The 69,416-nt window shown below is 33.7% G+C and overlaps 7 protein-coding genes and 1 pseudogene across 7 annotated transcripts; 4 read left to right on the top strand and 4 right to left on the bottom strand.

Moving 5' to 3' along the window:
- The first annotated feature begins 4,142 nt into the window (after nucleotides 1-4,142).
- Nucleotides 4,143-4,809, top strand: LOC125859702 (small ubiquitin-related modifier 2-like). The gene is made up of 3 exons (XM_049539502.1): nucleotides 4,143-4,213; nucleotides 4,285-4,434; nucleotides 4,527-4,809. The coding sequence occupies exons 1-3, from the start codon at nucleotides 4,151-4,153 to the stop codon at nucleotides 4,593-4,595; spliced, it is 282 nt and encodes a 93-aa protein (XP_049395459.1). The 5' UTR covers nucleotides 4,143-4,150; the 3' UTR covers nucleotides 4,596-4,809.
- A 17,833-nt stretch (nucleotides 4,810-22,642) lies between these two features.
- LOC125859699 (21 kDa protein-like) lies at nucleotides 22,643-23,445 on the top strand. Its single transcript, XM_049539499.1, has one exon. The coding sequence runs from the start codon at nucleotides 22,680-22,682 to the stop codon at nucleotides 23,259-23,261; it is 582 nt and encodes a 193-aa protein (XP_049395456.1). The 5' UTR covers nucleotides 22,643-22,679; the 3' UTR covers nucleotides 23,262-23,445.
- A 6,720-nt stretch (nucleotides 23,446-30,165) lies between these two features.
- Nucleotides 30,166-32,210, bottom strand: LOC125859701 (uncharacterized). Its single transcript, XM_049539501.1, has 6 exons — nucleotides 32,102-32,210; nucleotides 31,961-32,016; nucleotides 31,437-31,560; nucleotides 31,259-31,365; nucleotides 30,517-30,571; nucleotides 30,166-30,440 (listed from the first exon to the last, which is right to left on the bottom strand). Exons 1-6 carry the CDS (start codon nucleotides 32,181-32,183, stop codon nucleotides 30,361-30,363), a joined length of 504 nt encoding a protein of 167 aa, XP_049395458.1. The 5' UTR covers nucleotides 32,184-32,210; the 3' UTR covers nucleotides 30,166-30,360.
- Nucleotides 32,211-41,840: 9,630 nt separating this feature from the next.
- Nucleotides 41,841-44,180, bottom strand: LOC125859687 (endoglucanase 8-like). Its single transcript, XM_049539482.1, has 7 exons — nucleotides 43,950-44,180; nucleotides 43,238-43,645; nucleotides 42,974-43,066; nucleotides 42,733-42,900; nucleotides 42,521-42,629; nucleotides 42,276-42,433; nucleotides 41,841-42,181 (listed from the first exon to the last, which is right to left on the bottom strand). The coding sequence occupies exons 1-7, from the start codon at nucleotides 44,178-44,180 to the stop codon at nucleotides 41,858-41,860; spliced, it is 1,491 nt and encodes a 496-aa protein (XP_049395439.1). The 3' UTR covers nucleotides 41,841-41,857.
- A 2,219-nt stretch (nucleotides 44,181-46,399) lies between these two features.
- Nucleotides 46,400-47,625, top strand: LOC125859690 ((+)-cis,trans-nepetalactol synthase NEPS2-like; annotated as a pseudogene).
- A 2,047-nt stretch (nucleotides 47,626-49,672) lies between these two features.
- LOC125859218 (uncharacterized mitochondrial protein AtMg00810-like) lies at nucleotides 49,673-50,674 on the bottom strand. The gene is made up of 2 exons (XM_049538918.1): nucleotides 50,608-50,674; nucleotides 49,673-50,439 (listed from the first exon to the last, which is right to left on the bottom strand). Exons 1-2 carry the CDS (start codon nucleotides 50,672-50,674, stop codon nucleotides 49,673-49,675), a joined length of 834 nt encoding a protein of 277 aa, XP_049394875.1.
- Nucleotides 50,675-58,769: 8,095 nt separating this feature from the next.
- Nucleotides 58,770-61,753, top strand: LOC125859683 (probable pectinesterase/pectinesterase inhibitor 59). The gene is made up of 2 exons (XM_049539479.1): nucleotides 58,770-59,828; nucleotides 60,951-61,753. Exons 1-2 carry the CDS (start codon nucleotides 58,922-58,924, stop codon nucleotides 61,643-61,645), a joined length of 1,602 nt encoding a protein of 533 aa, XP_049395436.1. The 5' UTR covers nucleotides 58,770-58,921; the 3' UTR covers nucleotides 61,646-61,753.
- A 2,878-nt stretch (nucleotides 61,754-64,631) lies between these two features.
- Nucleotides 64,632-67,532, bottom strand: LOC125859217 (uncharacterized). The gene is made up of 5 exons (XM_049538917.1): nucleotides 67,286-67,532; nucleotides 66,907-67,061; nucleotides 66,501-66,599; nucleotides 66,269-66,376; nucleotides 64,632-65,024 (listed from the first exon to the last, which is right to left on the bottom strand). The coding sequence occupies exons 1-5, from the start codon at nucleotides 67,530-67,532 to the stop codon at nucleotides 64,632-64,634; spliced, it is 1,002 nt and encodes a 333-aa protein (XP_049394874.1).
- Nucleotides 67,533-69,416: the final 1,884 nt, after the last annotated feature.

Genomic DNA, 69,416 nt, shown 5'->3' with positions numbered 1-69,416 from the left:
GGGGGGGGGGGGGTTAATAGGACCTTAGTATAGTATTAATGTGTCTCTGGGATTTCAGGCATAAGTTGGGGGAGGGGGGGTACTTATGCATTTTTTATTTTTTTTTATTTTGGTATAAGCAAACATAGCTATGATTTGTCTCAATTACAATTTGCGACCTACTTTTACCTATAATTATGCGGCTCAGCTTTTTAGTTTTGTATAATTCACACGTTTGTATAATTCAGAATTTGTATAATATAATTTGTATAACTTTTGTATAATTCAGAATTTGTATAATATAATTGTTCACACTTCTGATATTTGTAGTTGTATAAATTTGTTATTTCGAGTTTATACAAAAATAACTGAATGATACAAATGTACCCGTAAATTATACAAACCTGCGAATTATACAAATCTGCGAATTATACAAACGAGACAACTTAAAATGTAGCTACAACTCGTAAATATGCAAACTATAGCTATGGAGCATCATTAAGTTTATTATAATGACTAGGGAAAATACATAAAAAAAAAAAAACCTGAACTTGGCACGAAAACTTACTTTAGTACTTAAACTTTACGGGTAATTATTTACCCCCCTTAACATATTTGAAGTGAATTTAATACCATCCTAACGGATGACGTGGCAAAAAAAGAAAAGAATTTTTTTTGAAAGCGCGTTAAGTTTTTTTTTTTTTTTAAAGTAATGATCCCACTTTATATATATAATGAAAAAAAAAAACCCACCCACCCCATTCTTCTTCTTCTTCAAACCACCCACCCCGCTTTCTCAAAACCCCACCTAACCCCTCTACCTGCTTGTCTTTTCTTCCTCAAACTCCCCACCCCACCCCATCCTCTTTCTCCTTCTTCAAACTCTACATTCAAAGTACATTTTCTCGTTAAACACATAAACAAAAAGAATCACATTCAAGACCCACATAATTTTTTTCCTCTTTACTTTGGAGATTTGATCTTTCTTAAAAAGTTATGAAGTTTTTTGAAAAATAAAGACTTTGGCATAAAAGAAGATGAGGTTTTGTTAACCGATCTATAATGTTAATGGTTGGCAATGGCGATTGAAGCAATGGGTAGAGAAAGTTTTTTTTTAAAAAAATAAAATCACTACACATAAATGTGTTTTTTCTTGAATTAGTTAAGAATTAGACCTTGATTAGTATATAAAAATAAAGAAAAAGAAGAACACCGACAATCAACATGGCAGTAAATGACGTTGAGTATTGAAAAAAAATCATTGCTAACGATTTCTATATTTCTTAAACTAATTAAGAACTAAAGATTAACTAGTATTTAAATATTCTGAAATGGAAAGAAAGAAATGAATTTAAAAAATCAAAAATCAAATTTTGGAGAATTTCCAATGTGGCTATGATGTGGCGCTTATGTGGTTTTAATGTGTCAATGACGTGGCGCGTGTGTAATACACTTGCCAACTTGAGACTGGTATTATATTTTTAGGGTGATATTAATTCACTTCAAATATGTTAAGGGGGGTAAATAATTACCCGTAAAGTTTAAGTACTAAAGTAAGTTTTCGTGCCAAGTTCAGGGTTTTTTTTATGTATTTTCCCTAATGACTATTTGCGAAAGTTTCCCAAAATTAAGATCCATCTAAAAGAGTAATAAATATATATATATATATATATATTTGGTTAAACAAAAAATTGGTTAAGCTTCGTCTCGAAACTTGTCGAAATAGGAGTAAAGCCTCTTGCACAAGTTAATAGTGATGTCAAAATTAAGGGTAGGGGTGTTCATGGTTCGGTTTAGATCGGTTATTAGTTAAAATCAAAATCAAATCATTTTAAATCGGTTTTTAAATTTCTAAAAACCAAACCAAATAAAAAAAATAACCGTCAGTTTGGTTATCGTCGGTTCGGTTCGAAAGTAATAAGTTTGTTGAGGACATACACATCTCGATAGACACAAACACTTAGTATATGAATAATTCACAAATAAGCTATTACACGAACAAAGTGATTCATCCAATGTACCAAAGTTTCAGAAACTAAAAAAACTCATTGTCAATAGACTTTTCAATAAAATTACACTTTAAAATATTGAGAAATTACTTATAAAAACAACAGCCAATATTTCATAGTCAAAACTAATCAATTACCATTTTCTTTAGCTTGAGATTTAAATTATTCAATGTTGCGTTAGAAAAATTTATAAAATACAGAGAAAGTGTGATATTTAAAGTAATGAATATTGAGGGATTTAGACTTAAGGTTTTAATAGTTGGGCAAAAAATTTAAGTGTTGGGCTTCAGAAAATAGTAAAATTAAATACTTAAGTTAATTAAAATTTATTAAAATATTTATATTTTATTTATAAATAATTATAAAATTTATATATATAACTTCTCGGGTTCGGTTTGATTATTTTTTCGGTTAATTTTTTGTAAAACCAAAACCAAACCAAATAATATTGGGTTTTCAAAATTTAAAATCAAACCTAACAAAATCAAATCAAATATCAATTTTTTTAATCTATTTGATTCGAATTGCGGTTCGATTTGGTTTTATAATCATAACCATGAACATCCCTAATTAAAGGCATAGGGCCATGTTTACCCCTTACAGCTCAGCTGAAAAGTGCAAATACATCCACTACTTATATAAGTGTGGATAACCAACCACACAAGTGGCGGTCGACATGCCTGCTTTACCTGTGTGGCTCCACATTTACATTTACATTTCTCTATTTTTTTTTTTCGTTTTAATTTGTTTGTCTTATTTTTTAATTTTCTTATATATCTAAAAAAATACTATAAATCATGCTAATTGACAACTTAAAATTCATATAAAAAATTGATTGCTTATTAAAAAAATTCGATTGATTCATAAAATTAATCTATATATGTCACATAAAATGGGACAAAAGAAGTAACATATATTATTTTAATTTGGAAACTATGTACATAGTATTATAAATCTCAATTGTTAACAACATATTGACTCTTGAAATTCTATTTGTGCTACATATATTGGTACAAGGGAAGCAATATATATTATTTAAAAATTACGTAAAAAGTACTATAATTTACAATAATTAACAATTTAAAATATTTTAAAATCATATCAAAATTTAATTGACTTTCTAAATTTTTATTTATATCACATAAAGTGAGACGAAAAAAATAATAGATATTGGGCCCGTGCTAGCACGAACACTTGTGTCTAGTAATTTATAAGTGGGAAACAATTTGAGGAAAAATATGAAACTAAAGCTTTTACAGAACATTTAATCGAATAACACAGACATGACCCTAAATAGAAAGTTATTGAGGTCGTAGACTAGGTTAAAAAGTTAGTAAGTAGCTGGTGTTGTCCCTCTTTATGTACGAGAGTAGGGGCTAGCCTTACCCTTTCCTTTTCTCACTACTGGTAGAATTATTTAGTAACTACTTAGGTTCTTATTATTCTATGTTTAATACTATTTTTTACTTATTTGTTTTCTATCTTGTGGTTGTTACATTTTTCTTGCAATCTTGCATTAGTAACATTCTTTTTGAACTGGTAGTCTTTCGAAAATAACTTTTATATCCCACAAAGATAAAAATAAAGTCTACGTATATTCTAAATTCAATTCACATGTGTAACCACCATATAAATCGATGTCATCGTATAAACCAACACAACCTCTTAAAGAAGTACGACTAATATTTAAAAATGAAATCACATTAGTCAACAACAATGCTTTCTTATTTTTCATTACACATCCTTTAAAAAAAAGAATTTTACTATCTACCCTTATTTATGTCTTAAGATATAATCTATTCTTTGAATATTTAGTCTATTTTTGTGTCATAACTAAAGTGTTTATAGTCTTCTAGAACAATCTAAGTTTAAACTTCTTATTTTCTATTAATTAATAAGATAATTCATAACCACACAAATATCTAAATTTTATTTTTGATCATAAATTTCAAAAATATTTATTTCATTTTTAAACTCCATATCAGTCAAACAATTCATAAATTGAAATATATCTTAAATCTTTTTTTGGTACAAAGAGGACAGAGGACCATAAATTGCTTTAATATTTTATATCATTTCATTTATTATTTTTTCCTTCTCATCTCCTATATAAAGTGGTATAATATCCTTCATTTTCACCAATAAAAAATAACAAAGAAAAAATGTCAGAAAATAAGAGTCCAGTTGATGAAACCACAACAATTGAAATCCATGTTCAATCTCAGGTTCATCATTTCACTCTCTAATATAATTTTTAAAATTTTTATGTTCCTAATTTTTATTTTTATTTTTATAGGATGGATCAATTATCATTTTTAATGTGTCACCTGATACAATTATCAAGAAAATCTTCATGATATACTGTAAGAAAAAACAAATGGATTACAAAACAGTTCGATTTCTCTTTGATGGAAAACGTGCTTCACCAACAAAGACTATTGATGAAGTAAGACTTTAATTTTCTAACTTAATTTAATTTATCGTTAATTTAAAATTGTATAACTTTAATATTTTTTCGTGTTTCTATTTTTTATGAAGATTGGGTTAAAGAATGGTGATCAGATTGTTGTTGTGTTGCACCAAGATGGAGGAGGATTCACAAATTAAATATGAAGAAGAACTACATATCACACATGAATATGTTGTACTTTTCTAATTTATGTTTTTTACTAGAATTTTAATTTCGAAATTATGTACTTTGGTTTTTTTACTAAAGACAATTTGGATGTCATGCGTCTATGTTGATCATGAATATGTACTTTATGATTCACCAAGCAATACAAAGTACTTAAATTTGATTATGTGAATTCAAGAGGGCTAATATATAAAGTCGTCTTTTTTCTTTTCGAGGTTTCAAATTTTACGTTTTTAATGCAAAAATGTCCACCACTAGCAAAATAACTCATTTGTGATTTGTGCATTAAACTATTCTTTCCTCTTTTAATCTTAGTTAATTAATAGAATGGTATTTATTAATTTTTGACCAGTATATATATATATATATCCTGTATCCACATTGTGAACTCCTTATCTATGTTCGAATATGTGCCACTTGAGTTATGTGAGTGCATAGAAATCGAAAATTGAACCGATTTGAATTAGCTCGTTTATTTTTTATTTTTGTTATTGATTAAATTTTGAAAGCAAAATTTTTGAAGTGTCAATATTTGGTTAGATTTTCGATTTTAGTATCCTGATAATTCTATAAAGTTGATTACTGATTTCTCCAAACATGCCCCAGCCCCCAATCCATATTTTACTGATTTCCTTTTATTTTCAATAATCCAATTGAGCGCATGAGACTGATAGTTTGTTTGTATGGTTGTTATATGCATGATGTTGTACTATATTGTTTTTAGGGAAAAATTTCTGAAATATATTCGAACTTTGATCGAAATTGCTGTAACAGTATCGAACTTTGGAAAGAACCTTTTACCCCTGCACCATTTAATAGTGTATTTTAAGGTATATATGTGCTCACGTGGACATCATAAATATTGCATCATTATAAAAAATAATGTGTCCACGTGGGCACATAAATACCTTTAAAATACACTATTAAGTAGTGCAGGGGGTAAAAGGTCCTCCATAAAGTTTGGTATCGTAACAGCGATTCCGGCCAAAGTTGGAGTATTTTTCAGACCTTTTTCCCTTATTTTTATGCATAAAATATTTAATAGATCATATCATTTAAACAAGTAGGGTAAAGGATATATAAAATACTATTATTAAATAATAACCAAAGTCAAAATAAGAAAAAAAAGAAAGAAGATAATAATGTGATCACACCAAATTGATCATTAGTCTAAATAATTTTTTTCGCTGTTACATAGCAGTGAATTAAAAGTACAATATTATAAATTTAAGTGACAATAATCAAAATAAACTTTGTCATTTCCATGTAATGCTATTGGATCCCAAGGCCGAGTTAGTTCATCTTCAGTTTTACCAAAATGATGCTTCAAAACATTTTGACTCATGAGCTGTCAATTCAATTATTTTCTCCGTCCCAATTTATGTGAGATATTGTGGATTTCAACATTCAAACAAGTCTATCTTTGATCGTAAATTTTTTATATATCTTTTAAATATTTTGGATTGTCAATTAGTGAGACCAGTGTTTTAAAAAACTTTGTTGGGATTCACCTCGGGGCTCGCCTTGGGGTGGGGATCTAACAAAACGTCTCGAGACTCAAGTGTGGGGCTTAGTTCTATAAGACTTACGCCCTAAAATGTAACGACATGTTCCTGTCGTTATAGAAAAGCCAATGGGGAAAATTTTTGGACCGAAAAACTTTTTGGTAGTAACTTGAAATTTTCCAACCTAATCCAAATTTGGACGAAATCGGAGTCAGTGAGGTATAAGAAAATCTGGTAACAAATGGGAGATCTAATTATGAATCTGATCACGTGAGTAGATAACTAAGACGTTAAAGAACTCGTACGACTTTACGGAATTGAATTCAGTTGAGTAGAATTCCTGAAACTGACCTTAGCGTGAACAGATAGTTTCTGAGTGTCATGTGATAAATGTGTGTTGTGAAATGGGGGTTTGGAACTATTAAATTAGCTCTCTGTTTCTGTGCAAACCGCCAAAGTGGGGCCGCTGTAGCGGGATGAGGCCCATTGTGGCGGGACAGTCGCGACTTAAGTTGGAAATAAACCCCAAAAATGTTATTTTTCTGCAACATTCGGTTTTGAGAGCTAGGAGACGACCCCAGACGAGTTCTTTACAGTTTTCCATGAAATTTGGTGCTAAAGGTAAGGTTTTTGCTCCCCAATTCCATTTTTTGATCTGTAGAACGTAAAATCTTGATTGTATATCGTTGGGGAAGGGGTTTGAACGGTTTTGGATGGTGCAAAAAGCCCTAGATGCACCTTAGGATCATAAATTGGGTCTTGGGTTATTGGGTTTGTCATAATTTGGGTAAATTAGACCTTAATTACTGATTCCCGTATTTTGTTGATTGTTTGTAGACCAAGAACAAGCGGAAAGAATCCGGAAAGAGAATGGATCATAAATTGGGTCTTGGGTTATTGGGTTTGTCATAATTTGGGTAAATTAGACCTTAATTACTGATCCCCATATTTTATTGATTGTTTGTAGACCAAGAACAAGCGGAAAGAATCCGGAAAGAGAATAATCAAATTTCTTCGGAGGATTCAAGCTTTGTTTGAGGTATGTGATGGTTGTGATTTCATGTTGGTGTGATATATGTTAGTAATTACTTTATTTTAATGCATGTATGTATGCAAATGTTGCATTATTGATCACACTAATCGTAAATGAGTATGAATGAATAATTGTATGCAAAAGATCAACACTTGATTGTATGATTATGAGAATGTACATTATGATTGTGATTGTGGCTTGTTGAATGGATCGGGTGTTATGTTCCAACACACTAACTTAGATCGGGTACACGTTTTGACGCATATATGGGATCAGGTGTCACGTTCGACACACTAACTTGGATCGGGTACCATGTACCGGTACACTAAGAGTTTGGGTGTGGATTCCTTGAGAGGACCATTGACTTGTTATATTGATTGATATTGTATATGTTCGATAGATGCATGTTTTATTATATTGTGATTAATTGCATATATATTTCACTAATTTAGATAGCCGCGTGATCCTACTAGTATCTGTGGTTGTGTACTAATACTGCACTTGCTCTTTCTTTTTTTAGTACAGGACATATTCAGGCAGCTGCTGACAGACCTCGTTTAGAAGAACAGTGATCGATCGAATTCATGGTAAACCAGTTCTTCCAGGCCGCCATTGATAAGTCCACAAATTGGACTCATTTAGCGCTATATTTTAATAGAAATTGTGTCCTTAAATGTTCATTTTATCTCAATATCTGATGAAAACATTTAAGTTTCAGGTATTTGAAGTTTGAAGGAAAGCATGGACACTACGTCGCAAAAAAGAATGAAATGAACGAAGAAATGAAGGTCTGAGGATCGCCGAGTCCACTTGGCCAGTCACCGAAGGGTACTACTTTGTTCCAGTGTGCTGAGCTCTGAAGGAAAGGATCAAGTCGGTGGAAAAATAGAGCAGTCGGCGCATCGCCAAAAAGTTCCGTGAAGCAGTACCATGTCGCCCAATGACCCAGAGCACGAAGATGCTGAAGGATGGTGAAAGACGGTGATGAACTATATCAAAGGGCGAATTGCCGAGTTGATCGGCGATTTCGACTAACTACGCCGAATGATTCGTTGCAACACAAATCTGTGAAAACTATAAATACTAGTTAGAGTTGTAGTTTTAAGAGTGGAACAATTATTATAATTTTCATAGAGAATATTAGATTTTCTTATTTTTGCTCTGAGTTAGAGAGGGTTTTGAAGACTTGAAGAAGAATAGAGTTTCATCTCCAAGGATTTGGACTTGGGTCTCTTGGATCCTTCATTCTTGGCCTATAACAAGACTTAGATCTTTATACCTATTTGAATGCAAGCTCATTTAGGTATAAATTTCTATTTCTTAATGTGTGGCTAAAAACCCCAATTATTGAGGTGTGATTTTGTGAATATGGGTTAGATTAGTTATTGGGTCTTGCTTGCTGATAGTCTATTTGTAGTTTAAATGTGATTTCATTTAGTGGTTGTCGATGAACTTAATGAGGTTGTAGTTGCAAATATAGTCTCATATATGTATTTTCGGCTTGCTCGAGAGAGAGGTCGTAAAAGAAAGACCACTAAATTGATGTCCAGTGTGAGTGGATCGACATGAGGTTCAGCTCGAGAGAGTGAACACTAGTCCCATGTCCACACACTCAACTTGAGAGAGTGAGTGGGTTAAGGCGAAGGCTGTTCTTCATGCGGCAAGTGGGCGTCCAAGAGGAACCCATTTGAAACGGGGTAAGTTGCTTGAGAGAGAACTTATCCCCCTTAATGTCTAACATAGTCACAATTACTCTATAAGTTCTTTATCAAAAGCATGTACCCAATAATCTTGTTTATCCCGTGTTCCTAATCACATCCCAAGAATCCCTCTCTCATTTATTAGATCTCTTTGTTATTTTCACTGTTTTTGCTTACTTGTGACAAAACCCCCCAGATTTTTAATTGACGCTTGTGTCACCCTTTTTTAGATTTACAATGTTTTTCTTCGTTAATGTCTTTAGCTACGACTAATTAGAATTAAATTTTATTTTTCTATTAATTCTCAAAACCACTCCCTGTGCGAACGATCCCAACCCTTGGTTGGGTTATATCACTACACGCGATCGTATGACACTTGAATCGAACTAGTGTTAGTTGATTAGGCAAACATAAACCATGAGTTCTCATTATGTTTAGTCTATTACTATTCGGACTTGGACTAGTAGTTTAGTTTTCGTTATGTTTAATTGAGTTGTACTCATTTCCTTTAGACTTATGGTTCCTTGTTAGAGTTTTGGTATATTGACTTTTAGGTTCTAGGGAATAATATTCACAATGTTTTTTTAGTCATTTTTAGATTTTTTGGAGTTTATGAGAACTCTATTGACTCTTACACATAAACTTGCTTCCGTATCTTTAAATGTCTAGTAATTGATTAATTTGTGTAGTTCTTGGGTTAGCTAATTAGTATTAATGGTTCTCCTACCGGAGGGTTAGTGTGGGTGCCAATTATGACGGTTCGCGTCGTGACATAAGCGTCAGACTGTACTCCCTAAGCACGCCCAACGCCCAACGCTCGTCTAACATATCTTACACAAATTATGTGTTAAACTCTTTAGTTAACATTGTTGACCCTCATAATTCTTGAATAAGTAAATGATACTTAAGTAATTTTTTAATCTATAGAGATACGAAGATTGAGAGTAACTCAAATAACATGTTGTACTATTACATCTACTCTTTGGAAACACTGTAAATGTGATTATATATTACGTAACATTTCTTGTAAAAATACATAGCGAAATTTTACTTTTCACTTATCATTGGTCTTCATGATTTTGTCATATGCCTCAAAATTATCATATTTTATTTACCTATTTGAAAGTAATTTTATTTTTATTCATAATGGAGTGATATTTTTATTATAATACTAGAAAGTATTATTAATTATTTTCTTTAAATAGGTAAATTGTATAGTATAATAAAAAAAATATTTTTAGAAATAATGATTATTTTATTAATAGAAAGTTAATATATTAGATTATTTATATTTGTATGATCATGTTAGAAGTTTTATTTTCTATGAGTTTCCTTAATCATGTTTGTAATTATTTCAAAGTATTGATTTATTTTTATAATTTTGTGTTATTATATTATTCTACTATATTGTAAATTAACAATTTAAAGATCCATAAGGCTTACGCCCCACGTCTCGAGGCTTATGCCTCGCCTAATAAAATGTCCCGCCTCACGCATCCGTCTTTTAAAACACTGAATGTGACTTATAGTATTTTTTATGTAGTATACAAATATATAAATTTCATTTTTTTAAAAAATTGAAGATTTCATGTGCAAATTTCCGATTAAACTTAAAAACATAAATTGGGATATAAGGAGCATTTAGTTACAAATAGAGCTGTCAATATGGGCTGACCCACCCAATCCGGGCAAACCCATACATGATTTGCAATTTGACGGGCTAGCCCATTTTTTATGGCCCCCAGAAAATGGTCGACCCAGCCCACAAGTGCGTGGGCTACGAGCTTTGCCGGGTCAGCCCTCTTTTCTTAAAAATATATATTTTTTTAATTTTTTAAATTAAATTATAATTAAAAAATATTATCATAAATATCGACTAGTGTTACAACTTGTTAATCAAATACACAAAGAAAATTATCTATATAATATTTATTAATTTTGATTTCAAGTAAAATCATAAATAGCTAAATAGAAATATTAACCTAATTTTTTTCCAAGGATCATAATAAAACACAAAAACTATGATAATATTCGATAGGCTATGGCCTATGTAGTGATTCCCTAGAAATTTTAGGAACTTTATTTTATGTAGTACATATTTTATAAACATAATTTGTATTTAAATTGTAATATTTCAAACTTTAAACAGATTTTGAGTGTAGACTCCTATTATTTTTAATAGGCAGAATGGTCTGGTGGACTCTTGTACTTGTATATGATTATATTATAGACCCTTCTACCTATCCCTTTGTCATTTGGACCCTTGAGCCCATCCAAATCCAACATTTTAAACACTTTTTGATTGTGGTATGGTGCGTGTTGCACAAACACGTACACGTTGGCCAAAAAGAAAAAAAATAATCCACGTGGCAAATGACTCACGTTAAACGAAGAATAGTTCAACCCCGGCGAAATTTTCCAAATCTTCGCGACTTCTGCACTTCTCCTCTCCGCGAATTCTCCACTACCACATACACATCCGTTTGTGATTTTCCAAACCTTTGCTCAGTTGAAGCTCAGTTCACTTCGATTTTCGTTGTAAGTTCTTGCCTTTTGCATTAGTTCTAATTTTTTTCATATTCTCGTGCGTATTTGTTTGATTTTAGGGTCGATTGTTATTCGATTTTCTGAATTTTTTTTCAAAATTTTACTTTGGTTTGGTGTAATGTTAGTGTAATATGCTTTCTTAGTTGATGTATGACTTCGAGTGACTTTAATGGCATATTTCGTGAATTCGAGTAGATTCTAGGGTTTATTCGTAAAATCCTAATTTTGACTAAAATTAATATTTTATTTTTGGTCAATTGTTTTGGGTATTGATAGTGTTAATGGTCCATTGTTACATCAATTACAGTCATGGTATGTTAATGACTTTAACTGTTACAACAATTCATTATTTCCTTAAAAAAATTAGGGCTTTTTGTGTTACAGTCATGGTAAGTTTGTGGTTTAACTATAGTTGTTTTCCTTTTGACTTTACAGGCATCAGAAGGTAATGACTTTAACTATAGTAACACTTCAATTTCACTATGGGGGTTGCTTTGTATCTGATCATACTTTAAGGTATGCCAATGGAATCACTAGTGTTGAAAAGATTAATATAGATGTAGATGAGTTGTATATTATGTTGTTTCATAAAATAGCACTGGAATTGAGTGTTGAAAATATTGAGACATTTGGATGTAAAGTCAATAAGAAGGGTACCTTTTACATGTTAAATACTGATTCTGATGTTTTAAACTTTCTTAATAGTTTGAAGGGTGTTGATTTTATTGATGTGTATGTTGTACATCCCATTAGTATACCTTTAGTTGTTGAGGAGATACTTGTATTGCCTAGCATTAATGCTGATGTGTCCTCATCTCCACAACAAGATAATGTTGATGTGTCCTTCTCCCCACAAAAAAATATGGTTGATCTGTCATCTTCCCCACAAATAGATAGGGTTGATGTGTCTTCATCTCTACCATTTGTTGAAAATGAAAATATGGATTTAAATCAAAATCAGTCCCATTTAGTTGAAGAGCAGTCCCCTTTAGTTGAAGAACAATCCCCTACCCCTAGAGTTGAAAAATATTCTGATTTTGATTCACTCTATGATATTGATGAAAATATTGATGATTTGAGTGATTTGGATGAGGAGTTGCTTCAAGCTAGGCAGTCTAATATTCAAGAACAAGTTAAAGAGAAGACTGATAGAGTAAATCTAGATGAGATACCATCTGGTCCTGTAGGTATAAATGCTGGTTTTGAAGATATTTATAAGGAGATGAGGGGGATATTTGAAGACAATTTGGGTGGTGATGACCCTTATTTTGATAGCTTAGATCCTGATAGTGACATTAGTGAAGATGAATGAGATCCTGTTGAGAATGATAAAGTGGTAGATCCAGCACCTAGGAAGAAAAGTACAAAGATCTACTTTGATCCAATTGCTAAAAAGATTTTATTTCAACTGTAAATGATATTGAGTTCAGGGAGGCACTGCAAACGTACTCTATTCAGAAGGGTATTAATATTAAGTTGAAACCTAATGAGAAGGAAATGATAAGGGCAAAATGTAATAAAAAGGGTTGTCCTTGACATATTCTTGGAAGTATTGATGGTAACACTGAAAACTTCAGTGTTAAAACATATTTTCCTGTCCATAAGTGTTTTAAAAGAACAAGAAATAAATTGTGTACCCCCATTTGGATTAGTAAACATTACAAGAAGAGGATTGTGAATGAGCCTACCATAAAACTACATCAGATTCAATCTTTGATACAAAAGCAATATGGTTTGTATGTTAGTAAGACAAGTTGTAGAAAGACAAAATTGAGAGTTATGAATGTACATATGAGAGATTTCAGAGAAGAGTTTGCTAGGTTGTATGATTATGTTGAGCAATTAAAGACCACAAATCATGGAACTACTGTATCTATTAGGACATCCAAGAACACAATTCCAGGAAAAAAAATGTTTATGAGCATCTATATTTGTCTTGGTTCGTTAGAAAGTGGATGGAAAGAAGGGTGTAGAAGGATTATTGATTTAGATGGTGTATTTCTTAAAAGTGTATGTAAAGGTGAACTGTTATCTTGCATTTCCAAGATGAAAATAATCAGATGTACCATATAGCATGGGCAGTAGTTGATAAAGAAATCAAGGACACATAGTCTTGGTTTCCCAAGTGCATCAAACATGATTTGGAGCTTACAGAAGGTGAAGGACTAATAGTGATGTCTGATATGTAGAAAGTATTACTATATTATTTGTTAAATTTATTTTTTCATTTTTGGAGTAATTGATATTTAACATTGCTCTATGTCAAATGTTCTTTGTTTGATAGAGTCTTCATCTTGCACTTATTGATGTATTGCCAAATGTTGAAATTAGATGGTGTGCTAGGCATATATGGGCAAACTGGAAGAAAGACTGGAGGTGTGAAGAAAGGAGAAGAAAATTCTGGCAAGTTGACAGGGCATCATTTGAGGTACTTTTACAGTCCAAACTTGATGACTTGAGTGAGTTAGGAGTAGGCATTGTAGAAACTTTATTAAAGTATAGCAAAGAAACATGGTGTAGGGCATATTTTAAAGAACATAGCAAGTGTGATGTGGTTGAGAACAACATGTGTGAGAATTTCAATAGTTAAATTTTAGGTGCTAGGTTCAAATCAATAATCACTATCCTAGAGGAAATAAGAGTCAAAGTTATCGGAAAAATGAATCAAATGAGAGAATTTTCAGAAAAATGAATTACTGATGTATTACCAATGACTATGGATATTCTTAGAAAAAATGCTGAAATTGTAGATAATTGTAAGGTTAAGTTTAATGGTGATCTTGGCTTTGAGATTCATGATCTACCATATAAACATGTTCTTGACCTAAAAATGAAGGTGTGTAGTTGTAGGTCATGTCAATTAAAGGGAATTCCTTGTGGCCATGCACTTACATCAACTCTTTATAAGGATTGAGTTGTTGATACATTTGTTAATCACTGGTATAAGTAGGAAACATATAATAGGTTTATTCAACCTATGACAAACATAAAGATGTGGCCAAAAAGTGATAGACCAGCCATTGAACCACCTGAAATTACAGCCATGCCAGGGAGACCAGAAAAAAATAGGAGAAAAGATAGTGATGAGCCAGTTAAGAAGAAATTTGGAAAGGCTACAAGGAAGGGAAAAAGAATGAAATGTTTTGTGTATAATACTTTTGAACATAACAAGAAAGGATGTCCAACTCTGGTAAGTTGTGCTTTAATGTCTCTTTGTTAATGAATTTTACTTTTGTTATACTTTTGACTTTAATATATGTTTGTAGAAAAATGCTGTTGCTGGAACAAGTGTTGCAAGTGCTGCAATTGCTGGAACAAATGCTGCAACTTCAAGTTGCGGCTGGAACAAGTGTTGCAACTGCTGGAAATGCTGCAACTTCAGATTTAAAAAATGCTGCAATTGAAAGCCAGTCAAGTGTAAATGCAAGTCTAAGTGCAGGTCTAATTAGTGCTAGAAGGCCTACAAATGATTTATCAAGTGTTGTAAGGCTTGCAACTGCCTTGACATCTAGTGGAAGGCCTACCAGTGCTACATCAAGTGATGTGAGACATATAAGTAAACAGAAATCAACTTTTAGTGCAGCTGGTCAAAAAAGAAAGACTAGCACAGCTTTGAGAGGTGGTGCAACTCTTGCATATAAGAAATCAAGACAAAAAAAAAAGCAAAGACAGCTAGTTGTGGTCTCTTATTTAGATCAGGTGGCAATGTAACTGAGAGGGTATGTATTTTATCATTTAAACACATTAAATTGCTTTAATTGATATTAGTTCATCTTTAAGTTACGATTTTTGTTGTTCTCCCAGTCTTGAAATACTGATAGGGTATTAAATAGTGCTACATTGTCAAGCTCAACTCCTACCAATATTGATCTTGGTTACAAACCCAATGGACTAATTAAGGTGGAAAGGAAGAGCTGCAATTACTCAAAGACAGCTACAAGAGGAGAGTTACAGAAGCACTCAATGCACTCAAGACACACCAAGCACTCAAGGCACACATTAGATTTCACTTGGTTTAGCTTAATGGCTTGATCCTAACTAACTTTATTTTGATTAATGACTTGATCCCACCTATTTTGGTTCTGCTATTAGGAAGACTTGTTTTTGTATATGAATGATGCTTATATGAATTTGTGTTAAGTTGCTATTGGGAAGACTTTGTTTTTCTGTATGAATTTGTGTTTGAATGAACTTGCTATTCAGATTTCTGAAGCAAATACAATCCATTTCATTATCAAATAACACCTAGTACAAATCAATATATCTTAAAAATAACAGCTAGAAACCAAATAACAACAATCACAATAACAGTGATATCAATACTAGTGTTTGATCCTTGTCTTCCTTGCCTTCTATGTCTTGCTTGTCTTCCTTGCCCCGAACTCGTTGATGGATTCTTAATGTTGTATTGTTCTTGGCATGTTGAATCATTTGCATCAGCCCATCGGAAGAATCCACACCCATTACCGGATGAATATTTTTGGCAACCCCTAAACATTCTTCCAGGATTAGTTGGTATTCTTGATGTCTTTAGTTCAACATATATTCCACAGTAGCAACATAGAACCGTCATCGTGAAGACCAACAAAATCAAACCAACAAAAATACAATAGAATCACACACAAAAAAAATTAAGTAGATCGAAGGAAAAAATAAAGGTACCAAAAATAAAAGAGAAAAAATTTGAAGAGACAAAATCGAGAAAAAGAGGATAAAAAAGCTCAAATTTGTCCAACAATGGTGTTGAGTGAAAATAAAGAAGAAGAGATGACCTTTAAAGGTCAAAATCTAACTGTTAGTGCCTTTTTAAGGCGTCTCACGCTCTTACTTTGTGTGTATCACACACTCCATGTGGAGTCTTTCCACATAGGATGCCACATCAAAAAAAGTGTTTAAAATGTTGGGTTTGGATGGGTTCAGGGGTTCAGATGACAAAAAGGTAAGTAGAAGGGTTCACAATACAAACAGATATAACTACAAGGGTCCACCAGACCATTTTGCCTTTTTAATACTCTATTATATTTTTATTTGACCCACGGGCCGGCCCTATCCATATTTCTCAAGCCCCACAAATCGACAAGCTCATTCAGGCCGGGCTAAAAAGCCATTTTCTTAAATGAGGTTCAAAAATCGTAGCCCAGCCCTATCAAATCACGTGTTAGTTTAGGCCGGCCCATATTGACGACTCTAGTTACAAATGACGTGCAACTGTGCAAGGAAAAGAAAAGCCAAGGTCAAATCAAATATAATAAAGAAGGTTAGCGCAAGTGGAATTTTACGCATGTATATTGCATTGCAATTTTTTTTGGTTAAACTAAGCACCACAATTGTGTGATCCTAATTATACGTGTTATATGAAATGATGATCGAATGCAAAACGAACTAATTAGAAACAAAATCAATAAACCAAATCAAACTAACACGAACTAATTAGAAACAAAATCAATAAACCAAATCAAACTAACTTTTATTCGATATTCAATATTCGATATGTACCCCCACTCCCTACTTGAGGCATTATCGAAGAGGAGATATATTTTAAATTCCTTTTAAAGCAAAAGCCAGACTAACTTAGCAAACAATTTCAACTAAAGTCATTAGATCACTATCGAATTTGTAGTAAATTATACTTAGTTCATGAAATTTTGAAAACGTATTAAACCAGAGTGTGAAAGCCCTAAGAAAATGAGTCTAATAAAAGTGATATGCACTTGGTATAACAAAAGATGTAATTCTTGTCCAACACATGAAACATGTACTGCCACTTGATTGAGTCCAAAATATTTGTTTTAAGGAAAATGGGGCAAAGGGTCTTAGTTGAAATATCTTTATACTCATCCCAACAATAGTTATCTATTATTGAATTGACAAACACTTTGAGAAATAATAAATGAGAAAATGACCAAAATGATCCTTAATGTATAGAGTTTGAATGATTTTGATATATATCAACTTATCAAAATAGTCCTTGATGTATACAAAAAGATTATCATTTTAGTTCTTACCCCTAAAACTAACCATAAAAATAAAAAGTACAGTTAGATTTAACGGTGGGTCCTTTATATTTATACTTGACAAACCCTTCTCCCCCAAATCTTCTCTCTTCATCCAATTCTTCTTCACTAGACAAAGAAGAAGAAGCTAATTCTTTTTTTTCATTATCAAAATTCTCTTAGACTAAAAAATTAATATCTCTTTAAATTTCTAAAAAACATTTTAAAAATTTTATTTTCTACCTCTGTCCTGTTCAATTTTTACCTTTAAATGAACAGTGAAATTAAAAAAAAATATGAAAAAATTATTAATTTCAAAAAGAGGAAAAAATAAAGCTATATCCTTTCCGTATAGAGTTTCAACAAGAGTGTATAATTAAAGCTCGAAAAAAGTTAATTTATGGCAATCTTCTAAGAGGAATTAATGAAGTGTTTTAGTAAATTTATTTAGTTTGTATTTATGTCAATGGTCTCATTTTTATTTTTTATTTTTTGTATGTATGAAAATGTAAGCTACTGAAATTGTTTTGTAGAGGTAGATTAAGATAAAAAATGAGTGTAATGTTGTAACTTTCTTGTAAGAATATGACAAGTGTGTGGATTGAAGATGGAGAATGATCTCTAATGGTGAAAGAGAGAAGATTGAAGAAAAAGAGTTATCAATACTGAGGGACCCACTGTTAAATTTAACAACACTTTTTACTTTTATGGTTAGTTTTAGGGTTAAGGACTAAAATGATCATATTTTTGTATGCATTAAGGACTATTTCGATAAGACCATATATATGAAGGACCAAAATAATTTAACCCCCATACATCAAGGACCATTTTGATCATTTTCTCAATAATAAATACTAGGAGTCATATTACTATATAACCCTTTGAATATATTAAATGTAATGCTTTGAGAAATATATTATGTATTGAATAATATTTAATACCAAGGGTAAAATAGACACAAAAGGGTAAAGTATATCTTGATTTTCCAAACTGGACAAGTATTGTTGTACAACTATTTTTTGTAAAGTGGATAAGTAAATATGACTGGAGGGAGTAAAATATATATTCCCCTTGTCCTTAATTACTTGTTCAATTTTTCTTTTTTACTTGTCCATTTTGACAAATAAAAAAATGACAAAATCTTTTTATCTATTATACTCTCAATTAATTAATTTTGAAAAAGGTAGAACTTTTTGAAAATCTTAAATTTTTAATTCATTCACTTTATAATTAATATGGATAAAATGGTGAATGCACTATGTCAATCATTATTTTCCTAANCAACTATTTTTTGTAAAGTGGATAAGTAAATATGAATGGAGGGAGTAAAATATATACTCCCCTTGTCCTTAATTACTTGTTCAATTTTTCTTTTTTACTCGTCCCTTTTTATTGTCCATTTTGACAAATAAAAAAATGACAAAATCTTTTTACCTATTATACCCTCAATTAATTAATTTTGAAAAAGGTAGAACTTTTTGAAAATCTTAAATTTTTAATTCATTCACTTTATAATTAATATGGATAAAATGGTGAATGCACTATGTCAATCATTATTTTCCTAATAGGTGTTCAGATAAAAAAAATGGATAAGTAATTAGGGACAAATATAGTATTTTGTGAAAGATGATCTTGTTAATATCACAGACGATGTACTATATATGTGCTTAGGAGTTAGGGGTGACAAAATCAAACTCAATCCGTCCAACCCATTTAAGTTTGGACGGGTTATTGACTCGCCCTTCCATGAGTTCAATCCATTTCAATCCAACCCATTAAGAGTTTAGTTGATATGTAACCCAAATTGGCTCATTAGAAATATTATCAATTTTTTATTTTTTTTAATTTGATATGTTAAATATTGACATAATAAAGAAAAATAATAATTTTATTAGGCACTAAAATATTTTAAAGGCCAAATAATCAATTAAGTTTAGTAAAAAATGGGTTGGGTTGAGTGTTGACCCGTTATGTAATCCATTACTAACCCATTTTGACCGAAACAAATTTGGATTGAGTTGGGTTGGACTTTGCCCCATTGTTATCTTTAACTCATTATGACCCGCGCAAATTTGACTCAACCTGCCCAATTATCACCCCATATGTGCTTTGTTTTTATGCCTTTTACTTCCTTATTATATACGGTCTGTTTACCGAAACATTCACTGAACCTAGTTCTTTACAACAGCGACGCATATTAAAAGTTCACAAAATCTGGTACAACAGATGAAATTCTTGTCAAACACTTTATACGTCATATGGTACTCCCACTTGCCAATAATAATTTGAAATAATATAGAAACTTTGGTCCCGCAAAAACAAACCCACACAAAAGGATCAAATCGTTACCCGTTTTAATTCGTTAAATAGTTATCTTTACGGGCCCTATAGGCTATATATAGTTCTTCATTATTGGCAATATTATATCAATAATAGATCCGTGAGTGTACTTTAGTTGATACAGACCACTTTAGAGTTTAGATATTTTATTTCAAACACGTACACTTGTGATATTTTGTTTCGAATACACTTTAGTGTTTAGATATTTTGCACAACCAATTATTTAAACGACAAAAAGAAAATATCATAGATATATAAGAAAAAGTGACCTTTGGATATTTCATGGTCTCCATTAGAAATACGTCGTGCTATAAAAGTAATTAATACATGTATTATCTAGGACCCATCTTTATTAAAGTTTAAATCTTATTAATACCATCAAATCATATCCAAGTAGATACACGTCTTCGACTGTATTACGTACATAATATTTTAATATCAAACAAAAATTTAGTCGGCAAAAACGTTTTAACGCAACGCGTATATGCATTGGCTGCTAATTAATTAATTGTCTAATTTATTCGGTTGAACTTTTCTGACTACAAACAACATCATAATTAATAAGAATTAATTAGTGGACCTATACCATGAGTTAATGTTCTTAAAACCCTACCACGTATTGGAACAAATATGATTAAACATGTTATTTAGGAAAGGTCTAAACATCACGTGGATTAGTTTTAACTAATGCTAGCCAAACGAGTCCATGTTTAATAACATGTTCAAATCGCTTATATTTTAGTGATATTTTAAGTAGGTAAAATTTGAACTTTAATCCGTAGAAATATGGATATTCATGGATAAAATATGAATAAGCCTAATGGATTATGCCGATTGCCGTGAAACATACTCTAGAACAGACTGTATATACTCGACAAGAAGCATGTACTCGATAATTTAATGTATCAATACAATCTTTGATTTATCTTATTCTTTTCTTGAAAATTCTACAAGAACATCCAATCAACTTTGTTCATTGTAACTAATTCAGTAAATTTGAATCCTTGGCTTAAAATCGGAGTGGCGAAAATTAATTTGTCATGATCCATTAATTCAACTCCTCTTGCGTACGTAGTATGAATATCTTTACAACAAGTTGGAGCCCTAAAATTAAATATATGAGGCATGGTATAAGTTCACAAATTCTAGTACAAAAGATGCACTTTTTAACAAACACTTGATATATACTCCCACTTGCTACCAATAATTTGAAATAATAGAGAAACTCTGGTCCCCCAAAAACAAACTCACACAAACCGTTTAAGATCGTTTAATAGTGGCCGACATGGCTCTTCGATGCCGGGTGGTGTGTGTGCCTTTCATCAACAATGTGGGAGACTTATGAATTTCCACTAAGAAATTTAAAAATTAAAAATATAATACTTAGTGATTTGAATTTGAAATTATTTTGAATTCCTAAACCACATCTTTGGTTCAAATCAAATTTCAAAGGGAAGAAATCCAATGATATTGACGACAAAACAAGATTTCAGTGATTCCGTCAGCTATTGATTTTTTATTCACATTCAATTCCAACAAACAGAATAGAAATTTTTTGATATAGTCAATCTCTACTCTTGTATTTAGGAAATTCTGAATCTCACTCTTTATATATATAATAATATTTTATCGACGGGTTTTAGATGAACACCCTAACAGAGCCCTAGATCCACCCAACAACACAATCGTGAATATGATTAGTAGCGAAGCTAGTAATTTAACGAAGAATGTATAAATTAAATTCACACTCATATTCATCAAATTTAACTTTTGTACACCATATAATTTTCTGACGAAGGGTGTACATCGAACTACCCTTCGTCTAAGGTGTCTCTGCCCTTGAATATGATAGAGCTCTTCCACCGATAGAGTCAAAACATAGATAACAAGAGTTGGAATCCAACCGTGTCTTTAAGTTAGATGTACTTCAAAATTTTAAGCTTTGTCCACTTGTGTATATAAAATCTAAAGTGAAGTATATAACACCATTCAATGCACTATATTCTTTGATGGTTATTTTTTGATATTTTTTAATACTAAATTTTTTACCAGGATCAATATTAATTAATGTTGATCAGAATGCTATAAAAATACCTTTTAATATTTGTCAAATAACGATTAATAATTGATTTTATATATATATATATAACAGATAATAAAAAAGCGATCGACCATTGGAATTTGGATATTTCTTCTTATTAAGAAACCCGTTATGTTATAAAAGTAATTAATACATATATTATCCAGGATCCACATCTTCTACCAGCACTGAAATATCTTCTTTTTTTTTAAATAGTTTAAACCCCCATTTATGACCATCAAATAGTCTATGCCCAATTTTTTTATAGTTTGGATTGACTTTTAAGCTAAAAGGTAAAAGTCGTATGTTGAATATTTTGGGTCTAAAATAAGAAAAGCTTCTTTTTTTTTTTTTTTATAATCTTTTCCAAACATTGTAAGAAATAAAAAAAGACCTCAAAAGTGTCAAAATTATAAGTCACTTCAAACACTCATTTTCTAGTAAATTTGGTTAGAAAACATTTTCCTTCGTACCAAACACATCCCATGCCGATATTTACCATTGGATAGTTACACAAGTTCCTAATGATCTAAATTTAAATCATTGATTGTAATCCGGATTTAACCATAATGTTTTCTCTAGCCCAAGGAAAAACTGAGATTCTTATAACTCTCTTCCTGAAATTAGAGTAATATACAATTGATTATGCCTTTCTAATCAATTTGTCAACATTGCTTTAACTACGATGTAGAAATGGAACTTGTTTTGTATACTATTAAATGGAACAGTACAAGCAAATCCCCACCCCCACTTTGAGAGTTTTTGCTATAAATGCAGAACCCTTCATTCCCATTTTCATCACACTCAACTAGCTTTAATTTAGTTATTGAGAAACAAAAAGCTTAGAGAAAGAGAGAAATGGAAGGTTGTTGTAATTATAACTTTCTCATGACTGTATTTCTTATTTTATTAGGCTTCACTACTGCAGATTCGGGAGAAACAAATACAGAGTTTATACGAACATCATGTAAGTCAACAACTTATCCTAACCTATGTTTCAGTTCTTTATCAAGCCGTTCAAGTGTTATTGGAGTTTCTCCACAACTTCTAGCACATGAATCCCTCTCCGTTAGCATCGAAACAGCCCAGTCAACATCCGCCATGATGATCAAAGTGGCACACAGTCAAGGCATGACGCCTAGAGAGGTAGGCGCCATGCAAGACTGTGTGGAGGAATTAAGTGACACAGTAAGTGAACTCAGAAAATCTTTAGGAGAAATGAAGCAATTAAGGGGAAGAGATTTTGACATGAAAATGAGTGATATTCAAACATGGGTAAGTGCTGCCTTAACCAACGAAGACACCTGCACCGAAGGGTTCGCCGGAAAATCCATGAACGGAAAACTTAAGACAGTTGTGAGGGGAAAGATTGTTGAAGTTGCACATATGACAAGCAATGCTTTGGCTTTGATCAACACCCTTGATGCCCTTCATGGCTAATTAAACTAATTAATTAAAACGACAATTGTTGTTATATATTAATTATATAATCTTCTTTTAGAAAGAGTGTATTTAATTCATGCTTAATTAGTTGATTGCTGTAATAGATAAGATCATATGTTTGTGATGAATTTCTTAAGTAAAATTGTTCCGAATGCATTTGTTCAAAAGTTGGTCCAATTTACTTAATGAGACCACAGTACTATCTTCGAAAATCTATTTCTCCCCATGTTTTACTTTATGTCATATAGTTACACCTAATTCATTTCAATTTAAATATTTTAGAGTGACTAGGGACGGCATAATTAAAGAAAATAGGAAAGACTTATGTTTTGTGATTTTAAAATAAGATAGAATAATGTCTTATCATAAGTAAACAAGTCGGGTAAAATGTTAAAGTTAAAAAGTTATCATCATTTATATTTATATTACTTTAAAAACTAGAATTTTCTAACTTAAATGTTAAATTATTATAATACCCTAACTAAAAACACTTAATTTAGTATATTTTCTATATTTTACATTTATATTTATTTATTTATATATTATATCAAAAGCAAACATTTGTTCACATTGAAAAGTTGTGGGTTTTCTGAAGGGTTGTGATTTTTCAAAAGAGTTGTGACTTTTTCGAAGGGTTACAACTTTTTCTAAGGGTTGTGGCATTTCCAATGAATTGCGACTTTTTCGATGAATTCTGACTTTTTCAAAGGGTTATGACTTGTGAAATTTAGTGAATTATTGATCGAATTGCATAGAAGGTAAGAACACTGATATGTGGCTAAGAACACTGGAAAATATTCATGAGAAAATTAAAGAATGTGTAGTACTTCCCTTGATTGATTCATTCTATACAATGGGACCACTTATATACAATATTTCTAACCGACTCAGCTCTAACAAACTTGTAACTAATTGTACTTGATTCTAGAAGCTAACACGACTAACTAACTCAGCTATCTACACAACTAACTAAGTAGTGTATAATTACAGTTTTAACTATCATGATTAAGGCACATTTATACATTTATTTAATTCCTTTACAATTTCCAATGAGATGTGACTTTTCTGATGATGAATTGTGAGTTTTGCAAATGATTGTGACTTTTCTAATAAGGACAATAAACACATGCTAATACAACCATTTATTGGCTATAAATAACAGAGTTTAATTTCCTCCTATTTTAAACTACGAATTTTCTAAATTTTGTATACTTCTTCTTCTTACAAAACTCAAGTGTAATTTGTCGTCGTTGAGTGAATATGAAGTTTAACGAAATTTAAAGTACTACTATTCTTGTGATACAAAATGGCATGTCATCAAATAATTTTTTATTGGTAAGAGAAAGAACTATCAGAATAACTTTAATTTAGGTATACCTAATCATAGCATAGATGCAACACACATAATCATTGCTTTATAAACTATAAATGGTTGCTAATTAAAGAATAAGTAAGTAAAGTGGAACTTAAATTTGTCACTTTCTTTTAATCATTGCTTTGACGCGGCTACGTTTGCCATATACTATCAGATTACACATAACTTGATATACACGTATAATGCATCTATCAAAAACTATTATGTAAAAAAAAGAACTTTTTAAACCAACTAAAAAGAAAAAAACAACATATTTAAATTAAAAGGAATACTATTTTGAGGGTAAAATGACTGTTTTTACCAAAGTTTTGCAAATACCTTTTAATTGTCATGAGTGATTATTTGTTATAACTTATACTCCTTTTATTTTAATTTGTTTGCTTTAATTTCTTTTTTAATCCACTTAAGAAAGAATATTTCTTTTTTTATTTTGGCAACTAGATTTTTAATTTCAATTTTTCACATGAAAAATTGAAAATCACAAGATTAAAGGACAATTTGATACATTTCATATATTTTTAATTTAAAATCACAAAATTTAAAATTCTTAAACGTTGTGTCAAATAAAAATCAGACAAACAAACCAAAAGGAATTGAGAAAATATTTCTTTTACTTGATTTCTAAATAGGTAAATTTTGTTTCAAAAACTTGCTTTTGGCCATGAATTTTTTTCATTTTTTTTTTTGGATTAGAACTTCAAATAACTATGTTTGTGCCATAAAATCCCAAGATTCAGCTATTGAAGATGAATTTCAGAATTTTCAAGAATTTGAAAAACATTAAAAAAAAATATTATCACTTTTTTTTCACTTCAAATTACTAGCAAAAATAAAAAAAACAACTCCAATTTATATACATGACCAAACACAATTGGACCAATTTTCAAACATCATTTTTATTTAAAAAACAAAAGAAAAATCTTTTTTTTTACAATTTCACAATCAAACATTATCACCCACTTGTTTCACGTGTTAAAAAAAATATACTACTCCTTCCTATGTTTTTTTTACCAGGTGGCGTTAATTTTTATTTGTTCAGGTTAAATATACAACATATATAGTGTTATTAGCCTGTCTTTCACCAAGTGTACTTAATTAGTTCTTTTTTTGTTGATATATCCCTGCAACAGGACTTCGGCTTTACCTGATCGCTTTATGTTCGATATGCATTAATAGAGAAGGTAATTTTGTGCACGATACACGGTGCAACAAGAATCCTCTTGGGAGCGTCATCCCTGAATGGGAGCGGTGTTTTACATCATATATTTGAGGGAACATCACTTTAACATCATGGTGATAAATATAAGCAACAGTGAAAGAATTGTGAAATGTTTAACGACGTAAGAAATGCAAACAGGTTTGGGGATTACCTTTATGTATAATTTTTTACCTAAAAAATTTGTTATCTGTCCCAAGGAATAGGGCCACATCTAGGCATGAGTCAATCGCTAACTTGCTTTTTAATATTTAGGCACATGGATAGTCATCTTTCAATAGGGCCCTTGAGACAATGAGTTGTTTTCTTTTGGTTTCGCTTCCATTTGGTGTTCGGAGCTCACATTAGAGCCTGACTAAATCTGGATCGCATACTGCAGGACCCATTCGATGAGTGACGCTCCCAACAGGTTTTTCTCCATATCCAAAGCTCGAACCCGAAACCTCTGGTTAAGGGTGAAGAAGTCTCACCATTGCACTACAACCCATGTTGGTTGAACTTTGTTGTTGAATAGCGTTTCTCAACTATAATCACTGTATATGTGTAAGCGCCCCATACCTGTGTGTGTATAGTAAGCACAATTTTGGGTTTGTTTTGAAAATATTCTTCTGGAAAATCAGTGATTCTTTTATTTATTTTCTTGTGTTTGATACGTAAACAAAATATTTATACACATACAGAATGAGCATAAGCATACCAGGGAAAGGTTTAAATGCAGTTGCTTTTCATATCCATACAGGCAGGAAGGAATCAGTCATTAGGCCTAGGGACGGAATAAGGCAGGACAAGCAGAGACCATAACCAATATTTTAAATTTTTCAAGTGGCAGGGCAGACTAGGATTAATATGTTCAACAAACCCAGCTTGACAAAGAGCTGTTTTTCCTCAGAATAGCCTTTCAAATTTGTATATTTCAAACTGAAAAGGCAATGTGGTCTCTGAAAAAACAAGTCACGGTCTTTCTAATTGTGTTAGTGATTTTACACCTATTAGTGATTTCTGGCAAACTTGTTAATTGGGATAAAAGTTATTTCTTAACTGCTCCTAAAATTTCTGCTTACAAGACCATAGAATTAGAAATCGTACTTGTATTATGGGATAAGTCCTCTTTTCCTTTACTTATCTTGGATGCCTCCTGTAAGTTGGTAGAAAAAGACTGCACTTTTTTTATCATATGGTTAGTAAAGTGGTTTAGAGGCTTCAATGGTTGCCATGACAGGTTACTATCCTATTGTGGCAACATTGTGCTAATTAAGAGTGCTCTTAAATCTTTTTCCATATATACTCTCTCTGCTTTGACTCCTCCTGAAGGTATATCATTGGAGCTCTTGGAAGAATCTTTGTTTCCCTATGGATAAGGGAGGCATTGGTATCAGAAGTTTTGAAGATTTTAGTCATGGATTGGTCCTGAAAAGATGGTTGAGGCTTAGGTTACTACCTCTCTTTGGTCCACTTTTCTGGGGATACTTGTCACCTTCCACAGAGGACACATGGGAAGAAATAACCTAGAATTTTCGTCTCTGCTAGAACTTGGAACCTGAGACTTCATGATTCTTAACCCATTTTATTGACCACTAGGTCACACTTTTGGATGCCTCTTTGGTCCACTTCTACAAACATAAATATTGTAATAGATCTCACTTGATCAACAAACAGTGGTACTCGCAAATTCCATGGCCGGGCGCATATGCTTCAAGTTAGGGAAAAGGCAGAGGGTCACATTATCTGTTAAAGAGTTCATCCTTAATGGAAAATGGAATCTGGCTAAATAAAATTTATTTCTCCTTGATAACATCATTTCCCACATTAGTGACATTGAGATAGGAAATCTAGACAGGGAAGATCAAGTGTTTTGAGACCTCGCAAACGATGGAACGTACTCTAACAAAACAACTTGCCATCTGGTAAGAACTAACCGACCTAAACAACCTCTGATCAACAAGGTATGAAATTCTTTTGTTCCTTCTAAAATGTCTTTTCTTACTTGGAGATTGTGGAAGGATAAACTTCCCTTTGAGGAAGTCATATCCATGTTTGGTAGATATGTGGATTCTCATTGTAACTGTTGCATAGACCCTGAAAATGAAACTATTAATCATGTTTTCAGTGAAGGTAAAGCAGCCAGTTATAGTTGGAATCTGATTGATGCAACTCTTGGTGTTAAGCATAGACCATATCCCATATACATATTTCATACTCTTGGTGGCAAGTAGAGCTGTAAATGATGTGCATAAATTGATCCCTCATATTACTCCTATTATTATGGAAGGAAGAAAAAGTTTAGTGTATATAAAATGGAACAACTAATAAGATGAACTGTACAAGCAGCAACAAGCAAAGCTTTTCCAAAATGCAAGCTAAAAATGCCATGGATAGCTTTATGTGATAAGCTAGTGACTGCAACCTATCCCCAAGAATCACCAAGTGTATTGGCAAAGACCAGAAACATGGAATTTCACACTCAACACGGATGGAAGCTTCAACAATGGCAATGGGAAGGCTAGCCTAGGGGGAGCTCTCAGAGATGACCAAGGGGATTTAATCATGGATTACTCAGTACCAATCTAATGCAACAGTCATAATTTAGCAGAAGCTCAAGGAGCCTGGTTTAGACCAAATAAGTGTGTTCAAGATGGCTTCTCTAATTTCATTGTCGAGTTGGACTCATTGCTGGTGAATAATATGCTGAGGGAAGGGAAGGCTAACAGCTAGAAGCTGAATAAGATAATAGATGATACTTCAAGCATGCTCGTCCAGATTAATGCCCAGTATGCTCATTGCTATAGGGACGCTAATCAACTTGCAGATAGGTTAGCATAATTGACAATGAATACTCAACGACCAACCTCTAGTTCTCGGCCCAGCAGCTTCCAAATGGGGCCAAGGGACCCTTCCATATGGATTAGAACAATGTACCTAGTTTTAAGACCAAATATGACAGTCAATTTTTTTGTAAGTTAAGTCTTTACTCCTTTAAAGGTGTGCTAGGCAATAATCCTTTTTGTTGATAGCCTATTTTTTGTAGGATAGTCTCTATAGTTGTATTTGAAGAGGTAAGGCTATACCTTGCCTCTTGTAGCAGTTTGCTCTGGAATAAAATGCAACATACTCAGCTAAACTGGGATTTTATTATTTTAAGAAAAAATTAACTTTCTGTCTGTTCAGGTGCTTCTCTAGTCGAGCCCAGACCACTAAATAGGTTCTTGGTTTTGAATTTGTAGCTTCAATTATATGTTGAAGGAAGAATTGTTATGTATTGTGTATATTAACTACACAAATTTAGCAGAATAATATGCTTAAAGTTACCAGGAAAACAGTGCTCAAAGTTAAATGTGAGCGTGAAAATGGATAATTTTGTTTTTTTTTTATGACAAGGGAAACTCACGGCCGCTATCTTTAGGGTGCGCACAGGGTAAAACCCTCGCTTCTATACAATAGCTCGCAAACCACACAGGAGAGGTAACCCGCACCAGGAAATTTTGGTGCGACGAGCTCGATCCAAAAGGCAAGCCCTTTGCTTTCGCTGGCAAGAGGTTTCGAACTTAAGACCTCCAACATGGAAGTCCCAAGCCCAAACCACTGGGCCATTTATGAAAAAATTAGCTAGAAATTATGTTTTACTAAGTACGTGAATAATGTGCATGCTACTATGCTAGGGCGAATATATTTTAAAGACTACATACATGATACCACTGTACCAGTGACACAATTTATGGTCAAAAGGAGAACAAAGAATATTAAAAAGAAAAAGGTAAGCAACAACAGCAAACCCAGTGTAATCCCACAAGTGGGTCTGAAAGAAAAATATAAAGAGAAACAATGAAAGCATAAATGGGGCAGAGCGGGGTGAGGATTGGGGCAAGGCTGGGTGACAGGTTGGGTAGGAAAAATATTTGAAAAAATCCTAAATGTGCAGAGCGCGTCAATTTTTTTGCAGGTTAAGGCTTGCCCAGCCCCACCACACCCTGCCCATCTATATCCCTAATTATGCTCATGTATTTAAGTGATTCGGAGAAAGCTGTAAAAGGGATAAAACAGAACATACATTTTATTCATATTGAACTACTTTCTGCAGAACAAAGCACAAATTTACTGAGTAGTAATCTATTCAGAAAGTTTACCTGCAGTATTAGTAATTAACATTGTAAATTCCCCCAATACAAGGTTAAACTATTGATGCGTGATCTAGTACAAATATCTTTTTGCATATTCACTCTGAGCAAACAATGACAGCCTAAAATAGTCTAGCCATATAGATAGATTAGCAAACTGTCCAAGATTTATTGAAAAGGGAAATAAAAAATAAAAACATCCGGACTGATATACTAACAACCTATGGTTGAACACGTCAAAAGCTCATGAGATTATGTTAAATCAGAAAAGCTTTCAGAAATTGCATTTATAAAGGCAACTTACAACAGCATATCCCTAGAAGCCATAGCATATAAGAACCCTCTCTTTAGTCAGTCAAACACATTGGGAATAAACAATAGTTACAATAATAATCATAAAGCTCTCTTAGGAGGTGCTATGTTATTAATAAGAGAAATGGTTGTACCAATAGCAAAAAGTTGCACTACAAATCCTGCCGAACAAGCACTTAGTCAATAGATCAATTGTATGCAGCATATGATGAACCAGCTTTGCAATATTAAGCTTACCTAGTAGGACAGCGGCAACCTTTAGAGTATCCAAACTTGTAAAATTTTGGAAAGTCTAGAAAATAACATCACTAGATTACTTTTTGGTCAAGTAAAAAAGATGGCAAAATATCAAAGAAGGAAGCAAATACACAATAACATCATTAGATTATTTTGATCAAGCCAAAATGATAGCATGAAATCAAAGAAAGAAGCAAATTCAAATAAAATCAACAGAATGACCAACTACTTGCAATTGAGGAAGGATCACCGCAAGTGGTTGACTAGTTCCGAAGGAATGAAAAAGTAGATAGGCTGTAAAGATGGTACTTTGTGAAACCCAAATAAGTTATCGTACTTAGTGCTTGATGGCATTCTTTTACTTCCATCTTTACCAATCAACCTGTAAGAAAGCTATTTGGAACACTGCCAAAGTCACTTCCCAACCTCATGGACAATGAGATAAAAAAATATCAATTGGTCACTTTGATGCTAAAAAGAGGCAACCATAGAGTGAAATAGGGAACGACGAGACTGGTGAACACGGAGCAGGGAATCTTCGACAAAGGATACAAAGGCAATAGCAGGTGGGGATGGTGATAGTAAGAAGGGGCAGCAATAGAGTGATAAGGAAGAGGAAGCGACAAATGGAACCTTTTTTCGTTTTTGGGCATAAATAGAGAAAGTTGAACTATAACAAGCTACCTACCTTCAAACAACAACTAGTAGCCCCATGTTAGCATAAATAAATACTTAACCATACCTCCAATGAGAGATTGCTCATAGCAAGATATGCCACTGACAACAGGATCGACATCGACGACCCAAAGGCATAAAACTTCAAAAGGTAGGATCGGCTTCTCTTTCGACCTAATTATAACAAGATAGAATGTTTTATTAAAAGGTGAATGACCAAATTGATTAGCTCACAAATAGCAAACCTAGTTCCCCTGTCAGAATAGAGACGAAACCAACTGCAAGTGAAGAAACGGAAACTCTATTGGGAGGCTCCTTCTTTATTAATAAAACAAATACATTAGCTGCTATAATCAATTGAGTGACTACCTGTAGCACATGACAGAAGTTTTGTGGTATGATACATCAATATGCTCAAATGTTTTTATTCCAAAACATAATGCGTATAATGCTCAAAACGAGATAATAAAATAGTTAAGCCTCAGGGTTCTTCTTTCTTCCCTTTAATTTTAATTATCAATATCAATGTTCCAGCAAGAAAGAAATAACACAATCACGAACGAATCGAACACCAGGGGATTGGAAACCCCAGTATCCTAAACTAAAATGTCAATTAGTTAATGGTGGCACAATTCAAGTTGAAATGATGAATTAGTGGTATCTTATTGAGCAACTAATTTAACACCATCTCAACACCTTAAAAATAACCATTTCTGACAAAACTAGCGATGTTTAAGTAATAGTAACAAAACAAATTCAACGTACAAACCTGAGCGAAGATCAATTTGGCGAGATGGGACTTTGCCTTTGCAACTTTTGTGTATCCTACCAGACAATTCGCAGTAATTGAATTTAAGAAGATTTAAATGAAACATGGGAGTTGAGGGAAATGGAGAAGAGGAGAGAGTACTGGAATTGATGACCATGCGGTAAGAGAAATCAGAGCCATCGGTTCCGGATGGCCTCCCTCTTGCTACTGCCCTTTTATTCATATTCTGCCTCCTCTTTCTCAATTTGATAACTTCCATCAAAGTTAGAAACCCAACAGAGTATTGAATAGATGCTATTTTTGACACAAATTTTACTATTCTGGAGTATTTACGGAGTAATAAATATTTATTTTTATATATAAAAGATATGAAAAGTATTATATTTTTCTTCTATAGTATTAAGTTTGTAAATATCCAAGAGATCTTTAAATAAACTAGAAGCAGGGACTGAAGAATTGTTTTACACACGAGGAAATTATTGAGATCTCTTTCCCTCTTACCATTTGAATAGAAGAAATAATCTTTTTTCACATCTTTTAGGTCTAAAAATATGTAGAAAATCAGAGACTAAGAATGGGAAAATTTTTCTTGCTTTATATTCATTCAGCTGTGATGTATATATACAGAATACCTTAAGAGAAGAAAACAAAAGTATTCCTATACATGTATAGAATCTGATTTGCTATCACTACAATCCAATTTTGGACAGCTATGTATGTACTATTTTGTACATAATTTGAATAAATCTGTCAAGGAAAATTTGGATTATTTGTTGCCTCATTTCTGCTTCCACTTGGCCCTTTCCTGAGCCTCCAAATTAGCTCTTCTAAATGAGCTTGGATGGTCAGGATTAAAACTTGTATTGCTTGATCCAAAGGTTGTGAAACTTCCATCTCTTGGGCCACTTGAAGTGTAGACTATTTGAGAATCGAACAATTGATTGTGTTTGTCTCTGATTTTCATTTGATTGTGAAGCTCCATTGCAGCAAGAGCTTGATTAGTTATCTCTTCTTCCATGATTGTTTGTTGATCTGTATCAACTTTGCCAATTTCAATTCCAACACCCTCTTTCAAGTTGGAGGGGAGTGAAGCAAGACCCAACTTGCCGAGAATTGAATGATGAGATGGTCTCGATAAAGGTTTAGTGAACAAGTCTGCAAGCTGAGAGGAAAAAGGGATGAATTGAAGAGAAATCAAACCAGAAAGGAATTGTTGCCAAACAAAATGGCAATCAATTTCTACATGTTTGGTTCGTTCATGAAAAACAGGATTGTGAGCAATATGGATTGCGGCTAGGCTATCAGAATGAAGTGGAATCGGAACTGAAGGAGTAGCTCCAAGATCTGTGAGTAATCGAGTGAGCCAAGTGATCTCTGAAACAACTCTTCTCATAGATCTATACTCTGCCTCAGTAGAGGATAAATAAACAAATGCTTGCTTCTTTGATTTCCATGAGATTAGGGATCCTCCCAAGCTGATAAAGAACCCACTGATTGATCTACGAGTGTTGGGGCAAGAACCCCAATCTGCATCACAAAAAGCAATTAAGTTGAATGAAGGATCAGCAGATAGAAAAAGTTCTTGGCTTGGATTTGACCTGAGATATCAGAGTACTCTTAATGCAGCTGTAAAGAGAGGTCCTCTTGGTTGTTGCATATACTGAATTAGATGATGAACTGCGAAAGAGAGATTTGGCCTAGTGTGGGTGAGATAATTCAATTTTCCAAGGAGTCTCCGATAGGAAGTTGGATCAGTCAACAAATCACCAGTGAAAAAGTCCAACTTCGAAGATGGATCGAGTGGAGAAGAGACTAGGGGTAAATGATCACAATTGAACTCATTTAAAAGCTCCAGAGTAAACTTTCTTTGACTTACTATTATTCCTGTTAGCTCCCGGAGGATTTCAAGTCCCAGAAAATAATGTAAATCTCCCAAATCTTTGAGCTTAAATTCTGAATGCAAGAACTCTTTTAGCTGCACTAGTTCTGTTTTATTGTTTCCTGTTAGAATGATATCATCTACATAGACAGCTAGAATGGAGATATGAGTTCCTGATTTCTTGAAGAAAAGTAAGTAGTCATTGAGTGATGAGCAAAAACCTTTGGAATTTAAAGCTTCTGCCAATTTTGAGTACCATTGCCTTGATGCTTGTCTAAGTCCATATAAAGACTTCTCGAGTTTGCAAACATGTTGGGAACTAGGTGATTGCATTCCTATTGGAAACTTTATGAAAACTTCCTCATCAATTTCTCCATGTAAAATGCATTATTGACATCTAGTTGTGAAATATTCCATCCTTGCTTCACTGCTACAGTCAATAAGCACCTAATAGTTGTCATTTTGACAACCGGTGAATAAGTCTCACTAAAATCAATACCTTCCTTCTGAATATCTCCTCTAATCACCAATTTTGCTTTCAGCCTCTCTATACTTCCATTAGAATTATGCTTGATTTTGTAAACCCATTTACATGGTAATGCTTTCCTTCTTTTTGGTTCCACGACTTCCTAAGTTTGATTCTCAAGGAGTGCTCTAATTTCATCTTCTATAGCCAATTTCCATCTCAGATGTAACGCTACCTGGGCATAAGAAGTTGGTTATGTGATGTTTGAAATAGAGTTCAAGACTTGTTGATTTGTTGTGGATAGGCTAGCAAAATAATAGCTTTTAGGGATAATAGGCCGACTGAAACAAGTATTAGTTAGATCTATCAAAAGAACTGCATTGCAGACATACTCTTCTAAGTAGGCTGGTTTCTTGTGTATTCTTTCTGACTTTTCTTACGTGATTGTGGAAGGTGAAATATTTTGTGTCTCATGCAAGGTCACATAGTCAAGTCCTTCTGAGTTCCCTGTATCAACATGATGTGATTCAATTTCTATTTCCAAATGTGATGTATGAGGCACCTCATTCATACTTCCAGGTTTATGATTTTGAAGTAAAAAAGGATCTGGTTCAATGTTTGACAGAAAGTCAGTTTGTGAGATAGAATGATCAGTGTTAAATATGTGAGTTGGGAATGAGGTTTGTGAACTTGAGATGGTGGAAAAGGGTAAATATTTTCATGAAACTTGACATTCCTGGAAACTATTATCTTTCTAGTATCCAAAACAAGCAATCTATATCCCTTTTTTCCATGAGGATAGCCTATGAAGACACATGGAATGACTCTAGGCTCAAACTTTCCCCTATTGTGCGCCACAGTACTAGCATAGCATAGACAACCAAAGCTCCTAAGATAGGAGTAATTAGGAGGACTTCCAAATAAAACCTTATAGGNTGTGGAAGGTGAAATATCTTGTGTCTCATGCAAGGTCACAGAGTCAAGTCCTTCTAAGTTCCCTGTATCAATATGATGTGATTCAATTTCTGTTTCCAAATGTGATGTATGAGGCACTTCATTCATACTTTCAGGTTCATGATTTTGAAGTAAAAAAGGATCTGGTTCAATGTTTGGCAGAAAGTCAGTTTGTGAGATAGGATGATCAGTGGTAAATATGTGAGTTGGGAATGAGGTTTGTGAACTTGAGATGGTGGAAAAAGGTAAATATTTTCATGAAACTTGACATTCCTGGAAACTATTATCTTTCTAGTATCCAAAACAAGCAATCTATATCCCTTTTTTCCATGAGGATAGCCTATGAAGACACATGGAATGACTCTAGGCTCAAACTTTCCCCTATTGTGCGCCACAGTACTAGCATAGCATAGACAACCAAAGCTCCTAAGATAGGAGTAATTAGGAGGACTTCCAAATAAAACCTTATAGGGAGTTCTGTTTTTAAGGACTTTAGAGGGATATCGATTTATAAGGTATGTAGCAGTTAGGACACACTCTCCCCAATATGAAATAGGCAATTTAGATTAATGAAGTAGTGCCCTCGATAACTCGAGAAGATGCTTGTGTTTTCTCTCCACAACACCATTTTGTTGTGGAGTATGAACACAAGTGGTTTGATGAACAATACCTTGTGAAGCAAAAAATTCAGCTGACACGTTACTTCCACCCAATTCCAATGCATTGTCGGACCTGATTGTCTTAACTTTGACGTTGAATTGTCTTTCAACCATCACCAGAAAATACTTTAAGACAGTGAAAGCATTACTTTTTGTTTTTAGAAGATGAGTCTAAATTGCTCTACTATAGTCATCCATTATAGTTAAAAAATATTTGTATCCATCATGAGAAAGAGTTTTGTATGGTCCCCAAGTGTCAAATATGGATTAATTCAAAGATCTTCTTAGAACTGATATTACTAGATTAAAAAGGTAACTTGGATTGTCTAGCTAAAAGGGACATATATTGCAATTAGCATTAAAATGAAGAGGAGAAACAAGAACTGAAAAAATATTCTTCATTGATTGAAATGGCATATGCCCCAATCTAAAGTGCCACAACCTTACATCAGAAGCATTCTTTACAGGAATTGAAAAAGTGCTTGAAATAGAAGAACATCTAGATTTTTCTTGATTGCACAAATTAACTGATGTGCTGACGAAACCTTAAGGTACTGAAAACTTGACTCTAGGAGATATAGCCCTGCTCTTGCTTTACCAAATGCTAGAGGCCTCTTCATTGAAGGCCCCTGCTGAAAACAACCAAAAGAGGAAAAAATGAGTAAGCAACTTAACTGTTTACACAACTTGTAGACTAAAATGAGGTTAAATTTGAAACATGGAACAAATAAGACATCTTTCAAAATGAGTTTAGTATGTAAAAGGACACTTCCAACTTGAGCAACCTTGACCCTATGAGAATTAAGAAGATCAACAAAGACAGGAGTCTTAAGAGTATCGTGTTCTAAGAAGATCTTTGAATCAAAACACATATGTTGAGTAGCACCTGAATCCAATATCCAGGTTCTTTGATTGAAATCAATAACTTTATGAGGTGTTTTATTGAAAACCTTACCAGCACAAGTCACTGCATTGGCTGAAGCATCACCACTTGAACCTTCTGATTGATTCACCCTCACATTCTGAAGCATATGAATCAGTTGTGAATATTGATCTTGGGTGAAATGTTGTCCCTGTCCTTCTCCATTAAAATGTGCTCCACTTTGTCCTTGTGTTCCTTCTATGTAAGCAGCATTGCTCTTCACATTTCCCTGGAACCTCTTTGTTTTAGTAAACATGAAATCACTTGGAAAACCTATTATCTTATAACATTTATCCACAGAATGACCAGGTTTCTTACAGTGAGAACAAATAATAGTGGTTTTGTTTCCCTTAGACTCATAATATCCAGATCTTTGACCAAAGAGTGTTCTGACTTGTGGCAAAGAAAGAAGCAGAGTTTCCTGAATAATGTGTGCTCATATACACCTCCCTTTGCTTTTCATCTTGCATTAGGAGTGAGTAAGCATGATTCACAGAGGGTAAAGGTGGGAGCATCAATATGTTACTCTTTCCAACAGTATAAACATCATTCAAACCCATAAGAAATTGGATCAATCTCTCATCTTGAATAGACTTAGCCATTTTTCCTTTTCCACCACATTGGCAGTCACATAAGCAATTGACAGAACTGTTCAAAGCATCAAGCTCGTCCCAGAGACTTTTGATCTTTGTGAAATAGCCAGCAATGTCATTTGAACCCTGCACCAAGTCACTCAACTCCTTTTGCAGGTGATAGAGTTGTGCTCCATTGGACTGGCCAAATCTGTCCTCAAGTTCTTTCCATAGATCATTGGCTGTCTTGGAGTAGATAACATTGTCAGCTATCTCTTTTGAAAGAGAGTTGAGCAGCCATAACAGAACCATATCATTGCATCTGTTCCATAGCTTGAAATCTGGTGATATCGAAGTTGGTTATTTGTGAGTACCATCAATGAACCCAACTTTATTCTTAGTTGAAAGAGCTATCAAGATTGATCTCCTCCATCCACCATAACCTTTCCCATTAAAGGGTGAGTTAACAAGATTCATTTCTGGAGAATCTAAAGCATGAAGATAGAAATGATGAGTGTGATCAGTTCCAAAGTTGGTGGTACCTCCAGTGCCTGTAGAGCTACCAGAAGTGGGATATGTTGTTGTCACCATTGTTGAACTGAGAAATGAAGAGTAGGGATGAAGAAAAGGGAAGAAGAGGCAACAAAGAGATCAGATTCTCAAGGTTGCTCTGATACAATGTAGAAAATCAGAGACTAAGAACGGGAAAATTTTTCTTGCTTTCTATTCATTCAGTTGTGATGTATATATACAGAACACCTAAAGAGAAGAAAACAAAAGTATTCCTATACATGTATGGAATCTGATTGGCTATCACTACAATCCAATTTTGGACAGCTATGTATGTACTATTTTGTACAGAATTTGAATAAATCTGTCAAGGGAAATTTGGATTATTTGTTGCCTCATTTCTGCTTCCACTTAGCCCTTTCCTGAGCCTCCAAATCAGCTCTTCTAAATGAGCTTGGATGGTCAGGATTAAAACTTATATTGCTTGATCCAAAGGTCGTGAAACTTCCATCTCTTGGGCCACTTGAAGAGTAGACTATCTGAGAATCGAACAATTGATTGTGTTTGTCTCTGATTTTTCATTTGATTGTGAAGCTCCATTGCAGCAAGAGCTTGATTAGTTATCTCTTCTTCCATGGTTGTTTGTTGATCTGTGTAACATCCGACAATTTGAAATAACTATGAAGAGGCTTAGAATTGGAAATTTTCATTTTTGGAAAGAATTCAAAAATCTGGAAAATTTGGCTAAGTATGGAAAATAATGAATTTTTGGCCAACTTTGAACAGTTATAACTCCTAGCTCAGGATGATCTAGGTGTAGTTCCATTCAGGTTTGCAAAGTCCGTGGAGTGATCTTTCCAACGCTGCTGAGTTTGCTCGTTTTTGAGTTTGTATGAGTGAGTTATGCCCTTTCGAAGTTGGGATGTTGGCAGGGAAGTCTGTTCGGAAATTGTATGGGTATTTTGGTATTTTCCCTAGCCTTGTCTTTGGATATATATGAGTGTGTTAGACTGATTTTGATCATTTTTTCTCATTTTTAAAGAGTGAAAGTAAGGGTTTAAGAGTGAAGAGGACAAGAAGAGGAGAAGAAGAGGAAAAAGAGAAGATTAAGCAAGGTTTCGTAAAAGATCGTTGTGGATATTGTCGGGGGTGATCCCTTTTAGGTATGTGAGTTCATAGTGTTGGGTTGGTTCTTTCCCCCACACGCCAAGCTCGTTTAATTTTTGAGAAAAGATTGAATATGTTTGTTGAAGTTGTTGGTTGAAATTGTTGAAGGTGTAGTTGTGTTGTGTTGAAGTTCTTGTTGGTTTGGTGTATGTTTCCAGTGGAGTTTTTGAGTTGAATCTATTGTATGTTGAGGGATTTTATGATCCTTAGTGTTTGGGGTGGAAACCATTGAAGGTAAGGGAGGTTTAGAGTTGGAAAAATGAAGGAGAAAAGTCAAGTTTTCGGGGAAAAGGGCTGGGGCGTTGCGCCAGCCAGCGCGCCCCAAAAGGGACTCTGAGGTCCAGCCCTTGGGGCGTCGCCCCTACCAGAGCCCCAACCAGACCCTTCTGACCTTTGAGGTCTAGCGCTCCGCGCCTCTCAGAGCGCCAAGTTTTCCCATTTCTTCCCCACTTTTTCATACATGTTCCTAGGTGTTGTACCTATGTTTCATAGTTGTTTCCAACACTCCAAGGTATGTTTAAACGTCAAGAACACATCCATAACACGTGATCAAACACCTTGAGTTCATAATTCCAATTCAAGAAGAGTTAGTTTCCAAGTCAAGTGAAGTTAAGAGTTGAGTCTAGAAGTTCAAGAAGGGAGTCAAAGCAAGTCTCTAAAGCTTTTCAAGAGTCTTTGTTGAATGTTTTAACTTCATTTTAAGGCTCAAGTTTCAAGTCAAGAAAAGAGTAAAGAGTAAAGAGTCAAGAGTTTCAAGTTAAGTCAAGGGTTTAAAGCTGAGTTCATTTCTCAAAATGTTATTAGGGAACTATGTATTCCCAAAGGAGTTTCTAAATGTTTTTACATTTGAGTAAGAAAGGAACTATGATTCCAAAGGAGCCTTTGGGCTAGTTTTCAAGAAAAAGGAACTTCGATTCCAAGTGAGCCTTCGGGCAAAGTTTTGAGTAATTATCTCAAATAAAGAAAGATGTGTTTAAAACACTTGTGAGCTAAGTATTTTTGGGAGTAGTCTTGAGCACCGAATTGGGGACACGAGTTCATATTAACTCAACTCTCCATAAGAACCATGTAGCCAACAGGGGAGTTAACGGGTCATACTTTTTAGATGATCACGTAAGATTAAGCTAGTGGATCCACTTAGTAAAGTTAGCTTCCTATATCACGGCAAGGTATAGGATGGTCCTTGGGCAATGTGAGGTAAAACATTACATCACCACTAGGGCTCATAATGGTGATTGTCGGTTAAAGAATCTCCCACTAAAGTTATATTACTTTTATATAAGTAAAGTTGAGTTTGTTATCGTTTTATCCTTAATGAACTAAGTTGTGTACACTATTTTTACAAGCTTTATATATTGCATGTGTCTTATTGCTTTATATATTGAGTTCAGTTATTCGTGAGTTGAACAGAGCCAAGGTAAGAGTTCCTCTGTACTCCTTCCAAGCTTAAGTTGTGGTTTAGTTTTCCAGCTCGCATACTTGTATATTCAATGTACTCATGCCAGTTGGTCTGCATCTTATGACGATGCAGACACAGGTACCCAGGGTCAGCATTCAATACGCAGTTGATCCAGCTGAGCACTCCAGAGTCAGTGGTGAGCCTCTTTGTATTCCGGAGGACTCGATTATGTTGTTCTCTTAGTTTTGTTTTTATTAGGATGTTGCGGGGTCTGTCCCAACATCCATCTCAGTGATATAGAGGCTTCATAGACAGTCAATCAGTTGGTTTTGAGTCTTTCATCTATGTATAGATGTAAATATTCTATTTTGGGACTCGAGTTGCCTTTTTAGCCAGATTTTTATCAGTTGGTTATTTTATAACCTTTCATTGCATTGAGTTATGCTGTCGAGTTAAGTTTCCGCTGAGTTAAGAAAGCCAGGCCAAGGGTTCGCTTGGGGGCCAGCAATGGTCTTCGAGTGTCGGCCACGTCCAGGGTATAGGCTCGGGGCGTGACAATCCGTATCAACTTTGCCAATTTCAATTCCAACAAAATAAAATTTCCGCGTTAAAACAAAAAGATTTGTAAGAAACTAGAAAACTATTTCTCCCATTTATTTTTCAAAAATGTGTCTCATAATTAAAATAACATGCTTGTACTTTTAAGTGATATCTGATAATATGAGATTATGCNTCATTTGATTGTGAAGCTCCATTGCAGCAAGAGCTTGATTAGTTATCTCTCCTTCCATGGTTGTTTGTTGATCCGTATCAACTTTGCCAATTTCAATTCCAAAATAAAATTTCCGTGTTAAAACAAAAAGATTTGTAAGAAACTAGAAAACTATTTCTCCCATTTATTTTTCAAAAATGTGTCTCATAATTAAAATAACATGCTTGTACTTTTAAGTGATATCTGATAATATGAGATTATGCTATAGAATATCTAGTGCGACAAACGTAGAATGGTAGAAAAGTTGTACGCAAATTAATTATTCTACAATTTCCTCAGCTTTTGCGATTAAAACATTCAGCAAGATCCAGGGCCAAGTAAGAAGTATATGTAGCCAATAACTTTTAGGTGATGTTAAGAGTAGCAAAAACATAAAGATGATGCAATTTTTTCTTTAATTCCTTGTATAGAAACACAAAGGTAATAATACAAGTTTCAAGAGTGAAAGATAACATACAAAAAGATTATCAGACACTCTATGCTTCTAAGTTCTACCCTTTCTTTCTGCCTAAAGTTCCAAAAAAGTACACTTCTGACAAAATGTGAGAAAGGAAATTTCAATAATCTGTACATATATATGTCCACAAGTATTCAGGACTAGGGATGTGCTTTAAAATAAGCTAACAGGCCAACAAGTGGTGCATTTACATATGTAGTTGGTTCTGACTGGGCAGCATTAGGTCTAGAATCAACAAAATAATCTTTGATATCAGGTCCTCCAATCACAGCCCCTATATGCAAGTTGGGATTTGGATTTTCACTGAGGAAATATGGTGTCCCTTCTTTACATCCCATCTTCTCTGGATGTTGATCGATAGACGGCAATGAAGCCCCTCTATGGTGTATTCTTTGAGGAAATTTTGTTCCAAATCCAACCATGAATGACATGTTCATTGGATTTATCCCAAGAATATAATTCACCTGCAGATATCATATGTAATCCATCAGTTTAGTTTCTTTTTCAAATTTGTCACGATTTTGTTGTTATTCTAATATGTAACACACACTACAATACCTGGCTTCTTGCAAAACGAATTAGCATCTTTTGAGTTACATCAATGTTGCCACAACGAATGACTCTACTCTTCATGTAGCGTGCATAGGTAAGAAGTAGAAATGACAGAGCTGTTGGATTTTGCATATTACAAATCCCTGATTTGTACATGAGTCCACCTGCAAAAAAGAATTGAGGATGAAAACAATTAGTACAATCATTTTTTTCTTTTGAAGTGGAAGATAAGGGGAGGGGGGGAACTATACCTGGAGTGTATCTGACTGTATTGGTGGGAGATTCAGGCAATACACTGCAGACGAATGTATCAGTGTATGGAAGGAAGGGGTTAGCATTTGAAGGGTTATCGAGAACAAACTGTAGTAATGCCCACAAAAGTGAAAGATGTTAGATTGATTCAAAGACAGAGTTAGTAATTATATATGCAGAATAAATAAGAGTTTGCTCTAGCTAGTTAAACCTTGGAGATAAGCACATTGATACCAGCATGCTTGGCATCCCATCCAAATTCTGATAAGCCGCTTTCCATGTCTGATTTGAAGTTTATTATGTTTTGCTTAACGTAGATCCAATACATAGGCTTTCTTGTAGCTTTGAGGAGCCACGCTGCTGCCCAAAGCAATTCATCCTGTTCAATTAGGACTATTAAGAACTTGCTGAATGTCGAAACAATTTGAAGATTATTAAGCCTTCACACTTACTTTGTATCCATTGTAATCACAATAGAATGGGCACACCCATGATCCTATGTGATCATTGTAAGATCCCCTGTATTTATCTGCAAATTCAAAAACCTGAAATTCGCGCATAAACAATAGCATTATTTCCACCTCAACTGTTTGGTAGTACCGAAAAGGAACACTTTAGTTGTCTTATTAATAATACTTCCTCTGTTTCCAAATATTAGTAGTCATAGTAAAGTGAATATATTTCAAAAAAATTGATGGCTAGTAGCATATTGTTACCTGAACAGCTCTGTTGATAAGCAATTTGGAATATGCGGGATCAGTAGGTTTAAAAACCACAGAGGCAGCAGCTAGAGCAGCAGCAATTTCAGCAGAAACTTCAGAACCAGGAGCTTGTGCAGTAACTGCAAAAGCAGTACGAGGAGTGTCCATATCTTCGGGCCTTTCCCAACAGTTGTGATCGCCCTCCGCGTTACCTACTTGTGCAAAAACCACGTTGGGAATGTTTGTGGCCTTCAAGAAATAATCCGTGGACCACCTGATAGCCTCCATGGCATGTTGCAAGTCTGGTCCCATTGAATTTTTAAACTGCTCGACACTCCAAGCCAACATGGTCGTTGTAAAAGCCATCGGAAAGTGGAACTTGACATTGTCACCAGCATCATAGTACCCACCTACCAAATCCACCTGAAAAAAATCCTTGTTTCTTTAAAATTTGGGGTAATATGTATTTGTACTAACAAGATTAAGAGCATGACCGGATAGATTATCCTTTCTCCATCGTAGTTTAAGAAAATAAAAAGACTTCTGAATCAAATGTATATAATGTACCAACATGTCATTTGAATCACGTTTTTCTTAAACATGCCAAGTTAATAGAATTAAAGAGTTACTACTGAATATAGGAAGTGGCATTTTTTTAAACAGACTAAAAAAAAAGTAAGATGCGTAGATTGAGATAGAGAGAGTATCATTTATTATGTGTACTTACACCCTTGTCAGCTCCATCAAGAAGAGAAGAATCTTTTCTCCAAGTCATGCGCTGGTTAGGGGGTAATTTACCAGACCTTTGTCCCTCGAAAAAGAGAATACTTTTTGTTAGGGCATCGGCATAATTAGGATTAGGAACGTTAATTGCCACAACCGTTGCTATCAAGAAGACAAATATTGCTGCTATTATACTTAGCACTAGACAATTAAGAGATTTTCCGCAACCAATCATCTTTAATTTCTCAATATTGGTCTTGGACTAGGTACGATGCTTGTTGTTTATTTACCAGAAGCTATCATTTGACATTATATATATACTTGTCCAAAGAACATCTTCCATCCCTAGAATGCTTTTCCATAAAGATTGGAAAAGCATGCCTTGGAAATGCAAGTTCATTCTACAAAAGCAGACTAATGATCTCTAATTGAAGTCTTGCAGGGGATGGCACAAAAATTACTTCTGTGGGCATAGACATCACAAGTTTACAACTTTTTGAACTGTATTCATATATTAATCACATCGTACACAAACATCGGTATTATAGCGTATCTCAAATGATACGGAAGTATATGAAGTTACCTTTATGAGCGGGAGGTTGCGGAAAGCAACTTGCCATAGTATTAGCTCATGAACTATAGTGTTGACTACTCTAATCAATTTATTGATCTTCCAAATTAAGTTAAATTATTCACGAATGGGATTTGATGCATTGCTTGTTATGCTTGTATATAGTGTATATCAGTCTATTAATGGAATGAAAAACTAAAAGGTGAAAATTTCAGATGAATTGACTAGAATATAATATGATTAATTAGAAGGAGAATTTGTTTAAACCGAAAGCATAAAGAGATGTAAAATCCAAATAGCCGCCGTCTTCCTTTACAAGGATCGCACGTGTTTGACCACAAAATTTGCATCAAGAAAATAATAATCAAGAAAGAAAATATTTTTGTAATAATAGTAATATTTGATTTCAAGAGTGTTATAATCTCTATAAATTGTTGATTGAAATTCAAATAGCCCACGTCTTCCTTTTCGAGGATTGCAAGATCCATTCCGAACAAGTTACATTATTGGTTGACTTTTAAGTTTCTTTCTATCTAAGCACCTTTAATTTCATTTTTCCCCAAGCAAACCATTTGTAAGTTTGCCTTATATGTCTTAATTAATGTCCGAGTGTCAAAACATGTTTGACTGATTACGAAATTTAAGAAGGAGAGGAGATTTTTTTAAAAAAAAAAATTGGGGGTGGGAAGGGGAATACCATATGGAGAGTCGAACTTTAAGCAACAATGTGATAGTTCAAGTAGCCAACCAACTAAACTATGGTGTAAAATTTTTCGTAGATTTTTAAATCTTGTGATCTAAAATAAACTATTAAATAAGAGTACTTATTTGTTACTCCCTCAATTTCAAATTAATTGAATTGTTGAGACATATTTCATTTTTCAAATTAACTTAATTGTTTAATTTTCAAGACTACTTTTATAATGTTCTTCCAATTTTACCCTTCATTAGTTAGAATTGGAATTAGCTATTAATTAATGTTTAGTTATTTTAATCATAAATTTGACAATAATTAATAAGGGTAAAAATAGAAAGTTATGCCTAGTTTATGTCTATATCTTCTTTTCTTAAAGGGTGTGAAACACCTCAACAATTCAATTAATTTAAAATGGAGGGAGTACTAGATATAAAAAAAAATAAAATTGAGAAGCTAAAGCTATTAAAAAAAAATTGCTTATTCTATGTGGGACGGCTTGTCCATTATACTAAAAATAAATGTTTGCTTCCATTCATCCTGAAAATACCAAGCACATAGACTTAGATCGTCACATCGTATAAATAGTTGAAGATCAGAGCATTAACTTAGGTATATATCCTCTGCAGATCAACTAGTTGATTTGTTCACAAAGGTTATGTCCAGAAGTCGACAGAATTTTCTTATGTCCAAACTCATGTTTTGTGATACCGTCAATTCGTTTCCCATTTTCTTCCTTCTAGAATCTTAATCGATCACTCAAATTTACACTTCTACTTCAATGGGTGATTGGTGTCTGATAATAGGCACATGAATCGGAACTATATTTTTATAGGATAATCACAAAGATTTTTATTTTTTTTGCTTATAACGGAAGAATTTATACGGAAGGAAATCAAAGGATCCAACTATGACTAGAAATAAACTCTATGTTTTTAAGCATCTCTTTCTTTTCTTGCTAATGCTCTCAAGAGAGATGCATACAGATCAGTTCTTTTTTGTATGGATGATCTTTAAACTAGGATACTCTTGTCCAGTACTCCAGTATCATGATCAGTTTTACTTGTGTACAGTGCAAAAATTATTCTCCCCTGTCATCTCAAAATGGAATTTGAAGCTTGATGCTCTCAAAGTCTCAATTAGTTAAGATAATAAGTTAAGCTTAAAAAGTACTTTCAAATGTCACAAGGGCAAGAATGAATGTGACGGGTTAACGCACAAAGGTTTCTTTCTAGAGTAAATTCTTAGTCATCCAATGGTAAGGATGTTGCATCACCAACACTAGCTTGTCGAGAAACAACTTGTTTAACTGGAGTCTCGCGAACTGACCTGCTGTTTACATTTCTTCTTCATAGTCTTGGGAGATGACATTTTCAGTGTTCAATTCTTCTATTAATGGCTATCTTATAGCAGACTATTCTATTCTGATGAGGATAATGCTTATGCTTAGGTTTTTTTTAGCAATTTGGATCTTTGTGGTCAACAAGTCCGCAAACCTTGGAGAACATCAATGGGATTCCCTATAGTATTGCCTCATGCTGAAAGCCATGAAGCTGCAGGTTGTTATTTGCTGCTTCATCTCTATTTCCTTTTAGAAGTCTACAGTGGAATTGGGGAAGCAACAACACGCCTTTTTGCCCAATACAGGTCGTCATCGTAGCACATCCAAGATGAATAAGGCAGAGCCGTGGCGGTATCCATCCCTTCACAGATTTGTAGCTATGTGCAATGCGACGTGAGTGATGAAAATCAAGTGAAAGTGATGGTGGATTGGACGGTCCAAAATTAGGGTCAGCTTGACATCATGTTCAGTAACGCACGAATAGTTGGTAGTTCAGGTCAAAAGGTACTCGATCTGGATCTTTCCGAATTTGATTGGGTGATGAACGTCAACGCTCAAGGGCATGGTTGGGTAAAGCACGCAGCACGAGCCATGGTGGAGAAGCGTGTTAGGGGGAGCATAATTTGTACAGGTGGTATTGCGGCAAGCAGGGGAGGACCCTGGCAGACTGATTACACATAATGTCGGGACAGGCTGTTTTAGGCTAGTGAGATCAGCTTCAAAGCAATTGGGTGAGTATGGAATAAGGGTGAATAGTATTTCACCTTCTGCAGTGATGACGCCATTGATGATCAGTGCGGAAGCGGAGGTATCAATGAAGGTTCTGAAAAAGTATGGCCCGCAGACTAGTTTGAAGGTTATTACACTGATGGTGAAGCACTTGGCAGAAGCTGCTCTGTTTCTAGCTTCTGATGATTCTGCTTTTGCGAGTGGACATGATTTGGGGGTGGATGGTGGCTTGATCAGTCTTCCAGATCCAATGAGTTCATTGTTAAACAGAGAGAACAAACCAATTTGTCTCTTTTGATTTCTTTCTGGTTACTCACCCTGTGTTCGGTACTCACATTGGACATTGGAGCATCCAGATTCGCGCTAGGAAGTCTCACATTGAGAGTAAAACACGACTCCTTACTAGGGGGACTCAAACTCGAAATATCTAGTTAAACACTTAAAGTGTAGCTCTTGTCTTGGATGGATTTTGAATCTTCATAACGTGCATTCTCTATTTTAAGATTGAATGTGTCTTGATTTTGTAATTAAGATGCAGTGTGCTGGGCACTTCTGGCTATGTAAAATTCTCCAAATTACAATGCTTTGATTACATTATGATTTGGCAAATTGCAAGTTACAATTGGAGAAGTACTGGCTATGTTTGGTACTAATTGTTAGGCCTACGGATCCATAGATTGCATTAAAGCACAAATCCAGAAAAGCAAGTGCTAAGTTTCCTAAAAGTCATGGAACTCTAGAAAACCAAGCAGTTGAAATTCATATTTTTGGCGAGACTACGTGCCCCATTAAATATTATGGACTATGGAACACTAAATTTTACTGATAGAGAATAATTTTTTTGGATATTTTAGATAATTTTAAGGAGAAAATGTCTAAAGATTAAGTATTAACGTGGTTTGATTCATATACAGTTACTGACTAAAATAGTTTGTGTATACTTTTGCGCCTGATGCAGTTTTAATGGAGTTGTCATTATTGAGTTGTTATAGCTTGTAAACAATCATCAAATTAAAAAGCTTAGAACGCATGAAGAATCTAGTTTTTTTTTAATTAAAGACAATCAAAGTTATTGTGCAGATTATAAGAAATTGCATGAAACTTATATGGAACTTGTGAATCTTTGACACAAAAACTTATGATAAAACGACATATAAAATTGAACTGGAAATTGCACGTGTAAAATTGAAATATCTATTATAACTTGGCTTGAAGTTTACAAACCATTGGTTGAAACTAAAAACTAATCAAGATTACATGTATAGCTTTCTTGGTAAATTGAATTTGATACTGTACTATGCTTCAACCTTATACCTTATACCCAAAAACGGCGTAAGACAAACACGTTCATGTTTAATTCTCTCAAGCGTGATTGTTGAGTCTCTAGGATCCCAACTGTTAATAGCAATGCCGAGAACTATAGGAAGCAGAGGGCGGCCCAAATTGGCAGGTAGAGACATCATGGTCCGAGCAAAAGCAGAGAGTTTTGTGATGATGGGCAACATTCTGTGCAGAGGCACACCTATAGAACTTAGTATTTCACAAAGACTATCGTCGGGAGCAGCATTGTCACGAATCATAGCATTACTCGGCAAATAGTAAGATTCAGTGATAAATGGACCTCGAGGTTCCTCAACGATGGAATCCCCTTTCTTTGACAGATACTGAACAAATTCTTGAATCCGAATTTCGATCAAGAATAATTGACTAGTAGATGGGTTGATGATGCTCTTCAAGTTGATGGACTTTGGAATGATAAAATCATCTGTCCAAACTTTGAACTCGTTGAAGGTAATTTGTGGAATCTCCATCTTCAATTTTTGTAAATTGTAAGTTGACCTAAGTGAATGAATAGAAAAGATTATTGGTGATGCTTTTATACACTTTGAGGAAAGACTAATTTGTGTAGAAATAGGAAACGCAGGTTTCCAAATTTGTAACTTGAGAAGCAAGTAATAACTAATGGATTAATTTCAAATAAACTTTCCATAATTTACAATTGCTAATCTTTATTTTTGGGCAAAAAAATGGTAAAAATTAGATAGTTAAAACTAAGTAATTCCCAAGTCTTGCCAAACTATTACAACAACTGGCCGGAACTTTTTTAGTAATTGCTAATTACTAGTTCTTTTGCAAATAAATGACATATAGCGCGCACACCTTGTCAATTTTCTGCTGAATGTCTCTCAAAGTGAGAGTCTTTCCTTTATATAGAGAAAATAAAGATTACACTTCCCTAAAGATCCGCCATTTCTATCCCTAAAGATCAGCTATTCTATCTCTACAAATCTGCTATTCAATCCCTCTAAATCTACCTTGCTATCCCTCCAAATCAGCTATTCTATCACAATATTTATTCCTTTGATTCTACAACAAATGTATATGGTCATGCTAATTCTGAGTACTTGTATTGTCAGCGTGGAGAGGAGTAGGATGAGATTGAGGAAATCCAATCTCAGCAAGTAATCCACGAAGCCATACAACCTCAGAGCAAACAGTAGACATGGATCGATATTCAGCCTCTGTTGAAGATTTTGACACACGATCTTGCTTTTTACTCTTCCAAGATATCAATAACTGTCCAAGAAACATGCACCAACTAGAGACTGAATGACGAGTATTAGGACATCCCGCCCAATCAGAATCACTAAAATCATTAAGACGAATAAGAGAACCACTTGGAAAGAACAATTCACAAATAGATGTTCCTAGAAGATACCGAATGATGCGACGAACAGCCACCAAGTGGAGATGACGGGGAACTTGCATAAATTGACTAACTTGTTGAACTGCAAAAGAGATATCAGGCCGAGTAATAGTAAGGTAATTTAGACTCCCAACTAATTGTCGAAATATAGTTGGATCAGGAAGAAGATGGCCTTCCTCACGACGATACTTCACATTCAATTCCAATTGAGTATCAACGGAGGATGAATCTTGAAGACCATCCAAAGAAATCAGATCATGAGTATATTTGTGTTGGTTTAGAAACACACTTGAAACAACATTATGAACTTCCAAACCCAAAAAATAAGTAAGAGTACCAAGATCTTTCATATGAAAAGAATCTTTAAGTTGTTGTTGGAGGCTAGTGATTAGTGAAGAATCAGTTCCTGTGATAATAATGTCATCTACATACACCAAAAGTAGAACACAACCTGTAGATGTTTTCCGAAGAAATAAAGATGAGTCATATTTGCTATGTTCAAAAGAAAATTGTAGCAAAGTAGACCGAAACTTATCAAACCAAGCTCTTGGAGCTTGTTTTAATCCATACAAAGACCGCTTCAACTTGCATACATCTGATGTAGGCGATAAGAACAAACCAGGTGGAGGTTTCATATTAATATCTTCTTTAAGATCACCATGGAGAAAAGCATTTTTGACATCCATTTGATACAAAGACCAGTTTTGTGAAGCAGCAATGGCAATAATAGTTCGCACGTAGTCATTTTGGCTACGGGTGCAAAAGTCTCCTCATAGTTCACCCCATACTCTTATCTGTTACCAAGACCAACCAATCGAGCTTTGTACCGATTAAGAGATCCATCAGAATGAAGTTTGATTGAATAAACCCATTTACATCCAATAGGGCGGACATTTGAAAGACATGAAACAATGTCCCATGTGTCATTTTCTTTAAGAGCCAAAAGTTCTTCCTCCATTGCTTTCTGCCAACATTCATGCTTGGAAGCTTGTGAGTAATAAGATGGAACAGATATGTTGGATAAAGTAGAGGAAAAGCCATACCAATTGGGAGTACGAGATACTCTGGTAGATCGCCAAGTAGGCTCAAGAGGACCAGATCTTGAAGAATTCTCAGATTCTAGTTGTGGTACAGTTTCAGGTGGCGGATCGGTGTCGAGATAGAATAAAGTTGGCCGACATCGTTCATACAAAAATCCTGGTTTGAACCTCTTGAAAGAAGATGATAAATCCTCAAAAGTAGGAAGAAGAGGAGAAACATAAGATGGATCTACAATCGTAGGAAAGAAATATTGATTCTCAAAGAAATTTGTGAGAACATGGATCATAGCAAATAAAACCTTTTTGTGAAGTACTATAACCCATAAAAGCACATTTAGTAGACTGTACAGAAAGTTTATTGCACTGCGAAAGAGGCAAATGCACAAAACAAACAAAACCAAATGTATGCAAATCACTATAGTTAGGATTTTGGTGATAAAGACGAAAATATGGAGACTCAAAATTTAGCACTTTAGATGGCAATCTATTAATTAAATAAACAGCAGTAGACAAAGCTTCCACCTAATATTTAGCTGGTACAGAGGACTCAATCAATAAAGTACGAGTGGCATCTAAAATATGACAATTTTTTCTTTCAGCAACTCCATTTTGTTGTGGTGTATATGGGCAAGAGTGTTGTGAGACAATTCCTTTGTCAAGTAAGAATTTTTTGAATTCATAAGACATATATTCTCCACCAGAATCAGATCTTAATAATTTGATACATGTAGAAAATTGAGTCTCAATGTAAGCCAAAAATGTCTTGAACATGGAAAATACCTCAGATTTGGATCGAAGAAAATACACCCATGTAAACCGACTATAATCATCTATGAATGTCACAAAGTATTTGAAATTAGCATGAGAAATAATTGGTGAGATTCCCCAAACATCACTATGAATGGCATCAAAACACTTTGTAGCACGACTACCAAAATTAGAAAAAGGAAGAGTTTTACTTTTGCCTAATTTACAAGTAGAACAATCAATGGAAGCAACTGAAAATTGATTTTTATTTCCCAATAAACTAGAATTTGATAAATGAGACAACACAACAGAATTTGGATGTCCTAGATGCTTATGCCAAACCTCAGTCTTACTACCAGTAGAAGTACAAGCAAAAGATAGAACATGAGGAATGGAAAAGCGTATAGGAAATAATCGTCCAACTTTAGGCCCCTTCACGATTATCGTCCCCGACACCTGATCCTGCACAAGACAACCATTACGAGAAAAATTCACATCACAATTGTTATCTACCAATTGTCCAACTGAAATAAGACTACTTGAGAGCTTTGGTGAAACAAAAACATTCTTGAAAGTTGGAGTAATGTCCCCAACCTTGGTAATGGGTAAATTACTACCATTGGCAATCTGTATTTGTGATGGACCTTGATACTTACAAACATTTTTTAGGATGCTCGTTGAGTTGGTCATGTGATTGGAAGCACCTGAATCAATAATCAAAAAATTAGATGTAACATCATTACCTTGTAATCCCAATGCTGAAAAGGCTGACACGATCATTTGTTGTACCATTTCAGGAGTAAGAGCTTATCCTGAAGATGAGTTATCATTAGTGGAACCATTTATCCCAGCTTGAAAAGCATTGATCCTACGATTTTGAGGGCGCGTGGGACACTCTTTGATAATGTGTCCTTGTTTTTACAATAATTACAGAACTTCTTGCTACAATTGCTAGCAATATGACCATATTCCTTGCAACTGTAGCATTGAGTTCTACTCATATCCCTACCCTTTCCTTTACCGTGAGCAGCAAATGTATCAGTGACATCATTTTCTTTCTTGAAAGCATTTTGTGTGACAAGACGTTGCTCTTCACGAAGTAATTCCCTAAAGCAAACATCCAAAGAGGGAGATGGGTCATGATTCATCAAGTTAGAGCGAACACTCTCAAAGTCGGAGCATAATTTCATCAAAAATTGATCTCGCTTGTTTGCTCATGAACTGCCTGAATCACTGATAGAGATTCAGTAGGTATTTTCGCATAAACAATATCTGTAAATTCAGCCCATAAGTTCTGAAATCCAGAAAAATAATCTTGAACAGAAAGACCTCCTTGAGAGTATATAGCAATATCATACTCTAACTGAAAGCGTCTTGCGCTATTATCTTGGTTGTAAACCTTTTGTAAGTAATCCCACATGGCCTTAGCTGTCTTGTATAGCCTAAGATTAAGAACAATAAGAGGGTCAATTGACCCTAGAATCCATGTCATCACCCGAGCATCTTTAATCTTCCATTCACCTAGCTTTGTTGCATCAGTAGGAGCGGAGCAGGATCACTTCCATCTATATGGCCCCATAGTTATTTGCTGGTGACAAACAACTGAAACTGAAACTCCTAAGAAGAATAATTTTTTCCAGTAAAACGAACACTGAAGGATTCAAAGTGATGTGAATTCATGCTTTTGAATAGCTATGAAAACTACAAAGACTCAAGAAAGCAACTAGAATGACCAAGAACAAAATTCCCAGGTGGTAGGACTGATTGTCGATGAACAATCAACCAAAAACCAAAAACCAAAAACCAAAAACCAAGATTTTCAAAAAAAATTAGAAGGAACCACAGATGACTCTATGAAACAAGACAGCCAAGAGAGGGCTCTAATACCATGTCAATTTTCTGCTGAATGTCTCTCAAAGTGAGAGTCTTTTCTTTATATAGAGAAAATAAAGATTACACATCCCTAAAGATCCGTCATTCCTATCCCTAAAGATCAACTATTCTATCTCTACAAATCTGCTATTCAATCCCTCTAAATCTACCTTGCTATCCCTCCAAATCAGCTATGATCTATCACAATATTTATTCCTTTGATTCTACAACAAATGTATATGGTCATGCTAATTTATATCACTATATAATTACATTAATATATACAATCATTTAGTTGTCCATCATGCTAACACACCTAAAATAGATACTAAGAATCTCCTTTTTTAAAAAAAAAATATTTTTCTTCTTTATTCACCTTAATATGCTCAATGTAAAATATAGAAATTAAAAAAAAATCAACAAACAAATATTGGCAATATCTTTTGGTAATCCAAAAAAAAAAAGTCAATATTTGTCCAAGGTCAGTGAAGTCCCTTTTTTGAATTCTTGAATAATTGAGACCAATTTGTCTTTATCAAGATTAAAGTCAATAAAAAATACGGTAATATACCATTGTTAAAAAGAGTATAATATACCATAATTATACTTATTAAATTTCTATTGAGTTGTCAATTTACCCTTTAACCTTTTTACCGTTAAACTAAAAATTTCAGTTTCAATTTGAACCATCCTAGCTATTTACATGTTCGCCAGATTTTTCTTTGGCCAGGATTAATTTTAACGAGGAAGTTAAAGATATTTGTACAGTATAATACATCATTTGTCTTGTCCTTTTATAAGTCCAAATATGGTCCATATAATTTGGAGATAAAATTATGAAAAGTCAGATAAATTTTATTAGCACATACACTGGATATTTTATTTTTTTGAAAGATGATTTGTATCTCTTCGACCCTAAAAACATCAACATTCTTTTAGTCATGACATAGCATTGAGGAAATCTATGGTTAACCAACGTAATAGTAGAGATAATAAATTGCATGAAACAAATCTCTTACGTATCTTAAATTATGGAAAAGATGTATCAAGATAAAATTGATTTCATGCGGCAACATACATTCCATTAATTCTTGGCTTGAAATCTACAAAACATTGGTTGAAACTAAAAACTAATCAAGATTGCATATATAGTAAGTAGGTTTTTTGGTATTACATGTCCGTGCTTCNGGAAAACATTTTCCATGGAAAACATTTTCCTTCATACCAAACACACCCTAATTCTTGGCTTGAAATCTACAAAACATTGCTTGAAACTAAAAACTAATCAAGATTGCATATATAGTAAGTAGGTTTTTTGGTATTACATGTCCGTGCTTCGCGTGGTCATAAAAACATATTTAAAATTATTAAATTCTCTATTTTATGAAGAAAAAAGATGCTTATAAATAACATACATGTGATTTCATTCAAAAAAGTGAAACAAAAATCTAAGAAGTGTTTAAGTTTATAGAACTCAAATTAAATTACATAGGGAAGTTACCAAAACCAATGATAATACTAATTTTTTGGCAGTATTTTGAACTTTATTACAGAAGACAGTTCAGCTTGATAACTCGATAAGCTGTATTGACAGAGCAAAACCACTCTTTCAAAGGTGGGATCAATCCCTTGAGGTCAAGATCATTAGCCTCCTCTAGGACTTCTATGTAACTAACTACCTATAATCACGTATATATCAACAATCACAATCACAATCACAAATTATCATATGTTCACAATTGTAACAAAATATTGTTGTCATATGTAGGTGTCTTGTAAGGCCTTATACATCTACATGTGTTAACTGAAAACAATAATCTGAAATATTGTGACTAACATGAAAATCTAATCTATGTTGCTTAGCTAAAGGGCAAGTCTGACAGAAATAGGACTTGCTAGCATCCACATGATCTTTGAGAGAAGAGATGTGTTGCATTGCTCTAAGAGATGGATGGCCAAGCCTGACATGCCATAGATCAATTGTCTATTTTAATAGATGTTCCTGCAACTGCAGTTATTTCATTCTTTAGCAAATATGGACCATTGTATTCTCTATCAATCCCAATCACCTTGCCATTGTAGAGATCCTGTAATATACAGATGTTAGGAAAGAAACTAACACTACAGGACAAGTCCTTAGTTAGTTTGGCAACTGATATTAGGCTGAACTTCGTTCTGTAGTGTTACATGCAACTGATATTAGGCTATATTTGCAACTCAGGTACATGCAAGACATCATTCAACTTAAGATCTACTAGAATAGTGGAGTTGCTAGTATGTGTAGAAATCTCACGTCTAGGATTAGAGAAATCAAGGATTGTATTGATGATGATAATGTTGAGCTACAACCTCCTTATACAGGGAGAGATTTGTAGAGTCCTAAGTTAACTATACTTAGAGTCCTACTACAATACCTATTACTAGTATAATAATAATAATAATAATGCAATTATAAATAATCTAATCCTAGTCGTAATATAATCCTAATCATAATATAATTCTAGTCATAATATAATCCTAATTAATATAAGTAGTCTAATCCTAGTGCGACTCTAACTCTACAACAGTGCTGTAAACTCGTCAGTCAGCTTCGTTGGACCTGTTCCTTTGACATGTTCCAATCGTCAGCTTCCTTCTTCATCACTTGCTGCAGACACGTCAGTCAGCTTCGTTGAACCTGTTCCAATCGTCAGCTTCACTCTTCTTCAACACTTCCCCTCAAACTAGTGAGTAGAGGAATGGTTACTCCTAGCTTGATTGGAATACGCAGCAAAAAAAAAACTTTGAATACCCAGCAAAAACTTGTTTTGTCAATGCTTCGGTATGAATGTGATGTCTAGTCGTTGATTGTGATAGTTCATCTGCAGATTGATACGAGTAGTCCCACCAATAAAAACACTTAAGAGCAGTATGATTATTCCTACCACATATTTTACATGACTCAATACTATTCTTCTCTTTATTTTCACTTTGGAAACTTTTATTGTTCGCAGAACCTGGTCCATATTGACTGTTCTGAGAACCTGTTCCCTATCCAGCAGACTTGAAACCTGTTTCTCTGGAGTTAATGTTGTTGTTTCCTCTTCCCCTGCTTTTTTGAGCAGATAATACCATGTTATGGTTTTTTTGTGGCACCTCTTCTTCATTCCCTTATACCAAAACTCGTGAGAGCATATATAAATTGATTAAGGGTGGAATATGGTGCCTTACCTAATATGACAAAGGGCTTGTGTTTGAGACCTAAACCTCTAGCAAAATTAATTACTTTTATTGCTTGAATATAAGATTTTTCCAAGTATTCCCACATCTCCTTGGCAGTTTAGCAGCCCACAATTAGGTACATGCTTTCTTCGGTCAAGGTGCCTGAGATCCAACTTCTTAGCAACACATTTTTCTCGGGTACTGCACGTGCACTTTCACCTATGTATGTAGATCCGCCTCTGCTTGTGAAGTAGAGAGAGTTTTTTTGACTAATCATCGGTTTAGGTAAAGCATATCAAAACAATTGTGAAAGTAATAAGAAAAGAAATAGTAACAACAAATAATATGATAAATGACACTACGGGTAATCCAATAATCTAAGAGTAAGATGATAAGAAAGTAATAATAATAATAATAATATACAGTTAGGCATGCTCGACTACCCACTTATTACATTCTACCCCAATTCATAACCCTCCATAACCTCCTATACTCAGGGGCGGACCCACATGGGTTTCAGGGAGTTCACCCGAACCCCCTCGGCAAAAAACTACACCATATATATAAGATAATCTTCTATATTTATGTGGATACATATATTTTGAACCACCTCAATGACAAGGAGTAATTGATAGCCCAGCGGTAATTTCCCTTGAAGTTAAGCTTCACATCTTGGGTTCAAATCTCTGGATTAGCATTTTTTATTTTTTTTTTAGTTTCAGTTCCCTTTTTTTAAGTTTTTTATTTTATAAAACATGCAGTTTTAAACTCAAAAAAAATCAAGGGTCCACCACTAAAACTATATACTACTACTTTGAAAAATTTTATTTTGTTGACTTATATACACGTTTATACTTTTATTTTTCGAACCCACTGAACGAAAATCCTGAGTTCGCCACTGCCTATACTACTATAATTCTTCCCCTAGTGGAGGATCAGATACACACGAAAAGTTCGAACAATGTGTGCATGATTTTGTACCAAAGTAGCACTAATTTATTGTCATCTAAATTAAGATTTTCTTCATCTAAACTACTTGGAATTTCACAATGAATAAAAGAAAAAATTGCGTACGAAGAAGTTAGGAGCACATGGGCATCCCCTGAAAAATAGCTGTTTAGGCATCTGCTTAAGGGATTAAAGAGAATATTAGCTAAGCTTCTTCCTTAAATTGCACATTATAATACTTGAGCATCAAGTTAAAACATCACATGTACGGACCTCAAGACATTTTATTGGCTTTCTTTGTGTCCACTTTACATATGTTATAACACTTAAATTTCATCATATTACATACCCTCCAGCATGTACATATTGATCAATTCTTGTTTTGCGCCAATGAAATGTCGTAATTTGAATCTTAACTGAAATTGTAATGACGTATATCATCACGTTAAGCAACTCAACAAGGTCAACCTACATTCATAATTGTGACATTAATTAAAACTAATGAATTCAGCGTAAAACCAGAGATAGCATTAGCCACTCTCTATTTAAATATTGAGGTGAATTCTTAGTGATCCACAAAACAAGGATCTCAAAATGAAGGAAGGACTTTAGTAATCCACTATTTTGAATAGGCATAATACTGATCTTCAAACTTGGCTTTAGTTGGTATCTATGTCATCTAACTTTGAGTATGTACAAATAGACATTTAAACTTGTATAAAATTGAACAAATTGACACATTCGACTTACGTGGCGCCCTACATGGAAAATTTGTGTCCTACCTGGTGTCCTACATGTATTATGCTATATAGGACATGAGCGTATACTTATTCAATTTTATATAAATTTATGTGTCGACTTATGCTCATCTAATATTGGAGGACATAGATGTCAGCTGAACCCAAGTCAAAAGACATATTTATGTATTAAGTCTTTTGACTATGAAATGAAGTTTGATTTGATTTCTCATGATTTGTGGTTTCATTTTCTTAGAACTCTGAATTTGCCACCCAAAATATTTCATAAGCCAACTGTCTTTTGACATTGCACTTCTCTTCCAGTTTCTCTCTAGCTACTAGTATAAGAAGTCACTAACTCTATCGACAAGTTCAATTAATAAACACAATGTCAAATTATAAGTTCAATTCTTTACTCCTTATACTCTGTTCTCTTTCTCTGTTCTTAAACCAATCCTTGTCCAATACCGATGATCAAGAAACAAATGATCATGACATTAACTGGTGGTGTAGCAAAACTCCTCATCCTGATCCATGTAATCACTTTATGTCATCTGGTGATGTCCAACCCAAAAATAAATCCGAGTTTCGGACCATGACGGTCCAAGTGGCTATGGATCATGTAATACAAGTGCAGAGTCATGCAAAGAATGTAAGTCAAAATTGCAGGGGAAAACGAAAGAAGTTAGTGTGGATGGATTGTGAAAAGCTCATGGATGATACTATCCTCCAATTGAGCCGTAGTCTTGATGGAATTAAATCAAATTCAAGTTCTGATTTTGATGCACAAACTTGGCTCAGTGCCTCGTTGACAAACATCGAGACCTGTCTATCAGGATCGAATGATCTCAATGTTTCCAACATCCTCCAGCCAAATTTATCCACTAATGTTTCACAGCTGATTAGTAACTGTTTAGCTGTGAATGGTGAGTTCATGGACGCGGAAAATACCACACAAGTTGGTGGATTTCCAAATTGGCTTACGAATAGGGAAAGGAACCTGTTGCAAACCTCGTCGATAGAATTGATGGCTACTAAGGCGAATTATGTGGTGGCTAAAGATAAATCAGGTCGATTTCGGTCCATTCAGACTGCAATAAACTATGCAGCATCAAAGAGAGTTGGAAATGAAAGAATCGTTATATATATCAAAAGGGGTGTTTATAAAGAGAATATTTTGGTAGGTCCTACGATGGGGAAAATCATGTTAGTTGGTGATGGCTTAAGATACACTATAATCACAGGAAGTCGCAGTGTTGCTGCTGGTTTCACAACTTACAGTACTGCAACTGTTGGTAATGACTTTCGAGCTCCCTCTCTGTTTCGTTTTCAGTTTTGTGTTTAATTTCTTCCGTTTTATATTATTATGGTTTCATCTTTCATGCATTGAAGTAGATTAATGCATAATTACAAAAGCATAATGCAAGGGACTTAGCTACTTCTAGTTCATTGGCATTAAGTAAAACTACGAAAAACAGCAACAGCAGAGGAATTCCATGTAGACCGAACAAACTTTTGGGAAATGTCTAAGAATTTTGCTCAACTTCTTTTTCGCGGCTAAAGAATATGATTCACTTCCCTTTTTAGTCGATCCCAAAAAGATTACGCATTTCTTAAACACTTAGTAAATAATTTGACTATAAAATATCTATTTTATTCTTAATGGAATGATTTATAATCACACAAATATCTATCACTTATGTCAAGTCAAACGGTATATATATTAGCTATAATATTCATAGTACATTGACCATGACTCAATGAGACTAATCTACTATACTTCGTCCCAATTGCTTCATAGCATAATAAGGTGGAGAATCATAGTAATACACAATTCCATCAAAAAGGTTGAGGCCAACCTATATGCTTTTGAAGATGTAGGTTTGTTATCTCTCTCTACACTCTACTTGGTGTAAGGGTTGACGTCCAACACAGACTTTAGGGAAGATTAGGCATAATGTGAGTTAAGTTACACCAAATTGGCATAATTTCCCTTATATCGGGATTCGGAAGTTAACCACCTCCCTAATACTGTCACTGGAAGGATCATGACATACTTTTTATTAAAATATTAAGAAATGTCTAAAATCAAAAGGACAAAACAAAAAATATTAAGCTAATTAAAGGTCAAATGCTACTTTGGCGGATCATTTTGTTGCATTCAATTCCTTTCACGTGCAATAATTCTTAAGGGGAACAATCTGCATTTTCAAATTACTATTTAAATATACTGTAATTTATCAGGTCAGATCTTAGTTTTCTGAATTAAAATAAAAGGTATCCTTCTGCCATACGAACATGTTCTCTGAGATTGAGAAACAGGGTTGACATATTTACAAATAAAATAATAAGCATATGGTACTTACTAAAAGTCTTTATAGTTGATTTGTAAATAATTTGAAACGATGATGTTTTAGGGGTGGATGGAATTGGATTCGTTGCTCGAGGCATCACATTCCGAAACACAGCAGGGCCACAAAACGGTCAAGCAGTAGCTCTACGATCAGCATCTGATCTATCAGTATTCTATGCTTGTGGTTTCGAAGGCTATCAAGACACCCTATTTGTCCAATCTCAACGACAATTCTACAAATCATGTTATATCTACGGAACCATAGATTTCATCTTTGGCAACGCTGCAGTTGTTTTCCAAAATTGCATGATTTACGTCCGTAAACCATTATGGGGACAAGTAAACGTGGTCACAGCACAAGGAAGAAACGATCCTTTTCAAAATACAGCAATTTCAATTCACAACTCTAGGATTATGGCAGCTCCTGATCTTCGTCCAGTAATTGGATCGTTCCAAACATATTTAGGACGTCCATGGCAACAATATTCGAGAACGGTTATCATGAAGACTTATTTAGATACATTGGTTAATCGAGCAGGTTGGTTGACATGGTTAGATTCTAATTTTGCTTTGAGTACCTTGTACTATGCAGAATATGGTAATATTGGACCAGCGTCTTCGACTAGGTTTAGGGTGAAGTGGCCTGGTTATCATGTCATAACAAATGGGAATGTTGCTTCTAAGTATACTGTTGCAAGCCTTATAGCTGGCCGGGCGTGGTTGCCTTCAACTGGGGTGCCATTCACTGCGGGGCTGTGAAGAACAAGTGTTATTATTATTACACACTTCTATTTGCCTTGTTATTTTTCTTCTTATTTCTTCATTGATTCTTCTTTTTTGTACGTGTCATGCCATTATGACACATAAATGGATATTACTAGCATACGTATTCGCGTGATAAGCAGATAATATTAAACTATTATTTTAAAGTATTTTAGATTAATGAGGTCTTGTTCAAACATTTTAAAAGATATTATTTTAGAAAAAAAATGAACTATTATATTGTTTCTCAATCAAACGTACACCCCCCCTCCCACTTCCTAATTTCCCATAATCAGGACTATATGAGTATGAATAGACAACAAATCTCATATAAGATTTATAGAAAATGAAGAATAATATTGAAGAATGCAATAAATAAATTCGACAAATGAAGAATATATGAGTAAATAAATTCACTAATAAAACAAATGATCAATAACAAAAAAAAAAATAACAAAAAAATAGTATAATCACTTTAGGAGTATATATAGGAGAAGCTAAGATGTTAAAATTCTTACCATTCAAAATTCATTTAAATTTGAATTTAAATATCATATCTATTTTTTTTTAAATGAAGATCTTTTTGTTATTCTTCCTTATCCTTAATTTTTCAAGTACAATGATATTTTAATTTTCTAAAAAAATGAAGATCTTTTTGTTATTCTTCCTTACCCTTAATTTTTTAAGTACAATGATATTTTAATTTTTTTATTGTAGGGGGTATATATTTAAATTGAGAGAAATATTTGAAATCTATAAAATATTCCAGCCCCCTCAGTCCTCACCCCCACCCCCCGTTTCCTCTTATTTCCTCATTTATCTTATTTTATTTGTATTTGTTATTTTTTATTTTCTTAATTATTATTTTACTTTACTAGTATTAATACAACTATTATTATTATTATTATTATTACTATATTTTTGTTATTAGTAATATTATTCTCTCTATTATTGTCATTACTAATTATTATTTTTATTATTATTATTGCTATTATTATTATTATTGTTATTATTATTATCATTATTGATATTAATATTGTTGTTATTATTGATATTATTATTATTATTATTGATTATATTATTATTATTATTATTATTACTATTATCATTATTATATCTATATTTAAATCAAATGTATTTCAATTTATTTTACAGTGTATGAAAATGATAAGTTTATAAAATGATAATAGTTAATTTAGAGTTCTTCTACCTAGGGGTGTTCACGGTTTGGATAAAAACAGATCCAAACCGAAAAACCAAACCAAACCGATAAAATAAAATCGATTTTATTTGGGTTTGGTTTGGTTTGGTTTTAGATTTTTGAAAACCGATAGTATTTGGTTTGGTTATGGTTTATTTTGAAAAAAACCGAAGAAATAACCGAACCGAACCGATGAATTATATACATATATTTTATTAATATACATACTTAATATATTGTTTTTATAAACAATTTTAAAGATCTTATACATATTTTCATTAAAATTTCTTTATAATTTACTTATTGAAAGTAAAAATGCCCAAGATGAAACATTTATCTTATTGATTTCATGTATATGAGTGTCTATGACAAATCTTTGTGGGACTGAAAAATGCCCAAGATGAACATTTATCTTATTGATTTCATGTATATGAGTGTGTATGACAAATCTTTATAATTTACTTAGTGAATTTTAAAGCTTTATTGATAGTAAATTTAGTGATCGAAAGTTCAATAATTTAAGCCATTCTAACTATTTTTCGTTTTGATTGGATTGTTGTCACTTTTTTCACATTTTAAATGAATTGTTTCTTTTATTTTTATGTATGGTTAATAACCGAATAACCGAACCAAATCAAACCGAAACCGATAATCACCAAACCAATAAATGTATAATATATTTGGTTTGGTTTGGTTTTGATAATTTTAAAATCGATTAAGTTGATTTGGTTTTGGTTTTGACCAATAACCGATCCAAACCAACCCGTGAACACCCCTACTTCTACCTATGAATTTCTATTTTTAATTTAATAAAAAACTTATTTTTAAAATTGCCAAGTGACTTTTCATTAACTTGTCACTTGACTTAACCACACTGCAAACTACTCTCCTTTATTATATATATGTTATTCAATTTGATGGGTTAAGATTTAAATTTATTCAATAGAAAGACACCACGTAATAAATAGTAATAACTTTAAAAAGGATAAAACTTACCCGCACCGGGTGTATACACCAAGCCAATACATGCATGTCATGTGTTTAAATTTATAGCTCGTAAACTCATTTTACTTAGGCCCACTACAAAAAAATCAGCATTTAGCGACAGACGAAATCCGTCGCTAATCGATAATATTCCGTCGCTATATCGGATTAGTGACAGATTAGCGACGGATTGTCTGTTGTTACTATTTCACTCGTTAATAATCTTTCAGTGACGAAAAAATGAGTTCCGTCGCAAGTTTAGCAACGTCTTAGAGATGAACGATATTTGTTGCCACATTTTAGTGACGGATTAATCCGTCGTTATACTTAGATAATTCGTTGCAAATTTCATAATTTATTTCGTCACTTTGGATAACTTCGCGACGGAGTGTCGGTCACTAATCTGTCGCAAAATATTCTGCACATTTTCCACTTAAAAGTTCATCGCTATTTCGTCGCCAATATTTTTTTTATAGAAACGACCAAGTCGTCATTAAAGTTGTTGCTAAAAAAATTCTTTTAAAATAATTTTATTTATTTATTTTAAATCTACACTACCGAAATAAATTAAATGACAATTATTAAATACCCCTAAAATAACCAATATTCACATGAAATAATACTTAGACTGTTCAAAATATGTAGATAGCAAAATTCAAATCACATATTTTTAGTGCAAAACATCAAAAGCAATGTATCAACTATTCTTAAAAGTAGCTACATTCATAAACTATTGTTACTACACAATTTGTAATTTCCAAAACAACAGAAAATATCAAAAGTTAAAGCTGCAGGGGACTATGGGATAGCATCGTCGTCACTTGAAACTAAGGGATCAACCTCACTAGTAGTAGCAGGAGGAGGCATTGTGGGGGTCAAAGGTGACGGATTGTCAACGGGAGTAATCATTTCTTGTACCCGCTCTATAATAACAGGAAGAAAACGATTAGTAAGTGCAGGAAGCATTTCCTTTACAAATTCATCCATATTTGTTGTTGATGCTGATTGAGAAACTGAAGGTCGTACAAATGATGAGGCACAAAGCTTATGCTTGTAGTAATTTTTCACTTCAGATCCAAGACCGTATATTCTTCTCTTCTTTTCTCCGCCCATAGCTTGGTTATATGCTTCAGATTGATCAATATCAGATTGAGATGCCATTTTTTCCTGTAAGATCTCTTCATATGTTTCCTGTAATAAATAGAGGTAAAGAGAGGGCATTAAAGATCAGGAAAAAAAATATATTGGTCAACTATGTAAGTTTCTAAAGAATAGGAAACCACACACTTTACATTTGTAAGAGGGGCATGTCTAACCCAAGACAACCTATGCAAAAGAACTCACACTGGTGTTATTTGTGTTAGCAAAACTCAGCAAGCATCAACCATGTCCTTCTACACTGCAGTTACTACTGAAGCTTGGAACTTCTTCCTTACAACTTTTGGATTGAAATGGGTCATGCCTCAGGCAGTGAAGCAAGCTATGAAAGTTGGTATTTTTGGAGAGTTGATAAAATCATCAGAAAGATTTGGGGAATGGTCCCAGCAGTCATCTTTTGGTATTTATGGACAGAAAGCAACACCAGATGCTTTGCTAGCACAAAAACTCAAACCTCTTATCTGAAGTCTAACTGTTTAGCTAATTTGTTTAGCTGGAATGCCCTACCCCTGTAACTAATGCAGATACTTTTGTAGATTTTATATGCTCATTATCACTAAGCTAAGATTTTTTTGTAATGACTTAAGCAAAGATGTAGGTCATCTAGGCTTACCATCTAACAAGTACTACTTTACCATATAAGATTTTTAAAGCAAATAAACAAGGAAAACCATTACTTGGAAATGTATAAAATACATAACCTTTTAAGCTGATTGCAACACATTTAACTTGAAGATACTTGCCGCTTACAATCAATGAGTTGATTACTTACAGTTGTGATTTGTTTCATTATTAAAGATGGTGAACTTTAACATCAATACACAAATAGATTTTTAGTCAATCACTTGCCACTTAACCTTCCAGTACACACATAGCATGTTAAATGACACTCACTCTTTAACCAAGTTGCATATTAAGCTTGATAGTTCTAGAGTTAAGTGAGAACTGAGAACTCTACTCTGTCCAGATAGTCAAGAATACATGCTACAACTATATATTGGTCTCCAACAAACATATAAGGAGACAAGTAACAAAGTAGATATAGATACCAAACAAGGCAACAAGGAAGGGCAAACAAACACATAGCTGGGACAGTAGCTTTGATTCCACTTCTTTGGACATCAAAAAAACAAAAAACAGGTATGCCACATCAAACCAACACATCTTCAAGTACTAGAAATAACATCTAACTGTCTTCTTGTATTTTTAGTCAAGATCCCCTTCTAATGCGAATTCACATGTATATTTTTAGATAGGTTTCAAAGTTTTGAACTTACATGGACAATTCGAGAACGCTCATCAACAAAAGACTTTTCATCATGATCATGCGTATGTACGTGCAAATGTAACTCGACTGGTGTTGGATCCCTACCCTTTTTAATAGCCTGTATAGAAGATAAACCACTTTTAGATACAATCATATCTATTACATTATGTGTATTTAAAATACAAGTGTTTATATTCAGACAACATGATGTTACTTATATAATTTGTGAAATATATACTTACAAGTCTCTTGCGATATTCTCCAATTGAAATAGAGCCACCCGTGTGAGTCCCAGCAGCAACTTCACGGCCACGACGACGATTCTTTGAATTTGTTTCTGACTTTTTAATAGACTCATCAGTTCCCCAAAGTTACAACCATCTTTCCCACATATGCTCAGGTACAAAACCTGGCCCAACTCCTCCCCCTTTTATTTTAGAATGAAATTTTAGAAGTGAATTTGGAAAGTATATTCACATTTATAGATAGGATATTAATGTATTTTATTGTTGCCTTAGCCAACCAATGTCTCTTCACTTCACTTTCACTAATGGAAATATCCCAATAGAATTTTAAAAGTAATACATTAATATCCTATCTATAAATGTGAATATACTTTCCAAATTCACTTACGATGAAAAGTCATACCTTGAATTCTCCAAAATAACCATCTTTTACATCATTTGAAACACTTCTCCAATTGATTCCATTGGGATCAACTTCACTTCTAAAAGACTTGGTTATGAAACTAGAGCATGTTATAGAAGGTTCCAACATGTGTAAATCAAAAGTAATATTAGTATCTGACATTATATATGTAAGTTCTAACAGAGAGAATACTCAGATTATATTAGGCTACCGAATTTTCAGATCCATCAATTGTTCACTATATTAGTTGAATTGAAACAATCTAACATTACTCGACATGTCTACATGACAAAAAATTATGAGGATATAAGTAAAGAGTGGACTAACCCTGCAGAAGTTAGAAAAATATGGGTCTGTGTGTGGCTACTACTAGAATCACCTTCAACAATTGTGTTTCTATGACCTATTGGGTTGTTTTGAGTGGATATATCACCTTCAGCAGTTGGGTTGCCATGACATGTTGGGATGCTCTGAGTAGACAGATCCTGAGCTATTGGATTACTCTGATTTTGTGTAACTGGAAGTGTCTCAGATATGGTTGGGGTGTTAATTTGAGCTGATGCGTCAATGATTGGGGTACCACCTTGGTTAGGAGAAACTATAGTGGGCATTGGAATAGTTGGCATGCTTACGTGAATAGCAGGATTACTCCTACCTAAGGACTTGCCACGACCTCTGCCTCAAGTCATACCTAAAAATAAATATAACAGTGTAGTTAGACTATCACTGGTACAAAATAAAATTAAGCATAACCCATAATAATTATAAGAAGTATTGCAACAACAGAACCTAGAGTGAAACATTTATCATTACTGTAAATCAAATTAAGCTACCTCGCTAAAGTATTTTTCCAATCAAGTGAAAGTGTGCTAAACTATTAAAAATGCCTCTAAAAGAGCTAGCAGATCAACTGGAACAACTTATGCCTACAAATATAGGAGTGAAACAGTTAGCATTGTGTTTAACCATATGGAGAAGAGATCATATAAGAAAAGAAACAAATTAGTAAACTGGATACCATCAGATCATGTGCTTCTGATAAGACACCTAAACCTGATGGTTATATTAACACTACAAATAGATATATTTAAAGTTAAAATTAATACATAGAGCACACATGATTAAAATTTAAAAGTTACTTGTATTAATCATCCTAAATTGAAAAGCAAAAACTAAATAAATGATAATATTTGGAGAAAAATTAATTAAAACAAAATACGGTGAAGATACAGTAGCAGACTATCAAACACTAGTCACTATATATGTCTTCTTCAAACTCCTCCTCTTCGTCTTCCTCTTCATCCTCCTTAGTTTCCTCTCTTTCATATTCATCTTCTGTGGATTCTATTTGGCTTTCATAATGCTCTTGCAATAAACCATCATCAATGGGTTCATCCATTTCCATAACATCTCTATTTGGATCATTTAAGGGTATATTTTCATCAATGAAAACTCTCATATCTATCTCGTGGACTTCAAATTCTTCAACTTGGAATGGAACATTCAGTTTTGAAGTTATCGCCACTTCCTCATCTGGTAGTTCAATAACATTTTGAGGTTTGACCTTCAATACAACTACCCAATCATCCTTGTACTTTTGCTTGCTCGGATAAGGCACATAGCACACTTGAGTTGCTTGCATTGTAAGAATAAAAGGTTCATATTTTTTTATATCGACGACGATAATTAATATCAATCAATTTGTACTGATTATGCTTTTTGACACCAACATCCATAGTTGGGTCAAACCATTCACATTTGAATAACACAATTTGCTTCAAAGGTGTTTCACGGTATTCCACTTGTATAATCTCTTTTATCCGTTCATAATAATCACCAAAATTTGAATATGAGATACAAACTCCACTATTCATTGTTGATCTTGTGCTACCATGACCTTATGTGTGAAATTTGTATCCATTAACAAAATAAACAGAATGGCATGTAGCGCCTATCAATGGTCCACGAGCAAGACTATGCAAGAACTTATTCTCAATAGGATGACATCGGACCTATTTTAAAAAATTGTAAGACTTCGTTAAGTTTCAAAAGTTAATTTAAGTACATTATCGTATAGAAGATAATACCTATGAAACCTTACAAATTCTTTGAACCATGTAGATAAATTTGCTTCAAGGCTCTCGTCTAGTTGACCCTGAGATAGATTTGAAAGTTCTTTTTGCAAGTGTTGCATGAACATACTTCATTACAACAGAATAAGTTAAATCTAAAACTTGTGAATAAAGATATGTTTTATTATTAAGAAAATATTACTAACTTTTGTTACCTCACAAATGGCTCAACCTCCTCACAATTTAGTAAGATATAAGTTTGGGCAGCCTTGATTTCTTCAAGGGATAAATCTCTTTTTTTTGCTTCTCCCCATAATCGACCTGGATGGGAGAAGATTGATAAATTTCCTTCAAGATCTTCCACAACACCACCATCATCATTACGGTCCACATTGTGATCACGTGTCATGACATAAGGTTCAAAATAATGAGAAAACA

Source organism: Solanum stenotomum, chromosome 3 (genome assembly GCF_019186545.1).
Source record: "Solanum stenotomum isolate F172 chromosome 3, ASM1918654v1, whole genome shotgun sequence".
Taxonomy (NCBI): domain Eukaryota; kingdom Viridiplantae; phylum Streptophyta; class Magnoliopsida; order Solanales; family Solanaceae; genus Solanum; species Solanum stenotomum.
The sequence above is the reverse complement of the archived record's forward strand: the minus strand, read 5'-3'. Positions and strand labels throughout refer to the sequence as shown.

What these genes read in the sequence shown, in the direction of transcription:
- LOC125859699 (XM_049539499.1), top strand. Translation starts at nt 22,680, where the DNA reads ATGGAAGGTTGTTGTAATTATAACTTTCTCATGACTGTATTTCTTATT.
- LOC125859217 (XM_049538917.1), bottom strand. Translation starts at nt 67,532, where the DNA reads ATGCCAACTATTCCAATGCCCACTATAGTTTCTCCTAACCAAGGTGGT. An exon ending in GAGAATATCGCAAGAGACTT is followed by an intron (nt 66,377 to 66,500) that starts GTAAGTATATAT and finishes TCTTCTATACAG; the next exon opens with GCTATTAAAAAGGGTAGGGA. An exon ending in AGCGTTCTCGAATTGTCCAT is followed by an intron (nt 65,025 to 66,268) that starts GTAAGTTCAAAA and finishes TATTTATTACAG; the next exon opens with GAAACATATGAAGAGATCTT.
- LOC125859218 (XM_049538918.1), bottom strand. Translation starts at nt 50,674, where the DNA reads ATGGATGTCAAAAATGCTTTTCTCCATGGTGATCTTAAAGAAGATATT. An exon ending in TAATATGAAACCTCCACCTG is followed by an intron (nt 50,440 to 50,607) that starts GTTTGTTCTTAT and finishes AAACATCTACAG; the next exon opens with GTTGTGTTCTACTTTTGGTG.
- LOC125859702 (XM_049539502.1), top strand. Translation starts at nt 4,151, where the DNA reads ATGTCAGAAAATAAGAGTCCAGTTGATGAAACCACAACAATTGAAATC. An exon ending in AAATCCATGTTCAATCTCAG is followed by an intron (nt 4,214 to 4,284) that starts GTTCATCATTTC and finishes TTATTTTTATAG; the next exon opens with GATGGATCAATTATCATTTT. An exon ending in CAACAAAGACTATTGATGAA is followed by an intron (nt 4,435 to 4,526) that starts GTAAGACTTTAA and finishes TTTTTTATGAAG; the next exon opens with ATTGGGTTAAAGAATGGTGA.
- LOC125859683 (XM_049539479.1), top strand. Translation starts at nt 58,922, where the DNA reads ATGTCAAATTATAAGTTCAATTCTTTACTCCTTATACTCTGTTCTCTT. An exon ending in TTACAGTACTGCAACTGTTG is followed by an intron (nt 59,829 to 60,950) that starts GTAATGACTTTC and finishes ATGATGTTTTAG; the next exon opens with GGGTGGATGGAATTGGATTC.
- LOC125859701 (XM_049539501.1), bottom strand. Translation starts at nt 32,183, where the DNA reads ATGAATAAAAGGGCAGTAGCAAGAGGGAGGCCATCCGGAACCGATGGC. An exon ending in CCGCATGGTCATCAATTCCA is followed by an intron (nt 32,017 to 32,101) that starts GTACTCTCTCCT and finishes ATTGTCTGGTAG; the next exon opens with GATACACAAAAGTTGCAAAG. An exon ending in TGAGCAATCTCTCATTGGAG is followed by an intron (nt 30,572 to 31,258) that starts GTATGGTTAAGT and finishes GTTATTTTCTAG; the next exon opens with ACTTTCCAAAATTTTACAAG.
- LOC125859687 (XM_049539482.1), bottom strand. Translation starts at nt 44,180, where the DNA reads ATGATTGGTTGCGGAAAATCTCTTAATTGTCTAGTGCTAAGTATAATA. An exon ending in TACAGTCAGATACACTCCAG is followed by an intron (nt 42,434 to 42,520) that starts GTATAGTTCCCC and finishes TCTTTTTTGCAG; the next exon opens with GTGGACTCATGTACAAATCA. An exon ending in TTCGTTTTGCAAGAAGCCAG is followed by an intron (nt 42,182 to 42,275) that starts GTATTGTAGTGT and finishes TGATATCTGCAG; the next exon opens with GTGAATTATATTCTTGGGAT.